This window comes from Gobio gobio (assembly GCF_949357685.1).
Source record: "Gobio gobio genome assembly, chromosome: 17".
Lineage (NCBI taxonomy): Eukaryota > Metazoa > Chordata > Actinopteri > Cypriniformes > Gobionidae > Gobio > Gobio gobio.
Window position 1 is genome coordinate 11,805,438 of NC_137110.1, and position 63,776 is coordinate 11,869,213.

The window sequence follows — 63,776 nt, forward strand, 5'->3', positions numbered from 1 at the left end:
ACGCACTTTCAGCCAATCAGTGATCAGCAGGCAGACGTGCTCATTTATGACTTTAGCCGGGTTTTTAGCCTATGTTTTTAGCGCGATAACTCGTAGCTGTATATTCCAGTGATCGCTATGCCAGTGGAATAAATATACAGTAAGTTGTATCTACAGTAAAGAGTGGGAGAGTGACTCAGCTCTCAAACGTGAATAACACCTGTGACTCGAAGACTCTTTATAAATATAACCGTGAGTCCTGTCCATCGTCATATACACACTTAGGACATCTGCAACCCCGACAGCTGCTGAAAGAGGTTTAAATCAACGATTAATCAGTTTTGACTGGTCTAAGTTTATGTGCCATGTACTTCACGAAAGACATGCTGTAGTTTTGTCAAAGCAAAGTGCAACACAAAGGTAAGAGCATTGTTGTTATTTTTTGTTGGCGGATTATTGTACAGTATCAATGAATTGCGCATTTTGGCAGTGGTGTGTGCATTAACGTGTGAAATGCCTGTTAATTACATTGCTTTTTCCAATCTCTAGGCCTATTAGGCACTTTTTGCACATAAATTGGCTTCTTACTGTTGACATTGAAAATGATGCATGTGTTTTTCTGAGGGATTGTCGTTTTGACAGTTTCTACCTGGATATATACTATATAGTCATATTTGATCCGTTTTACTGGGAAATAGATTATTATTTTTTTTATCATCAATGTTATGTTTTAGGGGATAAAATGGTAACTTACTTATCAACCTTGATTGGTATGGCAATAAAATATCACATTATTTTGACAGTTAAAGTTTTTTTTGACTAACTTAGTATTGTAAATGTGCAAAAAGTCAAAATTCAGAGGCATGTTATCAATAACTGTTTATATATATATATAAATATAAATGTTCATTTGGTGAGCTGGAAATCTTTATATTATATGCAACCATTGACAGCCATAGCATTTTTCCCCTACTATGGCAGTCAATGGTTGCATATAATCTGCTTGGTTACAAACATTCTTCAAAATATCTTCATAACAAAGAAACTCATACCGGTTGGAACAACTTGAGGGTGAGTAAATTATGACAGAATTTTCATTTTTGGGTGAACTACCACTTTAATGGCATTTTTTCCCCTTACATTACTTTTACTTTTATACTTTAAGTAGTTTTGAAACCAGTACTTTTACACTTTTATTTGAGTAAAACGCTTGAGTTGATACTTCAACTTCTACAGAAGTCTTTTTAAACCCTAGTATCTATACTTCTACTTGAGTAATGAATGCGAATACTTTTGACACCTCTGGTGATACTCATAAATTAGAACGGGTTAGAAAATCTTAAATTATTTATAAAAAATGTTTGACATGTTTATGAGTGGATAGCTTTCATGACAGGACTGGACGACGTTATAACTGAAATCCTACAAATTAAGGAAAAAGAAAATGTTGACCCGTGAAAAGGGCAAGTATAAATCTGAGCAGCAAAGGCAAGTTGGCCAGCAGATTAAAATCTGTGAAAAAGACAACATGCTGTATGATCAATGCACATTTGTAACAGAATATATTTTCACCCCTCTCATTAGTTGCTGGTGCTTGAGCTGCTGTGATGTGCGCGGCCATTCAAGTGAAAACCTTTCATGAACGCCTCCAGTCAATTAGTGCGAGCGCCAGTAGCTTCAGCTAGACGTCATGCAGACGTGTGTGGTTAATGACAGTGTCCCACTGCCCATGTGCAAGTGTGGTCAATAGTGATAGAGCAGTGTAGGGATCAAAGATTCCGGATAAGGATAGGCTGCCTTTGAAATGTGCAACTAGGTTCCCTTTGGAGCATGTGTCCTTAAAAAGAGCAAATTTGAAGCTCTTTATTTCCCTAAATTGTAGGGGAAGGCTTGTATGCCAGCACATTTCTCAGTTCATTTTTGGGAGTCAATTTCTGGATACATTCTGTATTTTATTGCCTATGAAAAAAGATTCAGTTTAATTTGAAGAAACAGGTTGACATGTCACACTGAATAGGGTGAGATGTAACGAACTGAGCCTGTTTATTGAGTTATTTGAGAAGAATACTTGGTTACACTTTACTTAAAGGGGTCATGACATGAGAAATCAAATTCACCTTGATCTTTTGATATATAAGAGATCTTTGTACTATTAAAATATCCTGCAAGTTTTAGAGCTTAAAACGTCATCCTCATTATAAACAAAGAATTTATTTAATCAAGCTCCAAAAATGGCTTGTTTGGATATTGTGGGATATGAGATGATTCATGACGGACAGAGCAAGACATCTATAAAAGTTTTACATCATCTCACCATAGGCCCCATCCAATGGCATTCAGTCACTTAAAGGGATAGTTCATCCAAAAATGAAAAATAGCCTATAATTTACTCACCCTCAAGTCAGGTGTATATGACATTCTTCTTTCAGACGAATACAATTGAAGTCATATTAAAAAAAGTCCTGGCTCTTCCCAGCTTTATAATGGCAGTGAACGGCTGTTTCTGTTTTGTAGTCCATAAAAGTGCATCTATCCATCATAAAAGTGCTCCACACGGCTCTGGGGGGTTAATAAAGGCCTTCTGAAGTGAAGCAATGCGTTTGTGTAAGAAAAATATCCATATTTAAAACTTTACAAACTGTGATCTCTAACTTCGCGTTCACGGGACACAGGGGTTCCAGCGTATGGCGTTGGACGCTCTGGTGAGAATATGTTAGTTCTCGCGAGAACCAAGTTTTGTTTTGCTCTATCCTCTGCGCTTCCGCGTTCGCCACCAGAACTTCCGCTACGCCTGCGTCCTACGTCATACGCTGGAACGCCGGTCTCTCGTGAATGCACGTACGACAGTTAGCGGAAGTTAGAGATTACAGTTTGTAAAGTTTTAAATATGGATATTTTTCTTACACAAATACATTGTATCGCTTCAGAAGGCCTTTATTAACCCCCCAGAGCCGTGTGGAGCACTTTTATGATTGATAGATAGACTTTTATAGACTATAAAACAGAAACAGCCATTCACTGCCATTATAAAGCTTGGAAGATATTTTTTAATATAACTCCGATTGTATTCGTCTGAAAGAAGAATGTCATATACACCTAGTAGGCTTGCTACGATAGTCGGTGTTGCCGGTGTTACCGGTGTCCAGACTCAACACCGGTTACATCACTTGTCCACCGTGGCACCGCCCACCGTCTTTTAGATTTTTTTATAGTAATAAAATAATTTAGTTCAGTTAGAGAACAGATAATACAAATAAAAACTGAACGTATCTGCTTAATAAAGCAGGATCCGACCGTGAGTCTCGGCAGCGGCAGGAGTCATTCATCAGATTTAAGAGTGAGGAGCTGACTGAGATGATCGCGGAAGATTTGGTTTCAAAGTGAAACGTAAAAGCGCCTATTTAAGGGAGTTTGTCATTTGTTTTGTTGTTGTGTTTTTCATTAAAAATAATAGACTAATGAACCCATAATTCAAGCAACCCGCAGCCGAATTGGTGCTAATTCAAAACCGAAAGTTAAATGTGCACAGCCGCACAGAGAGCGCATTGTTTACTTTCGCCTGGCTCCGCAGTGCGAGCCTCCGCTACGCTGACTGCGCGCATTTATATTTGCCGCGCGCACCCTCGCGCTCGTGCGGGCGCGTCGAGTATAAACGAGGCTTTACGGACGAACTGTTATTCATTCATGGCGTGCATCTCAATCATAGACTGATCAGTGCCCTGACTACTGAACTAGGGAACTGATTGAGACGCACCCATGGCCTCACAGAGCGCGCATTTACAGACGAGCTGTCATTCACTGGCGCGTTTTCAGTTCAGAGCGGTCGTGTGCATGTTACTTTCGGTTAGATAGAATTAGTGATTTAAAAGCCTCCGCCGGTGATACCGGTATTACCGGTGTTGTCACACATCAATTAACCGATGGGAAAATTTCCTCACCGTCACATCCCTAACACCTAGGATGACTTGAGGGTGAGTAAATCATGGGCAAATGTAAATTTTTGGGTGAACTATCCCTTTAACAGCTGACACTTGCCTACAATGTATGCGAGCATCGCGTCAAAAAGCAAATAGAACCCATTATAATAACTGAAGCTGTCTACACTGGAGACAGTATACAGAGTTAATAGAAGCGTAAAGGAATGTTCGGTTTGACGCGTCCTGTTTAAACATCTCATTTGCTCATTTCTGTAGAGACTTCAAAAGGATGACAGTGTCAGGAACAAGTGGATGTTTTTTTAATGGCATCCTGGATCATGCGCGCCGGAGGATTAAATGTTGGTTTAGGGAATTTGACTGCAGATTGTTTTGTAAATGAGGCACAGTGCAATGTTCGCAAAGAAACTTTTGTTGACAGATCAGACGAAGGCAAAATGCTTTTACTTCGTCTGTAAATTATGTTTTTGTATGGATGTTTTCAAAACCCTTAAATAACATTGGCCATTTACTGACAAGCCTTAAAGGAACCGCCCCTTAAAACCGATCATTTTAGACAGAGGGTTTTCCACATATACTGGATATTTGTTTTTTGTGCAAAACATGTTATTAACATATTTAAAAAAAAAAAAATCATGACCCCTTTAAAGCCTTTATATATATTTATATATATATATACATTATATATTATATATATATATAATATATAATGCATTATACAAGTATTCTTAATGCATTAATTATGCCTTGTAATGCATCTTATAATGCATTGTATGTTCTCATGAATAATTGTAACTACATCTATAATACTTATCTATTAATTGTTACACCTTTAGAAAAAATAAAGCATTACAACACATGACAAACAACCAATTTTAGACAAGGAATCAAATTTTAACAAGGAATCTGCAAATATTATAATGCATTTTAACTTTGGTTACAATCATTTATGCAAAGATATAATTAATTATAATATACATTATGATATCTTTATAATACATTTGACATAAAGGCTTTAAGTGTTGTATTAGTTTTCTTGAAATGTAGAAATATGAGAAAGCATTGAAATATATATTTGTCTTTCTACCAATTTTGCATTCTCTCGTGAATTTTTTTACAAATAAATGCTAAGCTTCTTGGAGGGAAGGCAAAACTTTTGCAGGCTAATGCAAAAACATTCTAATTAAATTTAAAATGTCTAATTTTTTCACTTAACATATCCAGTTAGGGCTCCATAAAATACATTGTAAGGTTGGACAAAAGCTTCCACAACATCTATATTTAAACTGTATTAAAGGCTATTTTATGGCTTTTTAGAATAAGTGTACATTAAACAAATATGAAAGCAGAAATACAAGACATTTGTGTTTGGGAAGCTACTTTGATAAAGCCCTTGTGCCATGGACTTTTTAAATAACAATGATTTGAAATCAGTTAAAATGACACTTGCTTATAGATATAGAGCCAGTGTTATCCAGTTGTATCTGTGCTATACTGAGTTTTATAATATTTCATATGACAAAAAAGTAGAGTGAACTGTGAACTGCTAGGCCTGTAAACATCGTTAGCATTTGCTGTTAAATAAAAGATAATGGCATTGATTTTTCAACGCAGGGGACTCGTATGTCTCCGCTATCATATATCTCCAACAAGGCAGCGTGAGCAGCGCATCACAAAACATCACAACATATAATATTCATATCCCCAACTGCACAGCTATTTAAGTGCATCTGAGGGCTTCTGTTTGTCATCAAACACGCCTGCCAAACCGTGTTACATCACCCAACAACAGCACGACTGCTCTGTCTGTGTTGTTCACGCACTTCTAACCCACAAACGCTATGATTCAGATCAAGATGTGCTCATTGGAATTCTAATGACGAGAGACATTGGACATCTGTTTGAGAGATGCATGGTAAAGAGCAGTATCTGGTGCCACTCACAAAATATTAGCATGCTGAGAAAGCATACAGTCGTAAATGTATAGGCTGTGTGTAAATCTATGTGGTTGTTTCGTGAAAATTTAAGGCTTGAAGAACTGAGAATAGTGCTGACTATTCACTTGAGCAAAAAGCACTGATAAAATATTTATATGTGTGCTTTTGGTTCTGAAGGCAATGGGAAATGTAACAGTGAAGGCTCAAGAAAAGAAAAAAATAAACGTCTCAAAAAACATTTGCTCTTTCATGTCTTGTAACTCAGTATGTTTGAATATGTTCAATTGAAGACTGAGATTTGAAAGCTAAAGTGAATCGAAACATTTTAAACTCGAATAATTTTAATGTACATTACCTTTCAAAAGTTTGGGGTCGGTAAGATTAATTTTAATTTTCGAAAAACAATACTTTTCTTTAGCAAGGATTAATTAAATTCTATGGAAGCTTGTTTCCGCCACAGAATAAAACAATAAAAAAGGTCATTGCGACTTTTTATCTCACAAAATCAGATTTTTTTCCTCAGAATTGCATGCTATAAAGTCGCAATTGTGAGATATAAAGTCAGAATTGTGAGATATAAACTCATAAAGTCAGTCTTTTTTCCCCTCAGAACTGGACTTTATAACTCGCAATTGAGAGTTTATATTATCAGAATTGTGAGAAAAAAGTCTGATTCTGACTTTATATCTCGCAATTCTGACTTTATATCTCGCAATTTTCAGTTTATAACTTGCAATTGAGCATTTATATCTCACAATGTAAATTCACAATTGTGAGATAAAAAGTCGCAATTATCTTTTTAAAACATTTTATTCTGTGGCGGAAACAAGCTTCCAAAAAATTCATGAAATGTGCAAATAAAAATACTTTTACACAAAAAATAAATGAATAAATGCTGTTCTTTTAAATTTTCTTTTCATTAAAGAATCCTGGAAAAATATAATTTAAATTAAAGCTGCAAGCAGCGATGAAAGGGCCCTCACTTGCACACATCCCACCACCACCCGGTGGCTTTAGGAAAACAGAGCAGAGTGAGCAATATGCATTTACAGTTTTTTACAATCGCTATGACAATTTTTTCAATTATTTTAACAAATTTCCTAAACTCTTAACGCAGTAAGAACAACATCTATCTGTGTAGGCTATACTTTTAACACATTTATTGTTGCTTTTACACAAAATTTATAGAGTTAACACAAATTTAAAATGCTTGAACTTCTTTTACACACAAGCTCAAACAAGACCAAAACAATGGATTTTTACGGTCAAATTTACCAATGCTTTAACACTGTATGTCAGAACAGATAACACCATGTTCTAAACCTAACCTTATAGGCTAAAGTCAAAGTGAACAGCTGTTCATATTGTGAATTGAAACACAAATATATCCCCTATATTTTATTCCATTGCTACTGAAAAACAATGGATTGAAGTTGTGCAAATATATAAATCACAGCTGATTCCCATCTAGGAATTGTTCATGTTTATGTTCTTTCAGTCACATGACCATACAGTAAAAGAGGGCCTCTTCGGGCTTATCTTGTGTGAAAAAGGAACAATATAGAGCAACACAAAGAAAGTAAGAAAAATGCCTTCACAGGGAGAGGAAGATGAGTACCAGAACAAGGGAGAGGAATGCCTGGACAAGGTAGATTGAGTTAGAATACATGGTGGCGCTCAAAGAAGGGCTAGAATTAGGGTAACTGATGATATAAGAGCTACTATCATAGACCATGTCATAAACCACAGGCTATACAGAGAGGCTGGTGAACGAGTACAGACAAATCTCAGCCGGCACACAGTGGCATCCATTATCCAGAATTTTGAGAAACCAACAGGTAGGATATTGTATAAGGGCTTCTCCTACTGCAAAGCAGAAATACTTTTACCATGTAGTGACTGTATGCCTCTGGTCTCTAATATGTAGTATTTTGTCTATCAAAGGATTCAACATCAACATCTCCCTCAGGGGGCAGAGGAAAACTCCTAAATGAAGAACAGAAACTTGCTATTGTCAACATGGTGTTTGCTGATAATGAAATAAAACTGGAAGGGCATTCTGTAAAGTTACTCTGAGATGGGTCATTCTTTTTTTGTATCGAATTTCTGCAGCAAAAGAAACAAAAAGCATGCATTTACTAAACCAAACAAAACAAAAATGCGGAGAGTTTTCAAAAAACATAATCTATGATCAATAAAATATACTGTCAATTGTGTAAGGGCAGACCTGACACATAAAATAATGCAGTTTCTGTAATTCCATCTAGTGTTAGTGTTTTTATGACAGTGTGCAATGATTGACTAAATGTTCCTGTTGGAAGAGAACATGTGTTAGGGTTTTGGCTTTGGATTTTGAGCATGAAATTAACCTTTTTGCCAATTGTGTGTTGCAGGTGTGTTGGTGCGTTAAGAGTTTAGGAAATTTGTTAAAAGTATTGAAAACATAGCGATTTTAAAAAACTTAGTATAAGTATAAAGTATAAAAATAGGAGGACTACGTCAGTCATTTGTATTTGCTGTATTTGCCACACTTCCTGCTACCAACTGGTGGTGCTATGACTATTACAAAATCTTCAGGCTAAGGCACTTATCAAACGTGAAGTTTGAGGCAGATTGGACATTGTATGTTTGAGTTGCAACAACTTCCTGTTTCATGGCGAAACATCACGGACACTTCAGCGAAAACTCAAGATCTTCACAATTTAACTTTGCAAAGGCCTTTAGATTCGACTGACCAAATATGATGTTTATCTCATCAAATCTCTAGGAGGAGTTTGTTAAAGTACAATGTCTGGAAATGGCAAAAACAGCAAAAAAAATTCTAAATATCTCACATCCTGTTGGGTTTTCAGACTCAGTTTTAGACTTTTTTCTAGGTATTTGGCTGTCATGTGTCTGTACTTGTACGTGAAACGTAGCGTGAACTGTGCTTAATTGAAATTTTGTAGGTCCTGCTATCGAGCCGTTTCGCCTCACCTAATTCTGAAACCCATATCAGACGTAAATGTTCACCACTCCTGACGTGTGTGCAAAGTTTCATGAGTTTTCGAGCATGTTGTTAAGGCCCTCAAAAATGCGATTAATCTCGGAGAAGAATAATAATAGACTGAACAATTGCAATAGGGTCCTCACACCATCGGTGCTCTGTGCCTAATTAAAGTATAAAAAGTCTAACTTTTTTCAATTGTGATAATAATAGTAAAATAAATATTTCTTGAGCACCAAATCAGCATATCAGAATGATTTCTGAAGGATCATGTGACACTGAAGACTGGAGTAATGATGCTGAAAATCAGCCTTCACACACAGCTGTTGTATGGCTTCAGACTTCAAATATAGTGCACAATTGAATATTTTTATGGTACTTTTCCATCCATTTTGCAGCTTGCAGCCCCTGGTCACCATATGTGGAAAAGAGCAGAACATTCTCTCATGAGTTCCACAGAAGAAAGAAAGTCACACAGGTTTGGAACAACATGAAGGTGAGTAAATGATGACAGAAGTTTGACTTCTTAAGTTAAGAAGTAATGTATAAAATCAAAGGAAAATGGGAAAATGTATTTTTCTGGTTTGCTGGATCATTGCCTGTACACAAATATGATGACTCAAAAAGCCTTACAACAGCAGAATTGTGCTAGAGCTCAGCTTGTTCTCATCATTCATTCAAAGAACACCCTGCATGTGTTTAACTGATAGGCCAGACAGTTATAAATGGACCCCTTACATTAAACACTGGCTATCAGCTCCTCTCTCCCAAATGATGTAGGTTATTTAAACAAATGCAGAGAGCAAATCCAACCGAAGCGCTCTTGTGTGAAGAGCCTTTCACACAGGACACGCACTTGGCGAAGGGAGCATTAAAAGACCACGTCATTTCCTCATTAGCTTCATCTGGAATGTTACCACGACAAAGCTAGGCAGCGACAACAGGAGTATTATTGCTGTTAATATGATATCTACGAATAAATGTACATTTATAATGATGTTATGGTGTGCGTGTGCGTGTTCCTGATCTGTTAATCATTCAACATAAAACATAAACACATTTCTTACCTATGAAACTTTAAACTAAATATGAAATGCATGACAAAATTGTGTCTATATATCACAACAAAACAACTTTAATTATTCTGTTTATAAGTTTATAAGTCCAACTCTCCTGCCATATCGAAATTTTAAATGAATCGTGAGGATTCACCACCCTGGGTCACATGACCATAAACAATTCAATTACTTCCTTGAAAATTTTTCTTATTTTGTTTAAAATAAAAAAATGTAATGTAGTGACAGGGTTCGTACAAAGTGCTTAAAGTGCTTGAAGAACTTGAATTTCACTTTTTGAAATTTAAGTCCTGGAAAACCATATGAAAAAAGCCATGTTTATGAAAAGTGCTTAAAGGAACACACCGACTTTTTGGGACTTTAGCTTATTCACCGGATCCCCCAGAGTTAGATAAGTCCATACATACCATTCTCATCTCCGTGCGTGCCATAACTCTGTCTGACACACCCACCGCTAGCCTAGCTTAGCACAAAGACTGGAGGTAAATGGCTCCAGCTAGCCTACTGCTCAATAAGTGACAAAATAAAGGCAACATTTTCCTATTTACATGTTGTGATGTGTATAGTTACATCATGTACTAAGACCGACAGAAAATTCAATTAATAGTCTTGTGGACTATATGTAAACATTTTTTATCTTATTGACAGTACCAAATAAAAAATAACATGCATTTTGTATGATCTCTCTCATTTCGTTAAAATAATTTTCACAGATTCTTCAAGCAGTTCACATACTTTTTCTTGTACACTGTAGGTATGTGTGTATTTATTTGACTGCCGGTTGTTTCGTTACATCTTTGCAGTGTGTTTTCCATGTGACATTTTTCTACTGGATTTACCTAGCCAAAAAAGCACTATAAAAGAAGTAGTTTTGGTAGATGCGCATTCTGTCCCCTCAGGCTGTCAGCTGGGTCTCTATTTTTAACACAACGCCTTTGCAATTTAGTCGAACAGTGTGTACAAATGTACTCTGTGTTTCTATGGGCTTTGGTCGCGTGGTCCATGAGTTTGACTTAAGGCCTCACATGTGTACAAGAGTGTGTTTTTTCGCTATATTTAAAGAACCATTAGGACCACTCTTCTATTCTCTGCTGTCCTGACTTGACACAATAGGAAATCCTGCTGCACTTCATAAATCTTCCAGAAAGAATACAAAGGCATTTAATAATAGCTACACGTTTTTTTTCCTTCCATTTTTCTCTCCTGCTTTTTTTCTCGTGCTAAGTCACTGAAAGGCGAGTTGAGGTGTCTCTGTCTCTCTCCGTCTCGCTTCCACTTTATTTAGCAGCATTAATAACTGCGCGTCCTTGGGAGGTTAATTAGAGGGAACTTCTGCTGGCATCCATATTTCAACAGATGCATGTGTAATTATCTTTTTAATTAGTACCCCATTACAAATCATCAGCCTTCACCTTGTGTTTAAAGACTTCTTTGTGGTTAGTATAATGTCTTAATTAAGTGTCACATATAAGAAGTGGGTGAGATAAATGTGTTTACTTCATTCTATTGCATTGTTTAAGATCAACTGTTTTGCTTATATTTTTGGGGGGTTGTTTACATAATTAGGTGGACATAAAGACTATCAATTCATCAACTAAAATTAATGCCAAGTTATGATGCCACATTGTACGTAAACCCACCATATAGCATAAGACAGGGCAGGAAAACGTTAAAGAGCCATTTATGCAGCCATTTTTACAGTAAAGGACAGATTGGAGATATTTCTCCAGATGCCCACAAAGGCCAATAGACTCGAGGGGAAAAGTCTACATTGACAAATGAGACGAAACCCAATAGGGTGACATTGACTAAGAACCAGGAAGTGAGGTTATCAGCTACAGAACAGGAAAGCTATCAGAGGTAATAAAGAAGCCAGGCCTCTGGCAGGTGAAATATCACTAAGGGACAAGGATGAAAAACTAGTCTTTCCTGGAGGTTGATGTGTGTGTGCATGTGCGTCTCGGCGAGTGTGTGTATAGGTGTTTGAGAACGAGAATGGGGCTCTGTTCTTTCCTTTACCTGAGGTGCTTGGCCATCCAGGAGAATAGATGTGTTATGCTTCATTGCTTGGCTCAAGCAGACATCCATCATTACTGCCCCGCACAGGCACCCACAGGAGTCCTCTTTAATATAGGTCACACACTGTGGGCTGTGACAATTCAGGCCGTATATTTCCCACATCTGTCATATATGTTCATAAATGATCACCCAGATAGCAATAGCCATTGATTCAGCATTGAGTCAATCAATGTCTGGCATTGAAACAACCTTGATCTTTGATTCAATTGAAATGTCAATCTTGAAATGGAACTGAAAAGAACTCTTGATATGGCTATGACTATTACTAGTACTATTACTCTAACTAACCCTTAGAATTAAACTTTGTCACAAAAAGTGTTATTTGGTACCGTTTGTGCTACAGAACTACTCAAAACAATCTCAAAAGTGGCCCTCGTAAGCTTTGCTCATGAATATAAATTGCTAAAAGGCATGTAAGTGGGCACTAGCCATAGTAGGATAACTATGCTTTAATAACTATGATTCATGCTTTTTTTTCATGCCATCCATCCATCCATCCGTCCGTCATCAGTCGTTTCAAATCTGTATGACTGGAACACATAAGAAGATATTTTAAAGAATGTTGGGAACCAAACCGTTTTGATGGCTTTTGAGTTCAATTGTATAAAAATGCTGAGATATTTTTCAAAATATCTTCTTTTATGTCCCTCAGAAGAAAGAAATCCATACCATTTTTGGGTGAACTATCCTTTTAACAGCAAAGATGTCAGATGTAAAGGTTTCAAATGTTAAGATGCACGCTGTGACAGTACTATGAGTACTTCTAAACTGTCTCCGTTTCTGGCTTGGCAGCCTGGGACGTGTCATGAAAGGACAATGATTTATTCCCACAAATCTTAGCTCACGTTGCACTGAGTTAACTTCTCTCTCTCTCTTCCTCTCGCTTTCTCTCACTCTTTCTCTCCCTCAGTATGGCGTTTTTCTGCATCAGCTGTCAGGAGAGAGAGAGAGAGAGAGAGAGAGAGAGAGAGAGAGAGAGAGAGAGAGAGAGAGAGAGAGAGAGAGAGAGAGGCTCAAAAGGAGAAGAAAAGGAAGTGCAGTTTTACCTTCCAGCTCCAGAAAAATAATGTGAGTTTATCAGAATTTCTGCTTCAGCAGCATTTTCTAAACTAGAGAAAAGAGCAGGAGCTTCCCCCAAAGACTGAGGTAATTTAATAATGGAACATGGAATACATTATTTTTTCACATTACTGCTTCCAGTAATTATTGCTATAAATAATGGCATTGTGAAATATGGCATATGTGAAATAATATCTTTATTTAGCCTCAAAATTGGGCTTTGCATAGTCTATTTTTAGGTTCACTATTTGTGAGAATGATTTAAAAAGCATAAAGTAGGTGACCAGATGTCACCTGGATTCAAATGAATGTAGATGCCCTGGAGCAAAATGTATATGTTTAACCCAGTAAACAACATAAAAGCACAGATGGCCTTCCTCTAACTTCAGGCTTTTATTACAATTCTACTGTAATATTTTGATTATGAACATTTATCATGCTCTAGGGATCAAGTTTCTACAACACAAAAAGATCTGGAGATGTTTGTTTTACATTGAGCTTTCTGATCTATATATGATGATTATTTTCATGTTTCATGTCTTTTTCACACTGGCCCTATAAACAAAGTTAACACACTGATCTGACAAAACCCAACGATCATTGGAAGGTTGTGTTGCTGTTTGCCGGGCCAGTCTGAACAAGCCTTAACCCAGTTTAGACACTTTAAAAGAAAAACTTTGAATGTTTTTAAAAGAGTAAATATAAAATTAGCAAATATTTCTGGAAGACTTCTTGGAAATTCTTTTTTGGTTGGTATTTAAAAAAAAAAATTGAACCATAGACTGTAAAAAAATATGGACATGGTGTCCGTGACGTCACCCATAGGTTTCTGATAACCGTTTCTGGCCCTGTCCCAAATGCAGAGATGTATAGTAACGAAGTAGAACTACTTCACTACTGTACTTAAGTACTAAAAGGCAGTATCTGTACTTTACTAGAGTATTATTATTTTTTTTCTCCTACTTCCACTTTTACTTCAGTACATATTTTCGATGAGTTTCATACTTTGACTCCGATAGTTTTTTTTATGTGCTGCATCGTTACTCGTTACAATTATAAAAATGTTACGAATCATTCCATTCCAAACCCACATTACCACTGCCAGAACGGTAGATGGCAGGTTTGATGAAGCTGGCACATCATTGAGCGAATCAAGCCATTAAGAAGACTGCGCGTGCTTCCGTTCTGTCTTTTGATCAGCTTAAAAGATTGACAAACCAAAAACACCACCTTCCACCCCTACAACTTCAAGTGATCGTGGCTGTGAGAGAGAGCGCGCGAGAGCGAGAGAGAGAGAGAGAGCGTGAGAGAGAGCCCCGTGCGCGCGCGCATTCACTGGCCCTCATTTATCAATCTTGCGTAGAAACGGGCGTATATGTTGGCGTAAGATTATGCTTACACTCTGAAATTCAGGTGTATGAATTCAGGGTGCCCTTGATAAATGCCGCGGCTAAAAACGATCGTCATTAGAATAACACGCCCCTATATATTCAAGTCTCTGCCTCCCCCAGGCACGTCACTCCTGGATAACTGAAAATGGGCAAAGAGGAGCTAACAGGTGGAGTGGGAAGAGCTAACAGGCATCAGACAAATGGCTAGGGGTGCGTCTCAATCAGCCCCCTAGCTCAGTAGTCGGGGCACTGATCAGGGAGTCAGCCCATTGACCGATGTCCTGATCAGTGCCCTGACTACTGAACTAGGGAGCGGATTGAGACGCACCCTATGAGTGACAGCAGCGGCAATCCACCCATCACTCAAGTGACAACGCCCTTAATTATGCAGAACTTTAAGGCTTAATAGAATTTAAACGAACAAGTTATAAAAAAAAATTCACCCCCCTCACAGTTGTCACGAAGGGCAAAATTAGCCATATAGACCAAAACCACAATTTGTACCAGGCTGTAAACATGTTTTTCTCTGCTGTAAAGTTGGGCATTTTAACATGGGGCTCAATGAGATTCTGCTCCCTTTTGGAGCCTGTCTCTAGCGGCCAGTCAACGAATTGCAGTTTAAGACACTTCCGTATTGGCTTTAAGAGAAACTGTGGGAGGTAGCCGCTTGTATTGAACATTCCTGACATTTGAGAAAACATGAGTTTCTAGAGTTTGTGGCGAGGAGGGCGTGGTTTTGCGGGGTCTGCACAGACGGAGAGAGTGAGGAGACGAGCGGTGAGAAAGTAGGTCAAGTGCATAACAATGAACACCTGTGTTTGATTGCAGTGATTGGCGCGGAGAGACCGGATAAAGCCGCTCCCAAACAGAGTGAGAGGGAGAGAGAGAGCTGGAAGGACACGGACGTGAGAGACGAGCTGCAGAGAGGAACTGCCGGAAACAAACCGTTGAGAAACCGAGAATCAAGTTTTGAGTTAAAGCCGTGCAAGGTGCACGCATGTTTAGTGAACTGAAGTTATATACAAATAAATATTGAGATCCGTGTCCAAACCAGCCGACCCCTTGTCTTCTTCCTCTCACACACACGAACCGTATCACACTGGTGCCGAAACCCGGGAGGAAGAAGAGGGACGCCGCCGTCATGCAAACTCCGCCGGCAGCCACGCCATTGGCGAGCCTCGTTCAGTCGCTCGCGGTCCTGCACCAGGAACACCATCAGGCCCTGCTGGACATGAGGGAGGACCAGGAACGGCGCTTCCATTCCATCGTCAGCGCCCAGCAGGAGGACCGCGAGCTGTTCCGGGGCTGGTTGGGCCAGGGGGTTCGGACCGGGGTACCAGCCACCGCTGCCACGCCGCCCGCGCAGGTGCCTTTATTGAAGATGGGGCCCCAGGACGACCCTGAAGTCTTCCTGGACCTTTTTGAGCGGGCGGCCGAGTCCTGTGAATGGCCGAGGGAACAGTGGCCAGTGAGGCTGATTCCCCTCCTGTCAGGAGAAGCACAGCGGGCGGCGCAGCAACTCCCGGTCCAGAACCTCCTCCAGTATGACGACCTGAGGAGGGCCATCCTCCAGCGGGTCGGCCTCTCCCCCGAACAACATCGGCAGCGATTCAGGTCCCTGGATCTGGGGGAGAGTGGCCGGCCCTTTCTGTTGGCTCAACAGCTCCGGGACGCGTGTCGCCGATGGCTGATGGTCGAGGGAAGCGACGTGGACCAGATCATCGACCAGGTGGTGCTGGAGCAGTTCGTGGCACGTTTGCCACAAGAGACCGCGCAATGGGTCCAGTGCCACCGGCCCGCGTCGCTGGACTCGGCCATTCAACTGGTGGAGGACCAGATGGTGGCGTTCCAAGGGGTCGGCGAACCTCTCCCGGCTGTCTCTCTCCCCTCTTCTTTTGTTTCCTCTTTTTCCCCCTCTCCCTCGCCTTCTTCGGCGAGACCTGTCCCTGCGCCTAGGTCACGCCGGGGCCCACCACCGAGACCAGTGGCCCGTTGGAGATCGGGGGAGGCATCGACCGGTCAGGGGGCTCCGCCCAGAGGACCGGGACCCTGGGCTTCAGACCGAGCGACTGGCCACTTCCCACCGCTCTCTCCGCGCCAATCCCTTGACCACTAGGGCGGCGGGAAAGCCTGGGCCGGCCTGTTGGCGTTGTGGGGACCCGGGGCACTTCATCGACCGGTGTCTGGTGATGGAGGTGGGGACACTGGTCCGGGTCCCCGACGCGCCACAGGCTGCCCCCGATCAAGCCGGGTTATACCAGATACCCGTGAGTATTGAGGGGGGTACATATCAGGCTTTGGTGGATTCCGGCTGTAACCAAACCGCAGTTCATCAAAGCCTGATACAACCTGACGCATTGGATAATGGCCGCCTGGTTACGGTAAGGTGTGTGCACGGGGATGAGGTGCAGTACCCATTGGTGCCAGTCACAATACAATTTCGAGGGGAAAAACATAGTGTGGAGGTCGCGGTTAGTCCCCACCTCCGACATCCGCTGATTTTGGGGACGAATTGGCCAGCCTTTGGGGCTTTATTGGGGTATATATGTGCGGATGTCTCTTGGGAGAAAAGAGGGCGGGGGAAGAGCGCGGTCGCGCAGCTTGGAGAAGCTGAGCCGGGACCACCGGGAACTGGGTCAGAGGAACGGAGCGCAGTAAACAGGCTAATCCTGTCGGAGCGTGATGATTTTCCTCTGGAACAGTCCCGGGATGAGTCGCTCAAAAACGCCTTTGAACAGGTCCGTTCTATCGACGGCCGGCTTCTTCAACCCGCGCGGCCGCTCTCCTATCCTTATTTTGCCGTGATTAAAGATAGGTTGTATCGAGTAACCCAAGATACTCAGACAAAAAGAGAGACAACCCAACTGTTAGTACCGAAGAGCCGCCGGGAAGTGCTCTTCCAGGCGGCTCATTGTAATCCTATGGCTGGGCATTTGGGTCAAACGGGCACGTTGAATCGTTTAATGGCCCGATTTTTCTGGCCGGGCATTCACGAGAATGTGCGCAGTTGGTGTGCCGCTTGTCGTGAATGCCAGTTGGTTAACCCACTGGCCACTCCAAAAGCGCCATTGCGCCCTCTACCGCTTGTGCAGGTCCCCTTCGAGAGAATTGGTATGGACCTCATTGGGCCATTAGAACGATCCGCACGGGGGCATCGCTTTGCATTAGTGATAGTGGACTATGCAACGCGATACCCCGAAGCAGTAGCTCTCCGCACCATTTCGGCAAAAAGTGTGGCGGATGCGCTGTTTCGTTTAATCTCCCGGGTGGGAATCCCGAAAGAGATTCTCACCGATCAAGGCACGGCGTTTATGTCCCGCACCATAAGCGAGCTGTACGGATTATTGGGCATTAAATCCGTTCATACCAGCGTTTATCACCCACAAACAGACGGTCTGGTAGAACGATTTAATCGCACGTTAAAAACAATGATTCGTAAGTTCGTTCACGAAGACGCCAAAAATTGGGACAAATGGTTGGAACCCCTGTTGTTCGCTGTGAGGGAGGTCCCCCAAGCCTCCACGGGGTTTTCCCCCTTCGAGCTACTGTATGGACGTCAGCCCCGAGGGGTCCTTGACGTCATGCGGGAGGTTTGGGAGGAGGGACCGTCGGAAAGTAAGAACGAAATTCAGTATGTCCTGGACCTGAGAGCAAAACTCCACACCTTGGGGCGGCTGTCAATGGAGAATTTGCTACAGGCCCAGGACACACAAAGCCGGCTGTACAACAGGGTAACCCGACTGCTAGAATTTACACCGGGAGAGAAGGTACTTGTGTTATTGCCCACGTCCAGTTCAAAGTTACTCGCCAAGTGGCAAGGACCGTTTGAGGTCACACGACGAGTGGGGGATCTCAATTATGAGGTGGTACGAACGGATAGGAACGGAGCACATCAGATTTACCATCTCAATCTCCTAAAAAAATGGAATGAGGCGGAGTCAGTGTTGCTGGCGACGGTAGTCACAAACAAGGATGATCTCGGGCCAGAGGCGAACCTCAAAGGCCGATCAGTCGCGCTGGCCCCGGGGGGAGATCACCTCTCGCCCTCCCAGCTCACTGACGTTGCTAAATTGCAAGCAGATTTTGCGGATGTGTTTTCGTCCCTGCCCGGTCGGACCAATCTCATACAGCACCATATTGAGACCGAGCCGGGCGTGGTAATTCGCAGCCGGCCATATAGGTTACCGGAGCACAAAAAGAAGGTGGTCCAAACAGAATTCGAGGCGATGCTGGACTTGGGAATAATAGAAGAGTCCCACAGCGATTGGGCGAGCCCGATAGTTTTGGTTCCTAAATCAGACGGCTCTGTGCGATTCTGTGTGGATTATCGCAAGGTGAATTCCGTGTCGAAATTCGACGCTTATCCAATGCCGAGGATTGACGAGTTGCTTGATCGGCTAGGTTCGGCTCGTTTTTATTCGACGCTGGATTTAACAAAAGGATATTGGCAGATCCCCTTAACTCCCTTATCCAAAGAAAAAACTGCTTTCACAACGCCGTTCGGATTACACCAATTCGTCACGCTTCCGTTCGGGTTGTTCGGGGCACCCGCCACCTTTCAGCGACTGATGGACCGAATCCTTCGGCCGCACACTGCATATGCCGCTGCTTACTTGGATGATATAATCATCTATAGTAATGATTGGCAGCGGCATATGCAGCATCTGCGGGCAGTGCTGAACTCGCTGAGAGGGGCGGGGCTGACGGCCAACCCGAAGAAGTGTGCGGTTGGGCGGGTGGAGGTCAAGTATCTGGGCTTCCACTTAGGGCACGGGCAGGTGCGTCCCCAAATTAACAAGACCGCAGCTATTGCAACCTGCCCGCGTCCAAAGACCAAAAAGGAGGTGAGGCAGTTCCTGGGGCTGGCGGGATATAATAGAAGGTTTGTACCTAAATATTCTGACCTCACCAGCCCGCTGACTGACCTCACTAAAAAAGAGGCACCAGATACGGTCCAGTGGTCGGAGCCGTGCCAGCAGGCTTTTACCCAAGTTAAGGCTGCTCTGTGTGGCGGGCCGCTCTTGCATTCTCCTGATTTCTCTCTGTCATTTCTGTTGCAGACAGACGCGTCGGACAGGGGGCTGGGTGCAGTCCTGTCTCAGGAGGTGGAGGGTGAGGAGCGGCCGGTGCTGTACGTGAGTCGAAAGCTCTCAAAGAGGGAGACCAAGTACAGCACCATCGAAAAGGAGTGTCTGGCGATTCGATGGGCCGTTCTCACCCTCCGTTATTATCTCCTGGCACACGCGTATATGATTTCTGAGACTATATTTGAAGATGCTCATATTCTCTTCAAAGACATTTCCTCATAATAGAAAATTAATCAGGGAATCAGTATGTGCATATCTGCATGTCTGGGGGGGGCAGTAATGTCAGAATGCCTCCAGCGAAACTTTTTAATGAGGGAAGCTCCTTTGCGTACGCTGTGCATCAGCTAAAGGGGCTTGTTACAGGGATAAATGGGCTACAGAGGAAGGGAAAGGCACATCAAAGTGAGAGATGTGAGAGAGAAAGGGAGAAAAGGGTTGAATCAGATGTGTTTGATGGTGGCTTTCCATTGGAAGCATGTCGAGGCTGTGACCTCACACTGAACAACTCCGCAATCGGTTAGCAGCAGACAGATTTGTTGGCCCTTTTAAAGGGATAATTCACCCAAAAAGGATAATTCGTTCATTAATTATTACTACTTTTTACCCATAAGACTTTCGTTCATCTTCGGAACACAAATGAAGATCTTTTCGATGAAATCTGAAAGCTTTCTATCCCTCCCTGACACTTTGACGCTTCAAAAAGTTCATAAAGAGATCGTAAAACGAATCCATATGAATTGAGCGGTTTAGTCCAAACTTTCTGAAGAGACAACCGCTTTATATGCTAATTCGCGTGAGAACCAAGTTCTAAAGTTCTGCGGAAGCACAGAGGATAGAGCAAAACAAAACTTGGTTCTCACGAGAACTAGCATATTCTCACCGGAGCGTCCTGTGTCATACGCTGGAACGCCAGTCTCTCGTGAGCGTGCGTACGACAGTTAGCGGAAGTTAGAGATTACAGTTTGTAAAGTTTTAAATATGGATATTTTTCTTACACAAACGCATCGCTTCGCTTCAGAAGGCCTTTATTAAGCCGTCTGTGGAGCACTTTTATGATGGATGGATGCACTTTTATGGACTTCAAAACAGAAACAGCCATTTACTGCCATTATAAAGGTTTTTATATAACTCTGATTGTATTTGTCTGAAAGAAGAATGTCATCTACACCTAGGATTACTTGAGGGTGAGTAAATCATGGGATAATTTTCATTTTTGGGTGAACTATCCCTTTAAGCCTCAATGTTTTCACCATTGAGCATATTGTAATGGTAATACTTTACAATAAGGTTTCATCAGTTAACAAGAACTAACAATGAACAATACTTGTATACATTATTTATTCATCTTATTTGATGTTATTCTCAACATTTATTAATACATTTTTAGGATCAAAAGTTGTATCTGTATATAACATTAGTTAATGCACTGAACTAAATTAGTTACACAAAAACTATTTTTTTTTTTTTTTTTAATTAACTAACCTAAATTAATAAATGCTGTAAAAATATATTGCTCAACATGAACTAACAATGAGCAATCCATTTTCAAAGCTAGTCGTTAAGTGTGTCCCCGGCTTTAGTGAAATGTTAACAAATGAGCCCATTACAGAGATAATCGCATTTTACTCGATCTTTTGAAATTAAAGAGTTTCATTTTAAACACACTGCTGTAACTCAAAATTAAAAAAGGCAAATTATCTTGATTTGAGTATGTTAACAAAAGATCATCTACATTAGGTTCTACATATATCAAGCCATGCCACTGATGATATAGTTGCTGTAAATGTTGTTTGTACTTTAACTGTTTACTATTACTGATAGCAGTATGTACTCAAAGCACAGTATGAAAATGTAGCATTGCATAATACATTTGCATAATGTGCAGTAGACAATATCAGAAGCAATATCTACCATCTTTTTCTTGACTCAGTCCATTTGTTTGGTCCAAATCGTTGTAGTTTTAACTGTAAGACTGTAAAAATGCTACGATAAAAACTGTTATATTAAGTTCCCTTACTATATACATGGATAACTGTAATATATCTAACCTTACATTTCATGTCATTTTACAGTAAAATACTGTTAAATGTACCATTTATTTGGAGCAAAAAGAACAAATTAAGAACATTTATTTATTTTTTAAAAATCAGTAGCATAAATAGGCCCTATATTGTGTAGTATGTTGTAAGCAGCATTTTCCATTGCATTAATATTCCATTATGTCTCAGTATCTGCACTCTAAGCACATTTGAAATGCATCAGGGGATTCTTCCAGAATCTACCTTAAGGTTACATTGTACCTGAACATTATACATACATCCAGGAGGATGATGGTCAGTGTGAAGGTGTAGGCACAACTGCAAATGTAATCATTAGTGACTCTTCTCTGGCTCAGGCTGTCACATGATCACCACCATGTGACCGCCGCGGGTCCTGCTGGCCCTTCTTGTCAGCCCAATTTACCATCATCCCAGCACACTCTTGGCCTATGACAGCAGTGTATGTATAAATACATGTTTCAGAGCCAAGGTGCTGTTTACAGGAGGAGGTTAAAGGATAGAAAACTTTCATCCTGGGGACTGTCAGAGTCTAAAGACAATATATTTTGATCCTTTCACAGTGTGAGCAGATACATACTTCAAAAGATTTGAAAGCAGTTGATAAAATATATATATATATATATGCCTTTTAAGCCATCTAAATCTTACTTATATGGCCCACTGAAGTGCCTTAAAACATGCAACGTTATTCAGTGTGTTGGCGTAATTTCTTCTGAAACAGGAAGCCAGACTTAATATGCCCCAATGGAAAGCATACACCGATCAGGCATAACGTTATGACCGGTGAAGTGAATAACACTGATTATCTCTTCATCACGGCACCTGTTAGTGGTTGCGATATATTAGGCAGCAAGTAAACATTTTGTCCTCAAAGTTAATGTGTTAGAAGCAGAAAAATGGGCAAGCATAGGGATTTGAGAAAGTTTGACAAGGACCAAATTGTGATGGCTTGACAACTGGGTCAGAGCATCTCCAAAACTGCAGCTCTTGTGGGGTGTTCCCGGTCTGCAGTGGTCAGTATCTATCAAAAGTGGTCCAAGGAAGGAAAAGTGGTGAACCGGCGACAGGGTAATGGGTGGCCAAGGCTCATTGATGCACGTGGGGAGAGAAGGCTGGCCTGTGTGGTCCGATCACTATGGGAAGAAGGCAAGCCGGCGGTGGCAGTGTGATGCTTTGGGCAATATTCTGTTGGGAAACCTTGGGTCCTGCCATCCATGTGGATGCTACTTTGACACGTACCACCTACCTAAACATTGTTGCAGACCATGTACACCCTTTCATGGAAACTGTATTCCCTGGATGCTGTGTCCTCTTTCTGCAGAATAATGCGCCCTGCCACAAAGCAAAATGGTGCAGGAATGGTTTGAGGAGCACAACGAGTTTGAGGTGTTGACTTGGCCTCCAAATTCCCTAGATCTCAATCCAATCGAGCATCTGTGGGATGTGCTGAACAAACAAGTCCAATCCATGGAGGCCCCACCTCGCAACTTACAGGACTTAAAGGGTCTGCTGCTAACTTCTTGGTGCCAGATACCACAGCACACCTTCAGGGGTCTAGTGGAGTCCATGCCTCAACGGGTCAGGGCTGTTTTGGATGCAAAAGGGGGACCAACACAATATTTGGAAGGTCATAATGTTATGCCTGATCGGTGTGTGTGTGTGTATATATATATATATATATATATATTATAATATAATATAATATAAATATGTGTGTGTGTGTAATTTGTCGCTGTATTTATTATTTACGACATGTTGGTCATTATGAATACATTCGGATACCAATTGAATTTGTGGTTGCCCTTTAAGGCTCTGATTTGCAGATTGCATTGCAATTGGTTTTTGGGGACAGATGCTTCAGTTCAGTCAAGGTCTTTCTGTTTATCAAAATTGATGGATTTCTGACCTTGTGGGGGTGTTGAATACATTAGCATCATATTGACTGTCTTGTGCAGCAAAAGGATAAACATGAAATATCTCAAGGGCGAATATTTTTGCATGTTCGTTTAAAGACTTTTTCCGTTTTGAAAGGCGGCCACAAACCAGCTTGAGATTATTTCAACTAGGATTGTGCATATTGCTTCACGTTCATATTCACATTCTTATAACATCAAGAGCAGCACATTTGACCTCCGGATTAACGCACATCTCAATCTTTTTATTTAAACTTTAGAGTAAAATACAGAGTATAAAGTATACATTCTAATTATTAAGATAAATCTAGATCAAGGATTCTGTCGAAGTGCACTTGACTAACTTCAGCTTCTCATTTTCATCTTTTGACAGTGATTAATGGGCATTAGAGATTGGGTGCATGGTGTACCTTGTCCACTAAAAATCTGATGTTGCAGCTGTTTTGGAGACCTTCGTCATGCACATATTGTTCCTCTGTTGTGGCAGTGGGAGCCAAGGCTGTCAAAATCTCAGCCAGGAGTACATAAGCTGCTACCCTTGTAGAACTGAACATTATTTCCATGGTTGGTCCTTCATATTTATAGTCTGTTCAGGACCATGGCACATGCTTCAATGCAAGTTATAGCATAAATTGCATTATTTCCCAACCTGAAAATATTTGTTTATAATCAGTCTCATAAAAGACATATAACATACAACCAAAACAAAATTATATGTTGGTAATATATGGGAGGTAAATTAAATTACAATTAAATATCCACTCTGGAATGCACGGTATCATAAATGCATACAAAAAGATTATTATGCGCCATCATTAAGTAATGAGATGCTAATTTCTCCCATACCTCCCCATTGGGTCTTCTTCAACCCTTCTTTTATTTTCTTTCTCTTTAGAACAAAACTTGCTGACATTGTTGCCCAACTAACACAAAAGAGTTTGTTGAAATATCCTTAAACCTTGAGAAGTTTTAAGCAATATAAAATACATCAGAAATACCCTCTTGTGAAGTTTTTTTTTTTTAAAGTGGCTAAATGGGACTATAGAGGTTGTCGGAGACATTAAACGTCATCACATCCAACAGGTAAACTCATTTTCTCACTAGTCCACTTTCGCATCCCTGAGGTGTCTGCAATGACCGCGTCAAATAGACTCTCCCATGTGAAGGCCTCATCGCCACGACATCCTCAACAAACCCGTCTCCGGCGTGATGACTCAATCAGATGGAACTGGACAAATATTCTGAATGTTCCGATCTAATATGACTTCTGACCTGTAATGTTGCCTGAATCATAATCATACACTGTACGTTGGCCAGAGGAGAACTGGCACCCGGCTGAGCCTGGTTTCTCCCAAGGTTTTTTTCTCCATTCTGTCACCTGATGGAGTTTTGGTTCCTTGCCACCGTCGCCTCTGTCGCCTTTGGCTTTTGGCTTGCTCAGTTGGGGACACTAAATATTCAATTATATTACTGATCTGCCCACATTGTCATTATATGATAATTGAACTGAGCTGGATGACATCACTGTTTTTTCCAGAGTGGCTGTACAGCCGAATCAAATTCTGTTGCATTATTTTTCTGTTTAACACTGTGAAGCTGCTTTGAAACAATCGGCATTGTAAAACGTGCTATATAAATAAAGGTGACTTAACTTGACATCCTTGTTGTTTTTATAATCATGCTCTTGCAAACTATTATAACTCGAACTTTCAGGGAAAATGTTTTTAAATAAAAACTAAAGGCCTGTTCACACCGGGACGATTTTCGTGCGCGTTTATAGCCTAGCGTCTAGTGACTAAACAAAGGGTGCCAATGTGAGTGTGCGCAAAACGCCATGGGTAAAAGCGCCATTTTTTTAACCCTTAAATGCATGACCGTTTCGTCAATTATTCTTACATTTTCGGGTCTTTAGCGACCCAGAGCTACAGTATATCTAACACGGATGGATCGCTACCTGCCGCGATAATATAAAACTCTCCTTATATTCGTTGTAACAATTACAGAAAAAAAATACCTTTTGGACCTTGGAACGGTTCAGTTTGAGCAGATGTTTTATACCAGGGTTATTCAAATCTTGCCCTGGAGGTCCAATGCGCTGCAGAGTTTAGCTCTGACCCTGATCAAACTCACCTACCTGTGATTTTCTAATGAACCTGAAGACATTGATTAGCATGTTCAGCTGTGTTTGATTAGGGTTGGAGCTAAACTCTGCAGCACATTGGACCTCCAGGGCAAGATTTGAATAACCCTGTTTTATACCATCATCACTGTCCTCATCAGAGCTCATTTCCCAGAACATTCAGCATCTGGCTCATTCGCCATCTCAAACATATTCTCAAAACGATCATTGTTCAGTACTTGCTCTGCAGTAAATCGCTGAGCCATTTCAAGTTTTGCAGATTATACTTACTATTATTGTGCATAAAAAAATATACGTACAATCTTACCCACCTCGGGTCGTCAGTGTATTTTTTTTCTTGTTATATTGTTTATAATGAATTGATTGAGGAATACCAAGAAGCTTGATGTCTAACTTAAAAAAATTAATGAGGAGGAGGGTAATGAATGACGTCCCGGGTTGCTAAAGACCTGAGGTGTGCATTTAAGTGTTAAAAACTCCTTGGGTTCGTTTTTTTGTTTTGACGCGGTGTGTGGAAGTGTTGGAAGCTTAGTGATGGTGACTCTGAAGTCATGCGACCGGGGTGTAGATAGTTTATAGCCTGTTTTAGCTTTTAACGTATGCCGAGTGTATCTACACTGCAAAATTCATAAAAGTTCAACACAACGTGTAAGAAGAATAAGCTTTTGTTAGTCACAGCCTTTATTTTCTGCAATAATCCAAAAGCCAATGGAGAAATTCTATTGGGTTTTTGTCAAGGGAACCAGGGAGATGCTATCGTCTGGGTTGGCTTACAAAAATATACAGTTATTAATGATATTACTGAGGGGTTAAGTGTGTAAATAATTGATAGTAATAATAATTGTATTTAATTAGTATTTACACTTGAAATCAAAAATATTGAACCCTGCTGACCTGCAAGACATTCTGTTTTTGTCAATAAAATTGCATTAAAACTCAACTTAAGGCATCAGTAAACCATCATAGAAAGTTTATTAATACACATTCGAGGGATTCTGAGAACGTAAAGTTGAGTTACTGAGTTCAAATGGGGGGAAAAGGAAAATGTATGGTTGATTGTGCACTGAAATGGTATATTTGACCTGGTTGCAAATGATTAAAGGGATAGTTCACCCTAAAATGAAAATTAACTCATAAATGACTCACCCTGGTGTTGTTCTAATGCCCTTCTTTCTTTTATGGACCACAAAAGGAGAATTACTTTCAAAAATGTCCCGCTTGCTCTCGTCCATATAATGGCAGTAAGCAGCAAGTTTTTTAATAAAGACGCAAAAGCATCACAGAATGATGTCATGTGTCGTATATTCCAATTGTTCTGCGGGTATGCGATACAATACACACTATTCACTGCTATTATATGGACAAGAGCAAGTGGGGCAAATCCTCCTTTTGTGGTCCATAAAAGGAAAAAAAGGGGCATTAGAACTACACCAGGGTGAGTAATTTATGACTTAATTTTCATTTTAGGGTAAACTACCCCTTTAAATGAAAACAACAAAATGCCTGCAATATAATCACAAAAACTAGATAAATTTGTTTGTGCGTGAATCAAATATCCATAGCATGTTACATTGATTTTAATCAGAGCAATACTAATTGCACTAATGTCTTCTGCCAAAGTTCAGTCCCAGTCCCACAGCTGTGGCAAAACCCAGTTCATTGGTTATGGCCGGATTGAAACTTCAGCCCAAATTAATCAAGCAGATTGAAGTTGCATTCCAAACAAAGCGAAAACAATCAATGACACTCTGAAATAAATGGCCGTTGAAACATTCTAAAATGAGCAGAGTCTCGGAGGCAAGCTAAAATTTAATTAAAGTCAAACATTCATTTAGGTTATTGGAACTTTAACTGAATTACACGACAAGTAAATTACTGAACCTCAGAACCATTTTTAGAAAGAAGAAACTGCAGAAAATATGATGCCGTGATCCAAACCGTAGAACTTGAGACAGGGAGAAATAATTAGACTACGTTGCCAAGGAGCCGGAGAGCATGTGGCTGCATGTGCTATTTGAAAGAAGCTGAAGATGAAATCCTTTTTTTTTTTTTTGGCTAATGCACTAAATACCATTCAGTTTAGAGTTTGAGCATTTCAGCCATGAACTTGTTTGCATGCATTAAAAATCCATCAACACTTGTGTAGAATGTGTAAGCTTGCATGTTCAGAAATGTGACATTTTTTCTCATTGTCAAAAAAATAAAAGAGGGCGAATAGGGTAAACTCTCCATTTTGAATTAAATTGTGCTCTGGAGAGAAAACTAATAATTCTATTTCAGTATGTCTGAAATCCGTTTTTTTCCCCGAGCACAGTGTTCACCTCTTCATCAATATTTCAATTTTAAATGACATTTTTTTGTAGTATTTGTAATATTCAATTGAATATTAATTTTCTGCACCTGGTGGCTAAGCTTGCTATGCCTATGTGTTATGCCACTGGCACAGCTTACCCCCATGCATTTGACACTTTACCCCAAAGCTACCGTTTTGGGTAAAATGCTTTATTCAATAATTCATAGCTAAATGTAGGCCAAATCATTTACATAGTTTTATACATTCACAATTCACCAACGTGTAATTTATGTTTTAAACCGGAATTAATTTGCTTTTAACATAACATTCAGTTTACCTGCCATGTAGAACGTTTAGTTTGACATGCAAAGCATACAAAAAAAAACTCAAAAAAAATTGTTACAAGGACACGAAAGGGCAAAGTCTGTCATACACATTTAAAACACTTAGGAGTGGGTGGAATAATTGGTATTGGATGTAAACACATGCCTGCTGGTCTTCATTGTATTAGACTTTTTTTGTATTCATGAGGTTTCACATGCAATGGGGCACTCAGCAATCCGTAATGACACCAAAAGACACTTCTACACTTTCTCTGCATCATCCTAACTGCCAAACACCCACACGAAACCATCCTGATAGCACGGGGAACACAGCAAGAAATAATTGATGTGCTCTGTGTGCGTGTTTTTCTCACCCTCAGGTTGACACCTACAGAGGGTACGAGTACCAGAATGGGATGCCTCTAAATCCAGCTGCTTTCAGATAAAGATGTTTCCTTCACAGAACATGAGGTAGTAAAGGTTACTTATTTCACTAGAAATTTCCATTTTAGTTTTGGAAAAATAAGTTATAATAAATATGTGTTCTTTGCCAGTCTGTGTTTTTGAATTACAGTAAGTCGACTGAATATATTAAGTGAGGAAACTGAAAAAATGAAATATATAAAAGTCTAAATGGACAGTGAAATGTTTATTCTATATAGCTTATTGTTGCTCTGTTTCAATACCTTGTGTGTTTGTCTTACACTCTACTGCCTTCTAAATCTTACTAATATGGCCCACGGAAGTGCCTGAAAACATGCCACGTTATTCAGTGCGTTGACCTAATTTCCTCAGAAACAGGTGAAGTGAATAACACTGATTATCTCTTCATCACGGCACCTGTTAGTGGGTGGGATATATTAGGCAGCAAGTGAACATTTTGTCCTCAAAGTTGATGTGTTAGAAGCAGGAAAAATGGGCAAGCGTAAGGATTTTATAGTGAGTTTGACCAGGGCCAAATTGTGATGGCTACACTCAAAACTGCAGCTCTTGTTGGGAGTTCCCAGTCTGCAGTGGTCAGTATCTATCAAAAGTGGTCCAAGGAAGGAACAGTGGCTCATTGATGCACGTGGGGAGCGAAGGCTGACCTGTGTGGTCCGATCAAACAGACAAGCTACTGTAGCTCAAATTGCTCAAGAAGTTAATGCTGGTTCTGATAGAAAGGTGTCAGAATACACAGTGCATCGCAATTTGCTGCGTATTGGGCTGCATATTGGACCACCAGACCGTATTGGACCACCAGTCAGGGTGCCCGCCCATGCTGACCCCTGTCCACCACCGAAAGCGCCAATAGAGGGCACATGAGCATCAGAACTGGACCACGGAGCAATGGAAGAAGGTGGCCTGTTCTGATGAATCACGTTTTCTTTTACATCACGTGGAGGGCACTTACCTGGGGAACACATGGCACCAGGATGCACTATGGGAAGAAGGCAAGCCGGCGGAGGCAGTGTGGTGCTTTGGGCAATGTTCTGCTGGGAAACCTTGGGTCCTGCCATCCATGTGGATGTTACTTTGACACGTACCACCTACCTAAGCATTGTTGCAGACCATGTACATCAGGGGTCTCCACACTCGGTCCTGGAGGGCCGCTGTCCTGCAGAGTTTAGCTCCAACCTCAAATAAACACACCTGAACCTGCTAATCAGTGTCTTACAAGGCCCTAGTTAGACACTGATTAGTAGGTTCAGGTGTGTTAAATTGGGGTTGGAGCTAAACTCTAGCTGTGTCTCATTTCGAAAGGCTGCATCCTCCGGAGGTCGCATTTGAAGGCTGCATGCGTCTGAAGGCTGTCTCATTTCAAAAAAGTAAGTAGGATACTCCGAATGCGACCTTCAAATGCGCCCTTCTTTTCAGGAATTCGGAGTGTGCATGAGATGTATCCTTCGTTGCTGCAGATAACCCACAATTCTTTGCGTCGCCATTAACAACCGTCATGTTTTTTAAATATTATTTGAAAAAATGGCGCCGCCGGCACATATACATGCAAGCGAAGATGTGGTGTTTAAACTTAAGTAGTTTAAAGCTTGTTTTTGTTTTTAAGCTGTATATATACCTCAAATAGATAGTTGTGGTAAACAGGATTACAAGTGTTGTGATTTTTTTTTAAACGTTTAGAACAGTACTTTGCTGTCAAGGCAAAACATTTCATAGTCATTTTCAAGTTATAAATAATTTTCATTCATATAACTGGTGTGAGAGCGCAACTCCACGGTGAACGTGTTGGCATAGCAACGTGATACTTCCTGCCTGTGTGTCCTACGGAGGACGTCTCGTTTAATTCTGATTAAGGACTCTCCGTATACCGCATCCTTCATAGGATGTGTCCTCCAGAGGATGCAGCCTTCAAAATTAAATGAAATGAGACACAGCTTCTGCAGGACAGCGGCCCTCCAGGACCGAGTGTGGAGACCCCTGATGTACACCCTTTCATGGAAACTGTATTCCCTGGTGGCTGTGTCCTCCTTCCGCAGGATAATGCGCCCTGCCACAAAGCAAAATGGTTCTGGAATGGTTTGAGGAGCACAACGAGTTTGAGGTGTTGACTTGGCCTCCAAATTCCCCAGATCTTAATCCAATCGAGCATTTGTGGGATGTGCTGAACAAACAAGTCCAATCCATGAAGGCTCCACACTTTCATTGACTAGCATCTCACATATTGGTTTGATCATGCTGAAATGTCTGAACCAGAGTCTATCATCAAAATGTTTGGGTATAATTACCTCTCAAAACCGTCTCAAACGATTGCCTTCCCAAACAGCAGATCAGTCTGAAATCTAGAGCACGAGTCAAATGAACATGTTCTTTATTTCTCGTAAGGGACCTTGTTTTAAGTTACGTTCTGTTTAGCATTAAACATTTATGCTCCCCACTAATTCTTTGTAAGTCCTTCATAGGCTACAAAAGAGCTGCTATGTAATCATCTCTACTGCAGTTTGCTTAAATCCCGTCTCTAAACCATCTGCTCCGTTTACTCAAGCATAATAAAGGATTATGGCACTGGATTATTGGGGTCTTTTTAACAAACCATGATACTACAGAGAAGGCTTAGATAAACACGTATCGCTGCGATACAAGACTGCAGTCCTGCTGGATGTCTGCTCATATGGTCCTCTTTAACCATTCACATCACTCTTGGTCTGAAGTCAAAAAATGTCAGCGCTAATAATTCAGTTGATGATACTGGAGAGAAGCAGTGTGGGGGAAGAAGGCCAAACACCTGGCACGCAGAGAGAAATAGTAAGAGAGAGAGGCACTAATGGGATATTAATAAGTCCTTTATGAGTCTGAAACTACATTACAGTGCTGGCAACAATGTCCACTATTACGAAAGCAGTACAATGCTTGAACTGAGGTGTTTAAATGTTAAAAAATTATCTTTACAATTTACAAACCACCAGGAGACATAAAGATGTGCTTAAGTTGCATTCAAAGCAATGCTGGAAAGATCGAATGCACACGAACGGCACCACAAAGTCGTAAATACGAGTGGGAAGTTTGGGATTTTCTTCAAGCCCAGAGTTAACGCGGCGTGTCAGTGACACACGTGGCGGAAAACCACATAGGACTACTTATAGGGACCAGTGACCTTGTCAGGTTTTTTTATATACAACTAAATAAGCGAATTGCCTCAGGATATAATAGCATTGTAATATAACAATATAATATGTAACAGTAAAATGAACAATGGCTTCATAAATGAATTCAATTCACATTTATTTGTATACATATCGTTTCAAAGCAGCTTCACAGAAAATGCATGCGTGTACATTACAATTTAAAGTGATTTGTTATCAGGCTGTGTCCGAGTTCTGTATTTCAGAAATGTTCATTTACAAAGCACACAGTTAGCTAACAATGTATTATTAAGCAATGTAATAATTTAAGGCACAAACAATGGGATAGTTCACCCAAAATTGTTCACCCAAAAATGACAATTCTGTCACTCTCATGTCGTTCCAAACCCATAAGACTTTTGTTCATCTTCAGAACACAAATTAAGATCTTTTTGATGAAATCTGAGAGATTTCATCAAAAAATCCCTCCATTGGCAGTCTATGCAACTACCACTTTGATGCTTCAAAAAGTTCATAAAGAGATTGTAAAACTGATATGAATTGAGCGGTTTAGTCCAAATTTTCTGAAGAGACCCGATCGCTTTATATGATGAACAGATTGAATTTAGGCTTTTATTCACATATAAACATTGATCAGCGAACATAAACAGAAGCACAACCGAACCTGCTTGATGCGCGAGAACAAACCTCATTGGTTTGCCACAACTGAACAAAGTTATTGTGCTCGTTTTGTTTCTCCAAAATAACGTTTGTTAATTTAATTGCGATAAACAAGAAGTTGATAGGCATAATGAGCTTTTTGTGGAATATCATGGGAGTAACTTTTGGTATGAAACATTTTAAGAAAAGTCATTGAGATTTTAATGAGAAAACCACAAATACAACACCCTTCAGTCTCACTGTGATAGTCTATTTTTGCTAGCCTGGTCCTACCAGACTCAGTACATTTCTTACATTTCATTTGTACAGAGAGTCTGGCCACTCTCCATTGACATGCGTTTACTTCCTTGAAGGCGGGTACTCTGTTGAAGTTTAAACCTATTGGATCTGCCAAGAGCCACTCTTGATCTGCCATAACCAATCGCTAACGTTTGGTCGTGACGTATGTCATGCGCCGTTCGCCTTTATTTCTCTCATGGAAGTCCGTAAAAATGAATGTGCAGCCACCTCAGTGAACCAGCGTGATATTCACGGTGGAGGGGAGAGGTGATGAAATATATTGCTCTTGAAAATACTTGCCAGCATTTAAAGAAATACAAGTCTAGAAATGCATCCAAATTACAGTGAATCGCAACCGTACGGTGCTCTGCAGTGGTCAAAAAGGATATAAAAAGTGAATTCTGACGTGATATATTCTTGAAAACTGAGAACTTGAGATGTGGATTCGGACAGCAATTAAATTACAACACGACCTTGGTGTTTGTCTAAAACAGTAGGTAATTCGGCCGGGGATTTTTACGCGGGTGGTGGGAGACGGACGGCGATAAAATCACTGACTAGCCCCTGTAAATGATGACAATACCTCCCGACCGCACGCGAAACAATTACCGGGGCTTCAGCCAACTCCTTCACCACTAATGGAGCGAGCTGGAAAATCAAACTTTTCCCGGGACACAACATCATGGCCACCAACAAAACTCAGCAAAGATTGTTCTTGCTCCGGCTAATAACTTCTGGATATTCGGCAGCGGTGCCACAACGGAATGAATGGCTTCTTTCGCATCTTTCTCCGTCGCCATTACTGAACTGTTCTCAGTCACTCCCTCTGTTCGCTCATTGGAGCGGTAAAAATTTGTTCGCAGAGAACCTAAGACTATATCGCAGTCCCAGATGGAGTACTGAAGGAAAATGAAAATTGAGCAGAAGTATGTAGGAGGGTGGAACCAGGCTATATTTTTGCTGCATCATGAAATAAATCGGACACTTTATGTCATACCCATGACATAAAACTCACCTTGACCCCAGTTGGTTACAATTTATAGAAATAATGCAACTTGGTTTGATATTTTGTGTTCTGATGCAGTGACATTCATACATTTTCAAGCGTGTCTGAACCCAGACAGCAACATAGTGTCGGCCGAGATCCGGCCCACATCTGGTACGCATTGAATCCACATGTACCAGATGTGACCCGGATCTGGGCCGACACTATGTTGTCCAAATACTTTTTTTTGATCACTTGAATACCTAAAAACAAAGCAAGGCGGGAAATTCTTACAGTAAAGAGAAAAAGATTCTGTCTTTTTATCTGTCAGTATCTGTCATATCCAAATTCTGAGATTGAAAAGCTATTGATTATCTTTTTGGGTGCTTTCTAAATTATTGTGATCACAATTTTGACAGGCAGCTCTTTCACATTCCTTGCAGTGCGTAAATACGTTTTCAACCTATTCTCCACCTTGAACCACTGTTCTTAATGCTCAAGGACGTTTGCAGATGACGTTGACATCCCTGGCCTGGTGAACCAACACCATTCATAGCTTCCCTTCGTCATTTTTATCATTGCCATTTCTGGCACTCATTAAAAAAAAAATATATTGAAAAATAAAAACGTAAAAAGGCCTTTGGAGTGGGGAGAAAAAAACACCTTTTGTGTGGCCAATGTCAGATTCGTGAAATGAAATTTGGGTCTAAACAGGTTTAGCAGCCTTGGGAAATATTGTAGGTTTTGCAGGTCACATTATTATTATTTTTGTAACATATTTCGAAATCATGTGCACGAGGGCTATTAATTCAGACTTTTAATCGTGCTGGGGGCTTTTTTGCATTTAAATGCAACAGACCAGGTCGGGACAGTGGGAAAAGATGTCAATCAGATTTAAGGGAATGTTGGGATGTGAGGGGTGTACTGTGTGTCGCACGTGGGCGGTGGGGGTTTGACTGTATTACCTTGGTTTTTCTTTGTTCCTCTCTTTCGTACTCCATCTCTTTCGCGTATGAAGACGTGACTCACTGATAACTCTGAATGAAGGACAGTGCTTATAAATCATCCGTCCCTCATCAGAACAACTGAGAAGCTGCCTCTCTTCACGTTTTGGAGTACACATTCATACAAATTACCCGACAACCCTTTGTGTCTGTTGGACATTAGCACTTGAAGAAAAACAAACTTTAAAGTCTTTTTTTGTGTGCGCGTGTGTGTTTGTAGTGCTTGGATCCCCCTCCCCAGGGGAGAGAAACCTGTGACACCAGCGTTTGAAGACCATGACATCCAACATTTCTTTCTTTCTCTGCCTGTTGCTGTTGTCTCAGGGTTCGACTGCAGTCATCACCGGGGTGAGTGACCCTTTCAACTCGCAGGGCAGCCTGGTCAAGTGGATTGAACACTGTAGGACACTATCGAACTGACACTAAATTAACTATTTTGTTAATTCAATCCTAATGGTAACATTGTGAGTGTCAAATTTGACTGAATGATTGATTTATGCATTTCATTTGAGGTATTTATTTTCGATTATTTACTGCATCTATACATTTTAAGGCCATTTATGTGAACATTTTGACCTTTTTTCATTCTATTATGTAGAATAAATTATAATATATTTAATATCTGCAGTGTAGAACTATCATTGGAGTGATGTAGATAGATAGATAGATAGATAGATAGATAGATAGATAGATAGATAGATAGATAGATAGATAGATAGATAGATAGATAGATAGATAGATAGATAGATAGATAGATAGATAGATAGATAGATAGATAGATAGATAGATAGATAGATAGATAGATAGATAGATAGATAGATAGATAGATAGATAGATAGATAGATAGATATTTCTGTTTATAATTTTGCATACCCCAGAGTGTGCCAGAAAATCTAATAATTTTAACAAAATAAGAGGGATCATAAAAATTGCATGTTGTTTTTCTCTTTATTTTTTTTAACTTATGAAAAGTAGTCAAGCCATTCATTGCCATCAAGCCTCAATCTTACAACGGTTTTAGCATGTTTATTATAAAAAGAAGACTTGCTGGTCATAATGTATTAATGGAAAAGCATGATTTCATAAAAGGTAAAAAAAAATTTTTAATATCTTGACTTCCTAGATAACCTTTGGTTTGCTAAAGGCCGTTAACTCATAGATGGCCATTATGGTTATAGCTCATATTAGACAGTCATTTAGAAGTATTCAACGAATCAAAGCTGTGCATTTCACTTTTAACACGGCAGGTTTCCAGATTTTAGTGCACACTGCACACACACAATCAAATAATGTGATGTAATAATAAAACAATGCATTTAATACTACAATGCACATATTCATGCATGCATAAAATCGATCGTTCCTTACCACTGAAGAGTTTAGAACTCACGGGGCATTTCCAGGGGTCAGCAGAGACACCGTGCTCTTTGACATGAATGTGTTGGGATGCTCAAATGCATTTCCTCCACATCCTGTCAGGACAGTTAAGCCTACGGCGCTCCCAAAATATGCGAGAGTGCTGTCAGAACACCCCAGGCCTAATGGAGATGGAGGCATGGCATTTTCGAACACACTGAGACCATCATCCTACAAGGCCTGTCAGGGCAAATCAGTAACCTGGATCCACGAGAGAAAATCCTGTGCTACCTTTGGGCTTATGCTCACTATGCATAGCTTTAAAAATACATTGTATGGTGGATGAGGTGGACACACTGAACATTTCATCTCTGATATGTTTGCTTACTAGTGGACATGTGGATGTATTTATAATGAGAAAGAGCCCTAAGACCCGTGTGTATGTGTGTGTGCGCAGGCATGTGAGAAGGACTCTCAGTGTGGAGGTGGCATGTGCTGTGCAGTCAGCCTGTGGATCCGGAACCTGCGAATGTGCATCCCAATGGGTCAGAAGGGAGAAGACTGTCATCCAATGAGCCACAAGGTTCATTTCCTCACTTTCCTCCTCACGTTCGTTATGATTTTCTTTATGTTCCTGTTTTTTAATCTTTCATTTCTACTCAGGTGCCATTTTTTGGGAAGAGACTCCATCATACATGCCCGTGTCTGCCCAACCTAGCCTGCATCACCACAGCTGATGGCAAGTCCAAATGTCTCCCGCCATTTCCTTTCCAGGATCAATACCTGTGATGAAGATGTTTGCCTGTATAGCATGCTAATGTTTGTATAAAGTGTATAGCTGTAAAAGTGTTTAGATCTATTTATTTTATTGAGCTATTTAATCGTCATGGAAAATGAATACAAATTAAATTATAGAAAATAAATGAGCAAATGAGGTCATAAAATGCAAATGATGTCAAAATATGACATAAATAAAAAGATTAAAAAAATATAAATTCTTCTCATGCTTAAAGGGGTCATGAACTGCATTGTCTTATCGTTTTGTAATGTTTCCTGTGGTGCACCTATAATGTTAGTATGATTTTTACATGTCATAATTTAGAAATAAAAAAAAGCATTTTCAATAATACCTGTCTGCAGAGCCGCAGAGCCACAGTTTCACCGCAGCAGTTTTGCCCGTGCAAAAATGTGTTATTATATAGTTATTATTTCTTTTGACTAAATCATGCTAGGACATGGTAAATCGTGAATGTGGTAAATCATGGTAAACTATGATAAATCATGGAAAATGGTAAATCATGCTAGAATGTGGTAAATCATGCTAGAACATGGTCAATCGTGAATGTGGTAAATCATGGTAAACTATGGTAAACCATGCTAGAATCATGGTAAATCATACTAGAACATGGTTAATCATGGTAAATCATGCTAGAACATGGTCAATCGTGAATGTGGTAAATCATGGTAAACTATGGTAAATCATGCTAGAAACATGGTCAATCATGGTAAACTATGGTAAATCAAACTAGAAACATGGTCAATCATGCTAGAACATGGTTAATCATGGTAAATCATGCTAGAACATGGTCATTCGTGAATGTGGTAAATCATGGTAAACTATGGTAAATCATGCTAGAAACATGGTCAATCATGCTAGAATGTGGTAAATCATGGTAAACTATACTAAATCATGGTAAACCATGCTAGAATCATGGTAAATCATACTAAAACATGGTTAATCATGGTAAATCATGCTGGAACATGGTCAATCGTGAATGTGGTAAATCATGGTAGAAACATGGTAAATCATGCTAGAATGTGGTAAATCATGGTAAACTATGGTAAATCATGGTAAACTAGGGTAAACCATGCTAGAATAATGGTAAATCGTGCTAGAACGTGGTAAATCGTGAATGTTGTAAATCATGGTAAACTATGGTAAATCATGGTAAACTATGGTAAATCATGCTAGAAACATGATAAATCGTGGTAAACTATGGTAAATTATGCTAGAAACATGTTAAATCATGCTAGAATTTGGTAAATCATGGTAAACTATACTAAATCATGGTAAATCATGATAAACTATGGTAAACCATGCTAGAATAATGGTAAATCATGCTAGAATGTGCTAAATCGTTAATGTGGTAAATCATGGTAAACTATGGTAAATCATGGTAGAAACATGGTAAATCATGCTAGAATGTGGTAAATCATGGTAAACTATACTAAATCATGGTAAACTAAGGTAAACCATGCTAGAATAAGGGTAAATCATGCTAGAACGTGGTAAATCGTGAATGTGGTAAATCATGCTAGAAACATGGTAAATCATGCTAGAATGTGGTAAATCATGGTAGAAACATGGTAAATCATGCTAGAATGTGGTAAATCATGGTAAACTATGGTAAACCATGCTAGAATCATGGTAAATCATACTAGAACATGGTTAATCATGGTAAATCATGCTAGAATGTGGTAAATCATGGTAGAAACATGGTAAATCATGCTAGAATGTGGTAAATCATGGTAAACTATGGTAAACCATGCTAGAATCATGGTAAATCATACTAGAACATGGTTAATCATGGTAAATCATGCTAGAACATGGTCAATCGTGAATGTGGTAAACTATGGTAAATCATGGTAAACTATGGTAAATAATGCTAGAAACATGGTCAATCATGCTAGAATGTGGTAAATCATGGTAAACTATACTAAATCATGGTAAACTATGGTAAACCATGCTAGAATGTGGTAAATCATACTAGAACATGGTCAATCGTGAATGTGTTAAATCATGGTAAACTATGGTAAATCATGGAAACTATGGTAAATCATGCTAGAATGTGGTAAATCATGGTAAACTCTACTAAATCATGGTAAACCATGCTAGAATCATGGTAAATCATACTAGAACATGGTTAATCATGGTAAATCATGCTAGAACATTGTCAATCGTGAATGTGGTAAATCATGGTAAACTATGGTAAATCATGGAAATTATGGTAAATCATGCTAGAATGTGGTAAATCATGGTAAACTACTAAATCATGGTAAACTATGGTAAATCATACTAGAAACATGGTAAATCATGGTAAACTATGGTGAATCATGGTAAACTATGGTAAACCATACTAGAATAATGGTAAGTCATACTTGAACGTGGTTAATCATGGTAAATCATGCTAGAACATGGTAAATCATGCTAGAACATGGTAATTCATGGTAAATAATGGTAAACTATGGTAAACTATGGTAAACCATACTAGAATCATGGTAAATAATACTTGAACGTGGTTAATCATGGTAAATCATGCTAGAACATGGTCAATCGTGAATGTGGTAAATCATGGTAAACTATTGTAAATCATGCTAGAACATGGTAAATCATGCTAGAATGTGGTAAATCATGGCAAACTATACTAAATCATGGTAAACTATGGTAAACCATGCTTGAATCATGGTAAATCATACTAGAACATGGTCAATCGTGAATGTGGTAAATCATGGTAAACTATGGTAAATCATGGAAACTATGGTAAATCATGGTAAACCATACTAAATCATGGTAAACTATGGTAAACTATGCTAGAATCATGGTAAATCATGCTAGAACATGGTCAATCGTGAATGTGGTAAATCATGGTAAACTATGGTAAATCATGCTATAATCATGGTAAATCGTGAATGTGGTAAATCATGCTAGAAACATGGTAAATCATGGTAAACTATGGTGAATCATGGTAAACTATGGTAAATCATACTAGAATCATGGTAAATCATGCTAGAACATGGTAAATCATGGTAAACTATGGTAAATAATGGTAAACTATGGTAAACCATACTAGAATCATGGTAAATCATACTAGAACGTGGTTAATCATGGTAAACTATGGTAAATCATGCTAGAAACATGGTCAATCATGCTAGAATGTGGTAAACTATGGTAAACCATGCTAGAATCATGGTAAATCATACTAGAACATGGTTAATCGTGAATGTGGTAAATCATGGTAAACTATGGTAAATCATGCTAGAACATGGTCAATCGTGAATGTGGTAAATCATGGTAAACTCTGGTAAATCATGGAAACTATGGTAAATCATGCTAGAATGTGGTAAATTATGGTAAACTATACTAAATCATGGTAAACTATGGTAAACTATGCTAGAGTCATGGTAAATCATGCTAGAACATGGTCAATCGTGAATGTGGTAAATCATGCTAGAAACATGGTAAATCATGATAAACTATGGTGAATCATGCTATAATCATGGTAAATCGTGAATGTGGTAAATCATGCTAGAAACATGGTAAATCATGATAAACTATGGTGAATCATGGTAAACTATGGTAAACCATACTTGAATCATGGTAAATCATGCTAGAACATGGTTAATCATGGTAAACTATGGTAAATCATGCTAGAAACATGGTCAATCATGCTAGAATGTGGTAAATCATGGTAAACTATACCAAATCATGGTAAACTATGGTAAACCATGCTAGAATCATGGTAAATCATGGTAAACTATACTAAATCATGGTAAACTATGGTAAACCATGCTAGAATCATGGTAAATCATACTAGAACATGGTTAATCATGGTAAATCATGCTAGAACATGGTTAATCGTGAATGTGGTAAATCATGGTAAACTATGGTATATCATGGAAACTATGGTAAATCATGCTAGAATGTGGTAACTCATGGTAAATTATACTAAATCATGGTAAACTATGGTAAATCATGGTAAACTATGGTAAACCATGCTAGAATCATGGTCAATCATACTAGAATGTGGTTAAGCATGGTAAATCATACTAGAACGTGGTTAATCATGGTAAATCATACTAGAATGTGGTTAATCATGGTAAATCATGCTAGAACGTCGTTAATCATGGTAAATCATGCTAGAAAGTGGTAAATCATGGTAAACTATGGTAAACCATACTAGAATCATGATAAATCATACTAGAACGTGGTTAATCATGGTAAACTATGGTAAATCATGGTAAACTATGGTAAACCATACTAGAATCATAGTAAATAATACTAGAACGTGGTTAATCATGGTAAATCATAATAGAACGTGGTTAATCATGGTAAATCATGCTAGAACATGGTAAATCATGGTAAACTATGGTAAATCATGGAAACTATGGTAAACCACTCTAGAATCATGGTAAATCATACTAGAATGTGGTTAATCATGCTAAACTATGGTAAATCATGGTAAACTATGGTAAACCATGCAAGAATCATGGTAAATCATACTAGAACGTGGTTAATCATGGTAAATCATACTAGAATGTGGTTAATCATGGTAAATCATACTAGAATGTGGTTAATCATGGTAAATCCTGCTAGAACGTGGTTAATCATGGTTAATCATGCTAGAATGTGGTAAATCATGGTAAACTATGGTACATCATGGTAAACTATGGTAAATCATGCTAGAAACATGGTAAATCATGCTAGAATGTGGTAAATCATGCTAGAACATGGTCAATCGTGAATGTGGTAAATCATGCTAGAACATGGTCAATCGTGAGTGTGGTAAATCATGGTAAACTGGTAAATCATGGTAAACTATGGTAAATCATGCTAGAAACATGGTAAATCATGGTAAACTATGGTAAATCATGCTATAATCATGGTAAATCGTGAATGTGGTAAATCATGGTAAACTATGGTAAATCATGCCAGAAACATGGTAAATCATGGTAAACTATGGTGAATCATGGTAAACTATGGTAAACCATACTAGAATCATGGTAAATCATACTTGAACGTGGTTAATCACGGTAAATCATGCTAGAACGCCGTTAATCATGGTAAATCATGCTAGAACGTGGTAATTCATGGTAAACTATGGTAAATAATGGTAAACTATGGTAAACCATACTAGAATCATGGTACATCATACTAGAACGTGGTTAATCATGGTAAACTATGGTAAACCATGCTAGAATCATGGTAAATCATACTAGAACGTGGTTAATCATGGTAAATCATGCTAAAACGTAGTAAATCATGGTAAACTATGGTAAATCATGGAAACTATGGTAAACCATGCTAGAATCATGGTAAATCATACTAGAACATGGTTAATCATGGTAAATCATGCTAGAACATGGTCAATCGTGAATGTGGTAAATCATGGTAAACTATGGTAAACCATGCTAGAATCATGGTAAATCATACTAGAACATGGTTAATCATGGTAAATCATGCTAGAATGTAGTAAATCATGGTAAACTATGGTAAATCATGGAAACTATGGTAAACCATGCTGGAATCATGGTAAATCATACTAGAACATGGTTAATCATGGTAAATCATGCTAGAACATGGTCAATCGTGAATGTGGTAAATCATGCTAGAACATGGTCAATCGTGAATGTGGTAAATCATGGTAAACTATGGTAAATCATGCTAGAAACATGGTAAACTATGGTAAATCATGGTAAACTATGGTAAATCATGCTATAATCATGGTAAATCGGGAATGTGGTAAATCATGGTAAACTAAATCATGCTAGCAACATGGTAAATCATAGTAAAACGTGGTAAATCATGGTAAATCAAAAAATCATACTAGAACATGGTTAATCATGGTAGAACGTGATAAATCACGAATGTGGTAAATCATGGTAAACTATGTTAATCCTGGTAAGCTATGGTAAATCATGAAATTATTCCCTTCCAGTGCTGTAACATGCATCTCAACGGCATAAAACTCTCACGACGAAATGCGCATGCGCAGGCAAAACTGCTGTGGGGTAAAACTGTAGTTGGGGTAAAACTGCGACTCTGCAGTCATACCCTTCTCTGCATTTTTCCTACCCTGATCTTAGCCCTCTGATGTGAATGCTCTGTTTGAAGGGGTGTGTCGGCTGTGAGACTTCAGTATAAACGCCCACTGCTGTGATTGGCTAACATCTTTGCATATGAAACAACTAAGTATTACATGTGTAACTCTCTCGAAAACTTTTTTACTATTAGCACGTCTTTATTACTACAGCTCTTAAGATTAACTAATCGTGAAAGTGCCGATTATAGCATTATATTTAGATCGTGGTTTGAAAGGTTGCAGTGATGAGCATTGTAGCCGATGACAGGCATGTTGAGCGCATGAATGCAGTGATCTCGTCATTGCAACTCGATTTTTGCACACTAATAAAAAATGCGTTCATCATAACTCGCAGCGCAAACACAATGTAAATAAGAGATCCGTTGATTATAACGGGAGTTTTGGCGCGAGTCCAGAACTCAGTCACTGATAAACCGCACTGTTTGATTGACAGCTCCAGTGACTGCAGAGTGTTCTTTGATCGTTTTCTATATATAATTTAATCACAGTTTAAATAACAGATTATTTTCATCCTACTATGAGAAACAATGTGAAGTTGACCGTTTAGTCACTGGTTTGATTTACTGAGTATAGATAGACAAAGAACATGTGACTGTACATGAGTCATTATATATCAGAAATCACTGGTCACAGATCAGGTATTAGAATTAACACGGTTACTTACATGTTGCCGCATTACTGCACGCCAAAATTTTGACTGATTTACCAAAGAATCCACAGTGAAATGTACCAAATACAAATAAATAATGCTCAATTGAGACACACATTGTTGAAAATAAATAACCACATTCCTATCATTAGGATCCTTTGGAAGTTAATGGTATTTGTAGTCCATCCTGGATTGCTCTCCTCGTCATCTCACTAACACGCCAGTGGGCGAGGCCAAAGTATGCAATGATGAAGTATGTGTTGATTTTCATCTGCAGAGGCGGTCTTTCACCTGTCATAGATAGGCACATTCCACAATGAGCCATTGTCTGGGCGTGGTTACAATAAAAGCTGTTTTTGGACTAACAAGGAATTTTTCTTCGATTAAAATAAAATAGTAAAGCAATAAATTAGATAAAAAAATATGAGTTAGTTATTAATCTATTAAATAAATTAAATTAGATTAAAATAATACAAAAATATTAATATAAATAAAAATGTGAATAAAATTAAATAAATAAGCAAGAAATAAATAATTAATATAACAATACATTACTACATTGAGGAGAACAAAAAATATAATAATGTAACAAACAATTTTTAGATTTATAATATTATTTTTTGTGCATAAATTGAGTGCTTATAAAAGACAGATGCCTTATAAATTTATATAATATCATATGTGGGGGTCCGTGGCATCTAAAAGATTGAAAACCCCTGGTGTAGATAGTACTCTGAAAATTTTTTGAATATTGAATTATCCTTTATTATTAAATAATCAATTATTCAATTCAATTTGATGGATTTTTACTATTCATTGAAATGCTAAATCTTAAAAAAAGGCTTTTCTTTCTTTCTTTTTTTTGAGTGTATAAAGGATGTGTCAAAGCACTCTGACAGTCCTATTCTTAAAATGCTTACTCTAGTATTTCTCACTTCAGTGTGTCATTGTGAAGAAACTGTCCTGGGAATGGGGCTGTCACCTTATTTACTCTCCAGTGCAGCACTGAAGAACACTGAGAGTGCTGGCGTTGGAACACTGTGTAAAGCTTTGTGTCGTTGTTAAATAACAGACGCACAGATATACAAACTCTCCTGTACGTTTTAAATAGGCTTTCCCTAGTAAAGAACCTTTTAAGTCCATTAAGGACCAATTATTTGAACAAAACAAACTGCACGTCGTATCCATAAGTTGGAGAGAAGTTTACGCTGCGCTGTTGCATGTATAAAATATTCATGGCCTGCTTTTCAAGTATGTCTTTCCATCAGACTATAACCGCTGGTTTAATGCACTAGATGGAAGAAGGCCAAAAAGAAGGCAATATGTGTGTTGCATCTTTACACAAGACGAGAATGCAGAGCGAATGGAAATGCTTTAATAAAGCAAGTGCCTTGGTCTGTATGTTTTCCCTTGGGTGCCACAGCCACCATTCTGATCAGTATGGCAGTATGAACTCTTAGAAGCAAGAGCGAAACTGCTCTAAAAACAGTTTGTTCATATATAATATGGTTGTGTTAACAGCTCAGCAGATTGTGGCCTATTTCTATCTCTCCTCTGGGCCTTCTATGGATGGCAAAGGCCGTTTAAATAAAACACTCCAATTAGCTGATGGAGCTTTTCATTGCTATGTAGAATGCTCACACAACATGAGTCAATATTGCGGTTTCACTTGGTCAAATGGGCACTTTGTGTTTCTCTGTGACATTTTCATGTAAGGATGACCAGAATGGATCTAAGAGGGACATTTTAAAGGGAAGGTGCACCAAAAAAATGACACCCTCATGTCATTCCAAACCTGTATGACTTTTTTCCTTCTGTCGAACACAAAAGAAGATATTTTAAAGTTAGTTGGGTCTAAAACATTGTTAAAATAATATAAATAAATAAATATTTATAGAAGAAGAAAGAAGTCATACAGGTTTGGAACTCTTTTTTTGTTGTAGACTATGCTTTTAAATTATCCTGTTAAATTTATGTTTTTCCCTCTTAGAATTATTTATAGGCAAGTAAGTAAGCTCATGCATGTTCATTTGATGTGCGAGAACCAATGAGGTTCATTCTGGTGTGTTACGCATCACGTTTGAGCTTCCGCAAGAACCAATGAGGTTCATTCTTGAGTTACACAGCACGCTTGAACTTTCTCAAGAACCAATGAGGTTCATTCTCATGTTACGCAGCACATTTGATCTTCAGCAAGAACCAATGAGGTTCATTCTTGAGTTACACAGCACGTTTGATCTTCAGCAAGAACCAATGAGGTTCATTCTTGAGTTACACAGCACGCTTGAACTTCCTCAAGAACCAATGAGGTTCATTCTCATGTTACACAGCGAGTTTGAGCTTCAGCAAGAACCAATGCGGTTCATTCTCATGTTACGCAGCACGTTTGAGCTTCCGCAAGAACCAATGAGGTTCATTCTTGTGTGTTACGCATCACGTTTGAGCTTCAGCAAGAACCAATGAGGTTCATTCTCCTGTTACACAGCGAGTTTGAGCTTCAGCAAGAACCAATGAGGTTCATTCTCATGTGTTACGCAGTGCGCTTGAGCTTCTGCAGGAACCAATGAGGTTCATTCTCGTGTTACACAGCACATTTGAGCTTCCGCAAGAACCAATGAGGTTCATTCTCATGTTACGCAGCACGTTTGATCTTCAGCAATAACCAATGAGGTTCATTCGCGTGTTACGCAGCGAGTTTGAGCTTCAGCAAGAACCAATGAGGTTCATTCACGTGTTACGCAGCGAGTTTGAGCTTCAGCAAGAACCAATGAGGTTCATTCTCGTGTTATGCAGCACATTTGAGCTTCCGCAAGAACCAATGAGGTTCATTTTCGTGTTATGCAGCACATTTGAGCTTCAGCAAGAACCAATAACATTCATTCTCATGTTACGCAGTACTATTGAGCTTCCGCAAGAACCAATGAGGTTCATTCTCATGTTACGCAGCACGTTTGATCTTCAGCAAGAACCAATGGGGTTCATTCTCCTGTTAAAAAGCGAGTTTGAGCTTCAGGAGGAACCAATGAGGTTCATTCTCATGTTACGCAGCACATTTGAGCTTCCGCAAGAACCAATGAGGTTCATTCTCGTGTTACACAGCAAGTTTGAGCTTCAGCAAGAACCAATGACGTTCATTCTTGAGTTACACAGCACGTTTGAGCTTCCTCAAGAACCAATGAGGTTCATTCTTGAATTACACAGCACGTTTGAGCTTCCTCAAGAACCAATGAGGTTCATTCTTGAATTACACAGCACGTTTGAGTTTCCTCAAGAACCAATGAGGTTCATTCTCGTGTTACGAAGCACGTTTGAGCTTCCTCAAGAACCAATGAGGTTCATTCTTGTGTAACGCAGCGAGTTTGAGCTTCCTCAAGAACCAATGAGGTTCATTCTTGTGTTACGAAACACGTTTGAGCTTCCTCAAGAACCCATGAGGTTCATTCTGGTGTGTTACGCATCACGTTTGAACTTCCGCAAGAACCAATGAGGTTCATTCTCCTGTTACGCAGCACATTTGAGCTTCAGCAAGAACCAATGAGATTCATTCTCATGTTACGCAGCACGTTTGATCTTCAGCAGGAACCAATGAGGTTCATTCTTGAGTTACACAGCACATTTGAGCTTCAGCAAGAACCAATGAGGTTCATTCCTGAGTTACACAGCACGTTTGAGCTTCAGCAAGAACCAATGAGGTTCATTCTCGTGTTACACAGCGAGTTTGAGCTTCAGCAAGAACCAATGAGGTTCATTCTTGAGTTACACAGCACGTTAGAGCTTCAGCAAGAACCAATGAGGTTCATTCTTGAGTTACGCAGCACGTTTGAGCTTCAGCAAGAACCAATAAGGTTCATTCTTGAGTTACACAGCATATTTGAGCTTCCTCAAGAACCAATGAGGTTCATTCTTGTGTTACGCAGCGAGTTTGAGCTTCCTAAAGAACCAATGAGGTTCATTCTTGTGTTACGCAGCGAGTTTGAGCTTCCTAAAGAACCAATGAGGTTCATTCTTGAGTTACACAGCACGTTTGAGCTTCAGCAAGAACCAATGAGGTTCATTCTTGAGTTACGCAGCACGTTTGAGCTTCAGCAAGAACCAATAAGGTTCATTCTTGAGTTACACAGCACGTTTGAGCTTCCTCAAGAACCAATGAGGTTCATTCTTGTGTTACGCAGCACGTTTGAGCTTCCTCAAGAACCAATGAGGTTCATTCTCCTGTTACGCATCACGTTTGAACTTCCGCAAGAACCAATGAGGTTCATTCTCGTGTTACGCAGCACGCTTGAGCTTCAGCAAGAACCAATGAGGTTCATTCTCCTGTTACACAGCGAGTTTGAGCTTCAGCAAGAACCAATGAGGTTCATTCTTGAGTTACACAGCACGTTTGAGCTTCAGCAAGAACAAATGAGATTCATTCTTTTGTTACGCAGCGAGTGTGAGCTTCAGCAAGAACCAATTAGGTTAATTCTTGAGTTACACAGCACGTTTGAGCTTCAGCAAGAACCAATGAGGTTCATTCTTGTGTTACGCAGCGAATTTGAGCTTCAGCAAGAACCAATGAGGTTCATTCTTGAGTTACACAGCACGTTTGAGCTTCAGCAAGAACAAATGAGATTCATTCTTTTGTTACGCAGCGAGTGTGAGCTTCAGCAAGAACCAATTAGGTTAATTCTTGAGTTACACAGCACGTTTGAGCTTCAGCAAGAACCAATGAGGTTAATTCTTGAGTTACACAGCACGTTTGAGCTTCCTCAAGAACCAATGAGGTTCATTCTTGTGTTACGCAGCGAGTTTGAGCTTCAGCAAGAACAAATGAGGCTCATTCTTGAGTTACACAGCACGTTTGAGCTTCCTTAAGAACAAATGAGGTTCATTCTCATGTAACGCAGCACATTTGAGCTTCAGCAAGAACCAATGAGGTTCATTCTCATGTTACGCAGCACGTTTGAGCTTCAGCAAGAACCAATGAGGTTCATTCCTGAGTTACACAGCACGTTTGAGCTTCAGCAAGAACCAATGAGGTTCATTCTCATGTTACGCAGCGAGTTTGAGTTTCAGCGAGAACCAATCAGGTTCATTCTCATGTTACGCAGCACATTTGAGCTTCCGCAAGAACCAATGATGTTCATTTTCGTGTTATGCAGCACATTTGAGCTTCAGCAAGAACCAATAACGTTCATTCTCATGTTACGCAGTACTATTGAGCTTCCGCAAGAACCAATGAGGTTCATTCTCATGTTACGCAGCACGTTTGATCTTCAGCAAGAACCAATGAGGTTCATTCTCCTGTTACACAGCGAGTTTGAGCTTCAGGAGGAACCAATGAGGTTCATTCTTGTGTGTCAAGCAGTTTGGTTGAGCTTTTGTTTACATTTGCTGATCAATGTTTAAATGTGAATAAAAGTCTATACATTTTAAAATTCTATAAAGCATCGAGACTGCAGAAAATTTGGACTAAACCGCTCAATTCATATGGATTAGTTTTACGATCTCTTTATGAACTTTTTGAAGTGTCAAATTAGTTGCGTAGCTGTCAGTGGAGGGATAGAAATCAAAAAGATCTTAATTTGTGTTCCGAAGATGAAGGAAAGTTTAACAAGTTTGGAACAACATGAGGGTGAGTAATGAATAAATTTTCATCTTTGGGTGAACTATCCCTTTAAGGGCAACACATCACCTTCATTATCTGTGGTGTTTATGGCCTTATCTCTTTCAGATATATTTCCCCTCTTCCGTTATTTCCTGCTTTCATGTATAAAGCAGCTATCCAGGATGCACTGTTTACATTTATTGAAGACAAATCATCTTATTCCACATCTCCAGTGGCCTGCATTCATTCTGTCAGTGTGACGCACCAGATCACACAAGTGTAGCGCTGGAGTTGTGCTGAGGGGAGGTTCAGGGAAAAAGGGCTCTGTATTATATAACTGTCTGTAGGAAGGGTGGGGGGATGGAAACGCAGCCAAAAAAATTCTCCCTGGATGAGTGTGTCTGAAACATCACATTACGGCTTGGGGTTTTTCCCCACAGCATCAAGTGAGATGGAGGCTTAGCACAATATGTACAAAAACCACATGTTTTATCAGTTTAGTCTGACATGGCAACAAAATCCCCTTCTTTTAATGCCTTGTTGGCCTCGCATTTGTCCTCACATTTGAATCATGTATCGCTTTAGCACACCAACACAGTACATTTATAATCATTTATTTTAATTAAAATACAAATCATGGTCTCCTCAACACTGACCCATCAGCCAAATTTGCTCGTGTCCACTGAAAACAAGTTTCTTCTATTTAAAGGGGCCGTGAGAGGGACTTGGTTTATTCACATTTAGTCCATGTGATTGTAAAAAGCCACTGGCCATTTTGTTCACACAAAAAGTCATATCAAATATATTACATATCAGATATAAAGAGTTCCAGAATATAAATAAATCATCTTTTTACATTATTTACATAGATACGTGGATTGCATAAATGTGGATCTTCTGATATGCAATGTCGGAACAGGTCTTTTTCACCTCTTACTGAAAGAAAAGATCACATGCTACAGTGGCCCAAAAAAAGTATCCGGACATGTATGAATGCCATTGCATTAATGCAAACAAAATGATCAAGTGTCATTCGTTTAACAAAAGAAAGCACAATAATGCAATGCAATTCATACATTTCAACTGGGTTCAAATAGAAGAGATTGGGGAGTGTTTTAACACAGAGCGAGTTTAACCAATCAGAAATGAGCATTGGCGACTATCATACATGATGATTTTGGAAGTTGTTCGACTTTGTGTTAAGATTTATGAGGCAAAACAATTTTGATGTGAGAAAAAAGTCCTGTCTGCATTGCAATTTGATCATATTTTTGGATGTTAAATGACAGAAGAGTCATTTATGTTTTCAGAGATGTTTATATTTTATGTATTTGTATTAATATTTAATATTTAATTATGTGAAAAATGCAATGTCATCATGTTTTGGACAAACAAATATCTGATTTCCACAAGAAATGAATGCGCAGAAGTTAAAACATAATTTTTTTTAAAGCAGCACTCTTTGTAAGCTACTTGAAATGAATTAATACTGTATTATAATTATAAAACGTTTTAATTTGAAGAGCACAAATATGGGAATATTATAATCAAAATACTGAGACGTTTAAACACTCCCCGGTCTCATCTACTTTTTGGGGCCACCGTATGTTGACAAGCAGGCAGAGCCAGTGAAAACAAGTGAGAAGAACACTTCAAATCACACAGTAGGGCTCCATGGGTGTTTGTGTGGTCAGGCAACACGGCAAACAGGCTCTGAATCTCATTCTCAACTCCTTATTGAATATGAAACATATGATGGGATTCGCCCCCGCTTGCGCGAACGTCAACCACACGGCCGCGGTCAGGTACACCTGTGGAAGCGCGTTTCCCTTCACAAACACCCGGATGTAGCACGAGACGATATAGGGCGCCCAGAACAGCAGAAACGCCAGCGTTATCATGTAATACATCTTTCCTATCCGTTTCTCCATCTTGAACTCGTCCAGCACGAGCAGCCTCCGGTTGGCGTTGTGCGACGCTTGTCTGATGCCCACTAACGTCGGCGGCGTCGGACCGCGTCCGAACCCCGCGATCCAGTTGGCAGCGGCCTGGCCCGTCGCGCCAGGTCCGTGAAAGGTCCAGTTCTGGCTGATCGCCGGGACCAGCTGCGCGGGCTTCATTTTACGGTGGTCGTAAACAAAACACAGCATTTTGACGTACACGACGTGCGTCGTGGCCACAATCACAGCCAGCATGAGCATGAAGCCCAGCGTGTCGTTGGCTTTCACGTATCTGTGCTCGAATATGCACTGCTCTTCCTCGCGAATAAATTTGTAGGTCCCGACGTCGAAGACCGGTGGAAATGCCATGGCGACGGAAAGCGTCCACACCATACATATCACCGCGACGCAAGTCCACAGCGTCATGCGTTTGGAGTAGAACCGGTGGTGCGCGATGGCCATGTAGCGCGTTACGCTGACGCAGAACAGGAGAAACGCGATGTGGAAGCAGAACAACACGGCCATGAACGCAATGATCTTGCAGCTGATGATGCTGTAGCTCCATACGGAGCCACTGTTGATGGAGAGCATCACGAACGGGAAGCACACGGCCGAGCGGATGATGTCTGCCGCGCACAGGTCGAGGAGGAAGTAATATGGAGCCTTGTGGAGCGAGCTGTCTTTCAGCACCAGCGCGGAGAGCACGGTGTTCCCGAGCAGGCTGATGCAGGTGATGAGCCCCAAAGACGCCAGTTTGACCGCAGACGCAGTGATGGCATAATTCTGGAGCGAGGGGTTGCTTCCCCCTGGATCACTTGTGTTCGGCATCTGTGCAAGCACAACCCAGCCTGGGCTTTGTAATCCGACATTAAGCAGTCCTGGTCCCCCAGTTTGATATACTACAAAATATCAGCCGTTAACAATCAGTCGAGTCTTTTATATGACCGTACCTAGCCGATTGGAGATCCAAGAGTTCACGTCTGCGTCGCACGTTCAGTCTTCAAAACAGATGCTGTGTAATCCATTATTCGTCGAAGACAAGACGCCCTGATAAACACGCACGATCCATTGATCCAACGATCTGAAAATCGCGTTCGCGTAGGCCGAAAACAACCCGAGACGCTTCATCGAAACATTATTTTTGAATAAATAACAGCCTTACGTACGCACCCAGTCTATTGTGGAGATCGCGGCGGAGCACGTAGTCGTCTTGTCTAGTGCGTTCTTGTTTTGGGAGGAGGTGAAGGGGTGGGGGGAGTATAATGGGAACCTCCGGTGACAGCATCGGTGGGTCCGTCTGGAGAGCGGTGCGATCCTGACACCGAGTCTGCACTGGAAGCGGCCGATGACGCCTCGCGACGCGTCGCGCCGCAACGGCTTGAGGCTGTCTACAATGAAGCTGTACGTCCTCTTGGAACGTTTGCTAACGCGGGCCAATCAGCTGTTAGCTCGGTGACTTCTGCAACAGTCAAATAGCCACAACAACTTTATATAGGCTATCCTTTCTAACGTAAAATGCATTGTTTTATGCATATCTGTCAATAGAAGAAAAAAAAACACATTTTTGCAATATGCCTAAAAAAATTGTTTGCTACAGGTTCATATGAATAAAAAAGTTAGGAAATAGCTTACACCAGAGACCAGGATAAAAGCGTCTGCCACATGCATAAATGTAAATGTGTGTTGCTGAATAGGGAAAATTACCCGATGAATTAGGCTAGTCATCCTAGGTGTATATGACATTCTTCTTTCAGACGAATTCAATCTGAGTTCATATTTAAATATGTCCTGGCTAATCCAAGCTTTATAATGGCAGTGAATGACAGCCCAAAATTTGAAGCCCCAAAAAAGTGCATGCATCCATTATAAAACTGCTCCACACGGCTCCGGGGGTTAATAAAGGCCTTCTGAAGCGAAGTGATGTGTTTGTGTAGGAAAGTATATCCATGTGTAAGAAAAATATCCATATTTAAAACTTTATAAAGTAAAATTTCTAGCTTTCGGCGGACCGACTTCCATATTCAACTTACGAAAAAGGTGTAACTGGCGTGACACATGATGCTTTTTTTAACTGCGTAAGTTGAATACGGAAGGAGGTCTGGCAGAACTTTTTTACTTTCTAAAGTTTTGAATATGGACATTTTTCTCCCACAAACCCATCGATTCGCTTCAGAAGGCCTTTATTAACCCCCAGTAGTTGTATGGGTAACTTTTATAATGGATGGATGCACTTTTTTGGGCTTCAAATTTTGGACTGCCATTATTATGCTTGGAAGAGCCAGGACATTTTTTAATGTAACTCCGATTGTATTCGTCTGAAAGAAGAATGTCATATACACCTAGGATGGCTTGAGGGTGAGTAAATTATGGGATCATTTACATTTTGGGGTAAACTATCCCTTTAAGCCACACTTCTTTAAATTAATGATAGCCTATACAAAATCTCAAACCAAGTGGTTCTGCAAACAAACTAGAACTTTTCTTAGAAGTAGCCTATTTTTACTTGAACCATTTTTGCGATCACTTTTAACAAACGGGTCCTAATGTCAAACGCACAGTCCGCGATGGCCGTTCATGCAGTTTCGCTCTGGTGTCGTTTAAGTCCGGCGGAGCGCTGTCCGTGGTGCTGAAGTGCCATCATGACTGATGCCTGTCAATCAGCGCCCTGTTAACTTGATAAAGTCACTAAACCCGAGAACAGTGATAGAAAGACACCCTGTGAAGTCACACGGTGATATGAGAGAGAATATATGTGCGTGTGCCTGAATCGATGGTACTTTCATTTGCAAGAGCGAAGCGGATCAGTCAGTCAGTTTTGTGATGAATAGCTCCATCTAGTGTTTAGATATTGTAATGCAATTAAGCGCACTTCCAACTATCTCGGTGTTTGCTGAATGTCTACACAGTACACACAGTGTAGTAATGGCACAAAGATAGATACATTGCCTAAAATATCTAATACATAGCACTCCTGTTAAACCAAACCATTAATCCAAATGACATTCATCATAAAGAAAGACAACAAAAGCACACATTGAAAGCAAAACATTTAAAAAACACATTTGTTCAGTTTAAATACAATATACATACTGTTCAAAATGATATGGAAAATGTAGTTAAACATGCAATGAACTACACCTGGGTTTAATCCAATATTAATTTAAATACATCTAATGCATGACAATCCTGTTATTCAGTGACTCCCAAAGAAGCATTTAGACACTTAAACCACACTTAAAAAGTCATTGCATTAGATAAAAAAAATATGAAACCATAAAGCAAGACAGCACAAGCACACATTTAAAGCAAAACATTTCCCCAAAAATACAAATATAAAACTATATTCATATTGTTCAAAATGAAAATGGAAAATGTTTTGACACTTTCTGTTGTCAAACATGTAAAATGTCCGGTTCATGCTTTGAACTACACCTAGGTAACCTAGTTTAGAGGCTAAAAGACTTCATACTCTAATGAATTTAACACACAAAAAAGTAAATGAAAGGAACAAGAATCCTGGCAATTAGCAATTTATGAAGAAAGGGGGAAAATAATATTCTTCTAAACAAAACTTTCATCCTGGCCTTGAAGTGAATAGACAAAAGAACAAACAAAAATCTCATTGTACCTGAAATGCTCCCCTAACACCAGTGCTGGTTTGTGAAGTAAGTGAACAATTAGCATCTCTCAAGAAGTCTACTGTTTTAACCATACACTGTAAAAAAAAAAAAAAAATGGACGTAGTGTCCATGACGTCACCCATAGGATTCTGAAGAGCAGTTTTGAAGCGTAAAGTAGAGTCGAGCTGGCCGTTGCCATCTTGGCAGCGTGTCACAGAGCGGTGACGTGATGACTAACAGACAGCAGACAAACGGCAATCCACCTGTCACTCAAAGTGGCCACGCCCTTAATTATGCAGAACTTTAAGGCTTTATATAATGTAAACGAATTATCGAGTTATCAAAACATTCGGTAACACTTTACAATAAGGTTGTATTAGTTAACATTAGTTAATGTATTAGTTAACATGTGCTAACCATGAACAACACCTCTGTTCAGCATTAGTAAATCTTTGTTAACGTTAGTTACAGTTTTTCTCAGTCGCTTTGGTACATTTCTCGAATCATCCTCGACATTTGCAAAACAGTAAGTGCATTTCTCAAAACAATATGTAAAAATAGCATAACACCATGGATTACCTGCAAAAGCCAGTCTCTTGCTCAAACGTTTCTGATGTAAACCATGGCTAAGGTTTTGATGACAATTATTGTAAATTGTAGGTTACACCTTAGTGTATGTGGGAGTTTGATTGCAAGAGACTGGACAAGATTCACATTTACGCTTTTACTGTTTGTACTGTAATTTGTTGACAGACCATGTCATTGCGATACAGAAAGGAAAAGACAGCACGAATAGCACAAAGAAAAACAAAACAAAAAACAAAAGTAGAAATGTGAACATAGGACAATCTCCTTAGGGAAAACTGTACATGCAGTGCTTCCTACACCTCCTGACGTTCCTGTCTGTTGGGCCACAAATTCTCATTCACATCACAACAGAGATCTTTAGAAAAAATGTCTAATGGAAATGTATAGAAATATGACTGACATTATGACAACTTGTTCAACCATTTTGCATATAAAGACTTATGCTATGTATGAACTAATGCCTAAATGTTGTGGGGGGTGAGACTATTCAACAGAGACCCATTATAAAACATTTTGATCAACATGACATAAGCAGTAGATAATGTAGGAAACAGCAGCAAATTGTCCATCATCATTTGCATGGATGTACCTAAGCATTTGCAACTTGTTCAAAGAAATGAGAAACTGCTTTTTTGATGTGCACAAGTGACAATGATGTGAAGATTGAACAGGTAGTTTTGATCATTTCAATTCTGATGTGAGAAATGTACCAAAGCAACTGAGAAAAACTGTAATATAAATCCAGCTGTTCATGGTTTGTTCATGTTAGTTCACAGTGCATTAACTAATGTTAACAAGATTTTAATCATGCATTAGTGAATGTTGAAATTAACATTAGCAAAGATAAATAAATGCTTTATAAGTGCAGTTCATTGTTAGTTCATGTTAAGTAATGTAGTTAACTAATGTTAACTTTCTGCTGTAAAGTTGGGCATTTTAACATGGGGCTCAATGAGATTCTGCTCCCTTCTGGAGCCTGTGACCCTAGTGGCCAGTCAATGAATTGCAGTTTAAGTCACTTCCGTATTGGCTTCAAGACTAGAAAGGCCCTGTCCCAAACATATATACATAATAAAGGCTAGATTTCTTACGGCGGAGTCTCTAACGTCATCACCGGCGGCCATCTTGTCACAGGAAAGCTTTCTGGCGGGCTCTGTGGTACCTGATGTAAGGTGAGTGATCTGCACGAACACAAAAAATCTTGACGGATTCACAAATGGTTTGGTTTCTTACAAACGTTATTAACGTAGCTATAATTCTGGATGCTTGAACAAATTATGAATAATTATTCATAAGTACGCAGTCTCATAACTACATGACGTTTAGAACAAACCAAACAGTTTGAAAATCGGTAGAAAATTGAGCAAGTTATGGTTTTTTAAAAAGTACATGCACCATTACAACACAATGTTACGAGTGAGCGAGCTGACTGTGACAAGATGGCCGCCAGCATTGGCCAGCAGCGGGGACGAGACATCTAGCCTTTATTATGTATATCTATGGTCCCAAATGGCTCCCTAAACCCTCGTGGTCTTCCTACGCGTCCGCACTTCCATGACGTAACGCTTTGACTTTCGTGAAGAAGTCCGTGCACCAGTGCGGTCTCAGCAGAAGTGTGCAGTCTAAATTACTGTAAATTACTGTTAATCAAATGTACTGTACTAAACATTTTTATTTTATAAAATATACATTTTACAAAATATGTTTTACTCCAAAATTACTATAAAATCAAAGCCATCTATCTAACCAAGCTGTGTTCCATATTTGAAGTTGACATCACAAAAATTGAAGTTCCTATATGACATTTTTTAAGCGCTATACCAAATATAGCCACTGGGTGTCACCCACATTCCATTGATTTTATGCAATTTCCTGTAATGTATATCCAAATTTCCCTTCTATCACAAAAATAATAACCTGAGACTCAAGACCTTTCCGATGATATGTGTTTTGTCACGATTAGAAAAGGTTTTGATTATAAAGTAGTTCAAATACATTTTGTAATATGAAACCTGACACTACCCACTAGGGGAGGAGCCTGCTAAAATAAAAATAAAAAAGCAGTTTCCATGGAAACGGTTTTCACAGAATGATTTCATAAGCTTTCGAAGGCAACAATAAAAAGAATGCCAAGTTAAGGGGTTAAAGCTGTTTTGTTTTGTGTGCTTGTTTAAAATGAATACAAAAGTTAAAGGAAATCCCGCACGCTATCGATACTTGCAAAAGATATCAAAACTCATTTATTAGCAACGTTTCGGTCTCATGTCCTATAATTTGTAGCAACAGTCATTAAATAGTTAATTATGAATGAAATATGCACTGCATGGGCATGCATTATCTATAATTCACCATATCTTTTTTAAAGCAAATGCAAAAGGACTCCAAAAAGGGAAGTCAGTTCTGAGAAATACTTGTGCTTGCAGATGCCACTTAGTCTGAACGTCATCTAATTCAATTATATTCTTACATTAATTCTGGCTGAAGTGTGCTTTTTGGGGCACTGTAAAAGCAGAAAGTGCCTTCTTTGGATGCAGCTATATTGAATACAAATGTTGAATTAATTTATAAAGATAACCTAATAACCTGCTTTCTGGTTTACAGGAAGCATGGGAGCTTGTTTCTGTCACTGAATAAAATAAAAAAAAACAGTTAAAAAGTTTTTTAAAAGTTTTTTAAAATAAAAAAAGGTAATTGTGACTTTTATCACACAATTCTGACTTTATAACCTGCGATGTAAAGATGTAAATTCGAGATATGTGAGAAAAATAAAATCAGAAATGTAAGGATTTTTTTTTATTCCCTGTCAGAAACAAGCTTTCCATAATAATGACATAGGCCTGCATCAGGAATTAATTTTTTGCCCTGAAATGATCATGTGTGCCACCTTTGTGATTTTGTTTCTTAAAGCTGCTGTCTGTAACTTTTTTGTGGTCAAGATTTACAAAAAATATATTATGAGAATGTACAACATGAATCCATTTTCCAAACCGTGTTTTTGTCTTACCCTGAATCATTATGGTACACTTATAATAAGTGTTTATATTGGGACTGCTGTGGAGGAGCACAGTCCCTGTGTGACTCACCATAGACATAACAAGGGGGTAATCCAGCACCCAGAAAGCGTACCTTCCATAGGGGCTGCCATTGCTAACCAGGCCATCACCTGCTGTTAGCATCCCATTGACTCCCATTCATTTTGGTGTCACTTTGACAGCGAATAACTTTGCATCTGAGGCGTTTAAAGACTCCATTTGTCCATTGTTTAAGAAACACGACAATGTGTAAAAGGCTCCATGACCTTGTATCTTACACTATCGCCCTGTAGAAGCCGGTTTTGTAAAAAAATAGGCTAACGATTGCGTCATAACCACGCGACTCTCGGTGCGCAGTAGAGAAATTACCGTATAGACCCATGGAGAATCTCGCAGGCAATCTTTTACTGTCTATGGGGCAATCGGGGGGACGTGGAGGCATAAAGTCTGATAAAGTTAAGGTAGAAGCATGTGGAGAAGCCTATAGAGAGCCAAAAGCAACGGGACAAAATATTTCAACAACGTGATTCAGATTTCACTTTGCACAACTACTAGAAGACTTGCCACTGTCAGACTGGTTGCTCACGTCACATCTACGTCGTCAAGCTCAGTCTGAGGCTGCGCAGTACACTCAGCCCTCAGGAAGTGAGTGCTTCTACTTGACTTGACTTTTTCTCCGTGAAGTCTATGGGGTCGCTGTGTCCATTTCTTTTACTGTCTATGAGACATAAACAGAGAGAAGTAGCCCCGGCTGCAATGTTCTTCCACAAGACGCATGCAGTTCTGTTTATTAAACGCTAGAGCACCAAAAGTCACGGACTACAGCTTTAAAGGTCCCGTTTTTCCTGTTTTTTTGAAGCTTTGATTGTGTTTACAGTGTGCAATATAACATGTGTTCATGTTTCAGGTGTAAAAAAAACACAGTATTTTTCACACAATTTACTTATCTGTATACCGCTGTTTTCACTGTCCTCAAAACGGCTTGAAAGATTTCCCTGTTCTATGTAGTCCCTCCTTCAGAAACACGTGACGAGTTCTGATTGAGCCAGCGGTTCCCGTGTTGTGATTCGACAGCAGCTTAGCGCACGTTGCCCGGAAAGGTCACGCCTCTTACCATAACGGGGAGATGAACGCGCTCAAACTACAGCCCCTGAAGGCCAAACAAAGGTGATTTGACTCCGCGATGAAAATAACAGCGTCTGATGGCGACATGGCGACAAACGTAACCGAACGCAACACTTCCTCTTCTCCACGAGGGAGAGCAACAAGACCACGCCCCCTTTTTCGCGTATTCTTGTTGGCGGAGGTTAGTCGACAAACTGTTCTACTGACGTCATTAAAGCAGGATGTACAGGGATGTAGTCCAAACCGGCCGTTCGCTGTAGGCTTTGAAAGGGAACTAAATGTTAAAATGTTTTTATAGGCCTACCTGCAGTCTCTGAGACTCTGATCGTAGGTGATGTACCTTTTACAGTATGATGGAGGACACTTTAATCATTCCATAAATGTAAAGCTTTTTAATAATAGGTTTTATGAAGACTAGAAGGTAACACTTTACAATAAGGTCCACAGCCAATCAGCAGTAGGGGGCATGTCCACTCATGATGGGAGAGGAGAGAGAGTGAGAAAGAGGGAGATTTGAAGAAATACTGTAGAAAGAGAGATGGCTGAGAGACATTACAAGAGAAAAGCTCAGAGGAATATCACTGGAGAAAGAAGGGTTATGATCTCGTGTTAATATTAGACAAGCTTTCCAGCGCTGGAGAGACTTAATTATTAAATACAAAAGTTCAAATAATTAATAAAGATAAATAAATAAACCTAATAAACCTGCTATCTGGGTTATGATCCAGTGATATTCCTTGGACTTTTTCTCTTTCTACAGTCTTTCATTAAAGCTGCTCTATGTAACTTTTCCGTCCGCTAGAGGTCACCTATTCAAAACAAAGGCGTAGTTTGATGATGACAAGTTTGAGCGCAGAATCTTGGGACATGTGGTCTTCACCTCACAGCCGGTGGAAAAGAGTCGGAATAGGAATCGGGCAGAAATCATGTTCATTGATGGGATTATTAACGTTACTATAGTATGAAGCAGAAGCAGGAGCGATTGTTAGTAAGAAGAGCGCAACACAAGCCTCGTGAGCAGCGGGACTTTTATTATTCCACAGTCGTCGGCGCCATTTCCGGTTTTCCGGTCATGAGTATGAGGTAACGCAGCTCTGTTTATCATATTAGATACATCTGAGTAGGTTGAAAATGATGTTATGACGTTACTCTGTGTGTTCTCTCGGCGGCTGCTATGACACTTGTTCACACTGCAGCGAGAGTAAAGCGTTTCTGCAAAATTATACTGGAAGCCGAGGGTAACACAGATATGACTCCATTGACAAGCGACTCCCTCACACGTCTCGGTTCCCTGGATAAAATAGAAATTTTCTCACGATTTACAAATAGTTGGGAACATTTGGGATATTGTACTCAACTGAACAAAATATATAACACTGGCCTAGTGGTTTTTGGATATTTTACTGAAAAAATGTTACATAGTGCACCTTTAAATCTCCCTCTTGCGCGGCTCACTCTCTCCTCCCCAATCATGAGTGGACACGCCCCCTACTGCTGATTGGCAGTTGTGGTGCTCAGTCAGATCCACTCAGAAATCGCTTACTGCACCTTTAAATGGTAAAGAAGTTCTAAGGCCTAAACATTTTCTACATTAAAAGACTTTTAAATACAAAATTGTCTGGCTTTTAGCAATTATTTTATATGATTTATATCATTATTATACCCCTAATTCATTGCACATGAGCAATTTTAGTGTAACAATTATTATAAAACATTTAATTTACATTAACATAAATATATACAGAAAACATGCAACATAAATAAAATTTGGAATGGGTAGATAAAGCTTTAAAAATGACTACATGTAATAATAATAATAATAATAATAATAATAATAATAATAATAATACATTTTATTTGTAATGCACTTTACATTAAACAAAATCTACATGTGAGCTTACATGTCCAAGTCTCTGTATACCTATGTATATTATCAACTATATAACTATATTTCACTTGCACTGATATAGCAAGATATTTTCTTCTTGTTGTGTAAATGCATTTATATATACAGATCAGGCATAACATTATGACTAATAAATAATATTGTGTTGGTCCCCCTTTTGCTGCCAAAACAGCCCTGACCCGTTGAGGCATGGACTCCACTAGACCCCTGTAGGTGTGCTGTGGTATCTGGCACCAAGATGTTAGCAGCAGATACTTTAAGTCCTGTAAGTTGCGAAGTGGGGCCTCCAAGGATCTGACTTTTTTGTTCAGCACATCCCACAGATGCTTGATTGGATTGAGATCTGGGGAACAAGTCAACACCTCAAACTCGTTGTTGTGCTCCTCAAACCATTCTTGAACCATTTTTGCTTTGTGGCAGTGCGCATTATCCTGCTAGAAGAGGCCACAGCCACCAGGGAATCCGTTTCCATGAAAGGGCAATGAGCCTTGGCCGCCCATGACCCTGTCACCGGTTCACCACTGTTCCTTCCTTGGACCACTTTTGATAGATACTGACCACTGCGGACTGGGAACACCCCACAAGAGCTGCAGTTTTAGAGATGCTCTGACCCAGTCGCCTAGCCATCACAATTTGGCCCTTGTCAAACTCGCTCAAATCCTTATACTTGTCCATTTTTCCTGCTTCTAACACATCATCTATCCACTTATTCACTTCACTCTGTCATAATGTTATGCCTGATCGGTGTAATTCATATTCTTAATCTTAATCTTCAACAGAAGAGAGAAAAGAATTTTGCTGAGTCTCTCGTGAGAAGTGAGTTGCAGTTTCTCTCTGTTTCAAGGCATGTGATTGGCTGTTCTCTGCTGATGTCACACTTTCATGTGCACACGCTCCATGAAAGAAAGTTGATGATCAGCGCCATGGTACCAACTAATCCTGACTGGAATGGTTTGGTTTTGTCAACTTGAAACTACTTACCCCAAGTTTGTTCATCTACCATAATGGTACAGGCCCCAGCAAACAATGACACTCAAAACTGTCCTGTTACTGTGTAGCTAACATTACAACAACAGCACATCTTGGTTCTGTGAAACATAGCATAAGCAATGTCACTCACGAATGGAGCAGAAACAATGCAAATTCTGCATCCATTTTCAGTCTTTCCCGCGTAAGTCTCTCCAGCGCTGGAAAGCTTGTCTAATATTAACACAGGTCCTCATAACCCTTCTTTTTCCAGTGATATTCCTCTAACCTTTTCTGTTTTGTAATATCTCTCTTTCTACAGTCTTTCTTCAAATCTCCCTCTTGTTCAGCTCACTCTCTCCTCCACCATCATAGAGACAGAGCGACATGCGTCATAATCTGAAGACCACGCCCACCGAGGGGGAAACAATCAAACTGTCTCCATTGACTTTGTATTGCGTGAAGCGGCCTCCTTGTCATATTTGACTTATCAGCTTTTAGACATTGTTCTGTTTTTTGTTATATGTGACAAGGTGTACAGCAAACAAGCTAAACAACCCAGAACCAAAACCCCAGAAGTTTTTATAAGCTGTTGACCAAAAAAACAAGCATTTAAGGACAAAAAAGTGGATACAGGCCATTGAGACAGAGCGCGACATGTTATATTACACTGAGAACTACACCCACTAGGGGAACGTGATCAACGACAGGAAATATAATATATAAAACTGACACTTGGATATTTGACTTAACAGTGACAAAATGTTTACTGCACACATAGGCACACTGAGGCATACTGAGTGTCAGGATCCTAAAATGTACCCATTCTTCCTGCTGAAGCTTCACGTCTTGTCTGTATCCACTTTTGTCTCCTTAAACGCTGGTTTTTTTGGGTCGACGGCTTATAAAAACTTGACAAGGAATGACAAGGAGGCCGCTTTACGCAATCAGGGCCGGCCCTGACCAATTTGGTGCCCTAGGCAAGATTTTACTTGGTGCCCCTTGTGTCAAGGTTTAGCACTACGTTATCAGTCTTTGGAAACACTCGTACTGTTTTATTTTTGTAAAGCATTGATGTTTTATTTTTATTATTGTTGTTTTATATGATATCCAGTCCATTCTATCCCGTCATTATGTTCATGATATTATTATTATTATTTTTTATTTTTTAAAGGCTGATGATAGTCAAACTATACAAAAATTGCACCTATGCCACATTACAGCCTAAACACAAAGAGCAAGAGTGCATCTAGCATTCATGCACTAACTATTCATTGAGAACTAGCAAAAGTGTTTGTTTTCCAGTAGATGGCAGCAATATTCCACTAAACTATGAGCATTCATGTTTTCACCAGGAATTAA

General features: G+C 39.6%; 2 protein-coding genes across 2 annotated transcripts; one reads left to right on the plus strand and one right to left on the minus strand.

Moving 5' to 3' along the window:
• The first annotated feature begins 24,397 nt into the window (after positions 1 to 24,397).
• prok2 (prokineticin 2) lies at positions 24,398 to 37,089 on the plus strand. The gene is made up of 5 exons (XM_079841233.1): positions 24,398 to 24,585; positions 28,639 to 28,729; positions 34,985 to 35,112; positions 36,578 to 36,703; positions 36,784 to 37,089. The coding sequence occupies exons 3-5, from the start codon at positions 35,041 to 35,043 to the stop codon at positions 36,907 to 36,909; spliced, it is 324 nt and encodes a 107-aa protein (XP_079697359.1). The 5' UTR covers positions 24,398 to 24,585; positions 28,639 to 28,729; positions 34,985 to 35,040; the 3' UTR covers positions 36,910 to 37,089.
• Positions 37,090 to 49,842: 12,753 nt separating this feature from the next.
• On the minus strand, positions 49,843 to 52,408 carry gpr27 (G protein-coupled receptor 27). Its single transcript, XM_079840919.1, has one exon. It carries the CDS (start codon positions 52,003 to 52,005, stop codon positions 50,890 to 50,892), a length of 1,116 nt encoding a protein of 371 aa, XP_079697045.1. The 5' UTR covers positions 52,006 to 52,408; the 3' UTR covers positions 49,843 to 50,889.
• Between the last annotated feature and the right edge of the window lie 11,368 nt (positions 52,409 to 63,776).

What these genes read in the sequence shown, in the direction of transcription:
- prok2 (XM_079841233.1), top strand. Translation starts at nt 35,041, where the DNA reads ATGACATCCAACATTTCTTTCTTTCTCTGCCTGTTGCTGTTGTCTCAG. An exon ending in CGACTGCAGTCATCACCGGG is followed by an intron (nt 35,113 to 36,577) that starts GTGAGTGACCCT and finishes GTGTGTGCGCAG; the next exon opens with GCATGTGAGAAGGACTCTCA. An exon ending in GTCATCCAATGAGCCACAAG is followed by an intron (nt 36,704 to 36,783) that starts GTTCATTTCCTC and finishes ATTTCTACTCAG; the next exon opens with GTGCCATTTTTTGGGAAGAG.
- gpr27 (XM_079840919.1), bottom strand. Translation starts at nt 52,005, where the DNA reads ATGCCGAACACAAGTGATCCAGGGGGAAGCAACCCCTCGCTCCAGAAT.